General features: G+C 45.0%; 1 protein-coding gene across 1 annotated transcript; it reads left to right on the top strand.

Annotated features, from left to right (window-relative positions):
• The first annotated feature begins 4,908 nt into the window (after nt 1-4,908).
• LOC136622610 (serotransferrin-like) lies at nt 4,909-36,592 on the top strand. Its single transcript, XM_066598109.1, has 17 exons — nt 4,909-5,063; nt 8,238-8,404; nt 11,111-11,219; nt 13,114-13,305; nt 15,459-15,600; nt 16,035-16,087; nt 16,591-16,754; nt 18,127-18,280; nt 18,621-18,769; nt 20,231-20,324; nt 20,536-20,571; nt 26,090-26,248; nt 28,652-28,802; nt 30,649-30,713; nt 32,240-32,418; nt 35,576-35,756; nt 36,403-36,592. The coding sequence occupies exons 1-17, from the start codon at nt 5,021-5,023 to the stop codon at nt 36,441-36,443; spliced, it is 2,079 nt and encodes a 692-aa protein (XP_066454206.1). The 5' UTR covers nt 4,909-5,020; the 3' UTR covers nt 36,444-36,592.
• The last annotated feature ends 24,540 nt before the right edge of the window (nt 36,593-61,132 follow it).

Here is a 61,132-nt window from a genome sequence, read left to right as displayed (position 1 = left end):
GATCATCATTTTCAAGTGTAGCATGAAACACAGTCATTAACTGAAACAGAAACAGCTGTGTAGGAAGCTCAAAACTGGATGAGGAACAATCAAACTGCTGCAAAGGTGAGGTAGTGGAAGACAGTTTCATGTCACAGGTCATATACCATGGAAAGACTGAGAACAGCAACAAGACACAAGGTAGTTATACTGCATTAGCAAGGTCTCTCCCAGGCAAAGATTTCAAAGCAGTCTGGGATTTCAGGATGTGGTGTTCAAGCACTTTTGAACAAGCACAAAAAAACAGGCAACATTGAGGACCTTAGATGCAGTGGGCAAGAAAACTTAGTGTAGCAAATGATAGACACATCATGCCTACGGTATTAGTGTATCTTGACGCCACTAGGAAGTCCTGGTGGAGTCAAGATTGACAGGGGGTGACACCCCTGAATGTGATAGGTTGCACATGTGCCTGGCCTGCAGGTCCTGCCAGCACACAAAGGAAGTGTTTTTTGTTTAGCACACCTGCATACCGCGGTCCCCACGTGCAGACACGCCGCTCCACGTCGTCCCCATTGGCCTCAAAGAACACACGCCGCCCCCGGTCTTCCCCGTCGCCCTGAAATTACTGTGATGCTGAAGCAAGGCTTTCCCCCATGCGGCCGATGTAATGTTCAGCTTGCACTGGGATAGCTTAGCGGTCCTCCCACACACTGCCAAAGGCGGCCGGCGCGACAGTGCAGCAGGCGATCACCTATCGCACTGCACAGCAGCGGGAGAAGAGGAACAGGAGCCTCAGCGGCGGCACATGTGCATTACATGTGCGCGGGGGACCGTCCGTCAGGAAGCTTTCAGGCAGCGGGCTGCAGGAAGCCGCCAGCCGCAACGCTACAGGCAGCCGTCCGGAGGAAGTCACATGTTATCTTCCGGCATGCCAGCACGCAGTGCTGAGATGCGACGGAGGAGCCACCGGTGAGACTGCTGCTGCATCTGCATTCTTTTTTGCGACCCTATCTGCTTTAGGGTGAGGGTGAGCTTTCTTTGTTCGCTTTCATTATACACATTAAAGCTCCTAATGTACACGTAAGTCGCCCCACTACAAGCTATGGAGAGGCTGATAGAACCTTGTATTCTTGCACCAATCGGGAGCTGGGGGTGTGAGAGGGGCGTTCTCCCTGTCAAACCTCTAGCTTCTGGTGGCGTCAAGATACACTAATACTTATGCATACTTCCCTTTAAAATTGGAAGATTTGCCATCAACTCAGAACTGGCAGAAACCAGTAGGACCCAGGTACTCCAGTCTACTGAAGTGGTCTTCATGGAAGAACTGTGGCCAAAAAGCCATACCTCCAACATCTGTATGGTACTGTAAGTTATTCCAAACAAAGGAAAGTCAACACCATTCGCAAATTCTCAAAGTTTCAAGCAATTACCAATGCAAAGAGTTCCGTGAGAGACCCAGCAATTTATAACATCATGGTTTTAATTTGTGCTACATCTACTGTTGCAGACATACAGAAATATATTATCTACCTAAACTAAAGGGTAAGAGAATTATATGAATGTCATACCGAACCAGAGCTTTTATAGTTTATTTGCTGGATAAGATATCAAGTGAGTTTCTTACACTTGCTGTATGAGAGATAAAGAAACACAATTGTTTCTGCTCTTTCTGGTCGCTGATGCCTGAGGCTATTTAATGTTCTCTTGTATCCAGTACTGGACATGTTGCACACGCTGTGAGACCCCCTATTCCAGCAGGTGCGCGCAACTGGATTCATCTTTCATGCAAATAAATAATTTCTGAAAAGTGCCGAGCAAGCAATTTTGTGTGGTAAACAAGTCTAGGTGTTATCCCATCAATTCTTAAAGGCTGAGTTCCCTATCTATCCGGTATTTTTTTCCCCTTTGGCATTATAGTGCAAACAGAGGAAAGCTGGTGCTAGAAGTGACCCTATCTTTTTCTATAGAAGAGTTCATGCGCCAGATAGAAAAATGATACATGCAGTGTTTCTCCTTAGGGCTTAGTCACACGGGCGCATCGGCTCCCGTGTTACTGCAGGAAGGAGACGGCCGCACTTCAGGACAGACGTCTCTCTGCAGCGCCGGAGGAAAGAACATGTGACCGGCTTCATTGACGCACATGTGTTCTTTCTTCTGCACTGCGGGGAGTCGTCCGTCCTGAAAGACGTCCGTCTTCTTTCTGCAGTAAGGGCACAGTCACACGGGCGCATCGGCGCCCCTGTACGGGTGCTGATGTGCCCGTGTGACTAAGCCCTTAGGGCGGCTTCATACAAGTGTATTTTGCTGCGTGCCGCCCGCATGACACAGTCGCGTCACATGCACAAAGTACATAATTACATTGTGTACTTGCTGCGTGCTGCCGATCACCATGCACTATCTTGGCAGTTATGTGTGCGTAAGATGGAACATGCTGCAGTCTTTATTTCACTCATATTTCGCTCAATATGTGTGAGCGCAAACACCGGAGCCTGTGACAAAGTAGTACAGCGTATTACGCGCACATTACTTATTACGTGCGCAAAACCCGCACGTGTAATATTCTGCAACAATACATTTGCGTGAAGGAGCCTTAAGGCATGCTCCTTTGGGAAATTTGTGTAAATGTAAAGACTGAACAATGCCTCCATAGTGCCATCTATTAGAACACAGCATTCTTGAAAGTCAATGTCAGACCTTTTAACTGGCCTTGTATCAGTGGAAATATAAGCCAAAGCCAGAGTCTTATCCAGATGGAAAAGGCAGGCTTAGGGTGGACACCCACTGGCGTTTTTTTCTCCACTGCGCTGCGAGAGTAAAGTTAGTCTCGCAGCGCAGTGCGAGAAAAAAAACGGCATCACTCCAGGATATCGCCAGTCTTTTCAATGGGGCCAGCAGCAGCAGTGCTAGCCTCATTGAAAAGAGGTGGAGAATGCCGGGGACTTCTGCCACAGCTGTGACAGCTGTGGCAGGAGTTTCCTTCACCCCCGCGGGGATGAATGAATAGCTAAGGGCTATGTGTCATTGGCTGAGTGCTCAGCCAATAGCTAAGCACTAGCTGCTATTGGCTGAGCCCTCAGCCAATCATTACAGCCCTTTCAGGAGGCTGGGATTTTTAAATCCCCGCCTGCTGAAAGAGCTTCATAGCAATGCAGGGGAGCCAGCCGGAGGACGCGCCGGAGAGGTGGGTAATTTTTTTAAAATTTTTTTTACACTTATTGCTGATTATCGGGGAAGGGCTTATATTTCAAGCCCTTCCCCGATAATCATACAGCGGGGCTTGGCACAAAGCAGTGCTTTCAATGGCAGTGCCGATCTCATTGAAAGCAATGGGATAGAATGCCAGGGACTTCTGTCACAGCTGTGACAGCTGTGGCAGAAGTCCGCAGCATTCTCCCTATGTTTTCAATGGGGCTAGCGCTGCTGCCGCTGGCCCCATTGAAAGCACTAGCGATATGCCGGTTCTATACCGGCGTCTTTCTTGCGCTGCGCGGTTAGAGTTTTCTCGTTCTCTCGCAGCGCAAGAAAGAAAATATCGCTAGTGAGTGTCCACCCTTACAGATAGACTGTTTTGGAGGTTTTGCCCCTCATTAGTACTCGTAGGCCTTCCAATAGGTAGCGCCACAGAGGTATTGTTCCATCTTCCTATTTGCATACATTTCCTAGAGAAGTATGCATGGCCTTACAAGTCTCCTCACATTTACTATGTGCTCTCCCTAAGGAGAAACTTTGCCCTTTCTGACCCACGTCATAGGCCTCTCACCCAGCCAAGCCAGTACCTACTACGCACTGATGAGGGGCAAAAACACAGAAGCAGTCTGTCTGTACATGGTTATCTTTTCCTTCTGGAGGAGACTTCGGCTTATATTCCTATTCAGTGTTAAAGGGGTGGTTAAAAGATAACTTGCAGGAATGCTACCTTCCAATAGGTGGTGCTGTAGAGGCATTGTTCCATCTTCCCATTTGCAGAAATTTCCTAGAGGAACATTGCATGGCCTTACAAGGCTCCTCACATCTACTACGTGCTTTGCTTATGGAGAAACTTTATCCCTTCTGACCAACACCGTAGGCCTCTCACCCGGCCAAACCAGCAACCTTCTGCACACTGATGAGGGGCAAAAACAGTGAAGCCGCCTGTCTGTACATGGTTATCCTTTCCTTCTGGAGGAGACTTTGGCTTTATTTTCCCAAAAGGCTGTTTAAAAAGTAAGACGTTAACTTGTATGAATGCTATCTTCTAATAGGTGGTGCTGTAGAGGTATTGTTCCATCTGTCTGGCTATGGATGCCGGACTGGTGGAAAAAATGCAGTAAAAGGTCAGCAGTTGTCTCTGGCACTGGCATGAAAACACTGGCTAGATACAACTGATAGATGAGAACCTGGTCTAATAGTCTTCTCCAAGTAAGATAAATAGCAGTTTTGGGTCAACATTTGTTATTACATAACATTTACTGTTAGAATTTGCCAAAGTTAACAGACAAGTATTTGGCTGGTTCCTGAGGGGCACTGGTATTATTTATGTTACATGATAGGTGGGGGCCCAGTTATAGATCTTGTATTGGGGCCAGAGAGCCTCCATTTCTAACTCTGCACAGTAGTATCATAATTTCAATAGCAGATGATTATTTGTATTCAGTGTAGTTTATAATCTGGGCAAAGGATGCCGACAATGAGGGTTGGCAACAAGTGTGGCTATAGAGAATAAATTACCCCTTCTTCAGTGATTTGCATCCCTGCCAAATGCAAGGAGGGTGGGGAATTCCCCTCCATTTCCCGTACCTAATCTCTTGATTAAATGTAGACCTGCCCAGAGAGCTATTCACATTACAATGGTTTGTGCAAGAAAGTCTGTCTATGGAGATCAGTTAGAGGAAAAATAGGAGGAGGTGGCAAAAGTTGAGAAACACTATTAGGTAAACATTGCAGAGACAAAATCTGTCCAGTCAGCTTCCCTGAGCTTGTATAAAAAGGCAAAGACTGATCCTGACATCTCTCCACAAACTGAGCTCTGGCAGTTTGTGAAGGAGACACTGCGGTGACAATGGCGTCTACTTTCCTACTTACTTTGTGCCTTGGCATGCTGGGTAAGTGGCAGAAACTTTTTTTTACAATTATATACACATTACAAGTTAACTATATGCAGAAAGTGGAGTCATATGTGGAAAATAATCCATCACAATCACTTCTGTTCACATAGATTATGGATATATAGCTAGAAAATCATTCTGATTAGAACATAACTGTACTTTATATTTCTCTTTTTGGTTTGTGCAGCCGCTAGTTTGTGCTAATAGTATCATGTTCATTAAACAAAGTAACAAAGTAGATTTAACTGATACATTAATAGTTAACATATTGTAGCAGCAGTACTAATAATAATGATGATAACCATTGTTTTACAATTTCTATTCTTATTAGTGCAATTTTACAATTATTCAATGTTAAATTTTAGTAATTTGATATATCTGTAAAATGTTCTCTATCTCTCTTACTATCTTATATCTCATATCTCTCTTACTATCTTATATCTCATATATCTATCTATCTATCTATCTCATATCTATCTATCTCATATCTATCTATCTATCTATCTCATATCTATCTATCTCATATCTATCTATCTATCTCATATCTATCTATCTATCTATCTCATATCTATCTATCTATCTATCTCATATCTATCTATCTATCTATCTATCTATCTATCTATCTATCTCATATCTATCTATCTCATATCTATCTATCTATCTATCTATCTATCTATCTATCTCTCTATCTATCTATCTATCTCATATCTCTCTTACTATCTTATATCTCCTATCTGTCTATCTATCTATCTCCTATCTCTCTTACTATCTATCTATCTCATATCTCTCTTACTATCTATCTATCTATCTCATATCTCTCTTACTATCTTATATCTCCTATCTGTCTATCTATCTATCTCATATCTCTCTTACTATCTATCTATCTCATATCTCTCTTACTATCTTATATCTCATATCTCTCTTACTATCTTATATCTCCTATCTCTCTTACTATCTTATATCTCCTATCTCTCTTACTATCTATCTATCTCCTATCTCTCTTAATATCTATCTATCTATCTATCTATCTATCTATCTATCTATCTATCTATCTATCTATCTATCTATCTATCTATCCATCCATCCATCCATCCATCCATCCAATTAATCTAATGCAACCCTCCACTCAGGAGCTCAAAATTCATATGTAAGTCAGTACTTATGGGGGATGATCACCTGTTATTTATTTTTTACTCAATTCTTGCTCCTTGGCTGCTTTTTAGCTCAGCACTCTTAGGACAGAGCTGTGTTCTGTGACTATAGTTTAGCTACAGCCTAATTTGAGGTAGTCTGGTGTCACAACATTGCCAGTGTCAACAGGAGCTAGGCATATTCACGGTTCCGGATATCATGACAGTTGCTGGCACCGACACAGTGGTATACAGGCACTGGACATCGAGGCAGGAACAAATCCATTCTGCTGTAACACTGATATCATCTCAGTCAGCCAATCAGGGACTGGTTTAGGGTATTTATTCCATCTCCCCTTTGCAGAGGATGCTGGTAATGTATTTGTATACTGGTCCTGCTCAATTGCTAAGTGTATTTGTCCTCGTGCTTCTGGGGTCCTACTGTAGTTTGTATCTTCTTGACTTTGGTCTTTAGACTGCGATTCTCTGCTTCTTCTGGTACTGCCTTCAGTTACTTTCGAGTTTAGCTCTCATTTTGTCTGTCCTTGTGTATTCTCTCTCTTCCACATTTCTCCTTGGGACATATAGAGAATTATTCTAGATTCCTGATGTGGGGTTGCCCTTTTTAGAGCAGGTGCTCTGCATTATAGGTACGTCTAGTCATGGCAGATCAGGAAAAGTTCCTAGGCTCAATCTATGTCTGCTGTATTGTCTATGATGTCTAGCTACTCCGTAACCTCTAGTGTTCTATACATCCCCTAGCCTGTCTATGTAAACTTTCACACCTTATATGTTGGTCAGTTACTTTGATAGGACTGGGACACCAGCCTAAGAAAACTTTTTAAACTATCTGTATCATCCGTCTGTTTTATAATCAAATCAATAAATATGTTTTGGGCTTTTTCTATTTAAATAATTATCTTAAAGGGAACCTGTCACATTGGAAATACACACCAGTCTGCAGGCAGCATGTTATGAAGGAGATTCGTATATCATTTTGTGGGAAAAGATTCAGTATAACTTGTTATCTATTGATGTCAATTTTTACCTAGGAATCTAGTAGGCCGTCCTAAGCAGTGATGGACGGTTATTTCTGTACAGAAACTTTTACAAAGAAAGCTGTCAATCACTAAGTTGAATCGCCTACTGCACTCCTAAACTGAAAATGTAAATATTGTGTGGAATTTACTAAAGTCTGGTGATCTTACGTCACTTTTTAGCAGCAGGGTTTCTAATAGGTTTGTTGCACCTTTGACTGCAGATACATTAGAAATGCAAATCTCCATCAACCATGAACTAGGAATAGAATTGTGCTATCATTTATGCCCATTTGTGGCTGAGATTCCAGGAAGGCTTCCTGCAGATGCCCGGGTTGGATGCCTCTGCGAGACCCGCACAGAAATAGGACATGCCGCGATTTGTTTTCCGTGCGTGTTTTCACACGGTCAAATCGTGCCTAATCATAGGATTGCATTATCTAATGCAATCATATGGCAGCGGGCACAGGTGGAAATTCAGCGGGAAATCCTGCTGTGGAATTTCCACCCGTGTGCAGGGGTCTAAGTATGAGGCCAAACCCTACTAAGCCCCACCCACTTTTATTGCCACTTTATAAGCCATGTATTGATTTATCTGAATGTGTAGAAGTAGAATTCTTCAGATCATGGTATCTAACAGTCATACAATCTTCTACACTTCTTACATACTGTGATCTTGGCTACTATGGTACAGTTTAGTTGAGTGTTTCCCAACCTCCAGGGCTCACCCTCACAACAGGTCATGTTTTCAAGATCTCTGTAGTATTGCACAGGTGATGTAATTCAGTGCCCCACACATTGATACAGGTGTTCTTTCTATGGGATATCTGGAAAACCCAACTTGCTGGGGGGTCATGAGTAGTGGTGTTTTGTGAAACACTCGTTTATTTGGTTACCAATTACACAGTGTCTATAGGTTGCGAAATCCGAAGACTAAAGTTCTATTAGTGAAGAACATAGAATCTTAATTCTTAATCAACTTTCTACACTTTGTTTCTCCATAGCCTTGTGCCTTGCTGCCCCTACAAAAAGCATCCGCTGGTGTGTGAAGTCTGAACAAGAGTTAAGAAAATGCAGAGACCTCAGCCGTGAAACGGCCTGCAGCTGTGAAACGATCACCCTGTCCTGTGTCAATAAAGGCAGCACTGATGACTGTATCAAAGCCATTGCTGTAAGATACCATAACGCAATGATGACTTACAAGATTTGGGGCTTTTGTTATTATCCTTATATATGCTAATATTGGATAATTCTAGTAGGAAAAAGTGAAGCCCTCATCCATTACTAATTCCAATAAAATATTGGAATGAGTAAACTGAGGAGGAAAAGCTACTATAAGGGCAAAAACATGAGGCCGTATGTACGATTATATGTTCACCGCTACAGAGTATTCTCGGAGTATTCAAACTCCACACTACAGCGCGCAAGTTTGAAAAGAGGATAGACCGTTCCTGCCCTAGTAGTATTAACTATGTGCGAGAAAGATGGGGAAAGTGCTATCTTTTCTCGCCTGTATTATTAACGGCCAAGAATACCGCTAATAAAGACGAAACCATTGAAATCAATGGTTTTGCTTTGTCCCGTTATACAGCCATGAATATCATGACCGCATAAGAAATCCTGCCCATGTGAAGAGGCCCTAAGGGTGCTTTCACATTTAACGAAATTGCTACAGGCATTCTGCAACGGAATACCCACAGCAGTTCTGCTGTAAAAGGTGCGGATTTTTGGTCACGTTTTAAATTGCAGACTAACTGCAGAATTTAACCCTTGTATTGGGCTGAATTTCACTGCAGAATTCTGCAGCGCAAATAGACGGGTGGCAGATTTAGAATCAGCAGCGGTTTTCAAAAACGCTGTGGACCATTGCAGAAAATTTCCGCACCAAGTGTAGGAAATTTTTTAATTCCCCTCCACATGACTTGCACTGTAAATGCTGTGGCATTTCCGCAGTGATTCTGCTAGTGGAAATTCCCAAGCATATCTGACCCGGGTGAAGGCAGACTACAATAGAGCATTTTTGCGTGTGCATTTACGTGGGGAAAAATACATGATGTGTTCTATTTGGTGCAGATTTGCACACCAAAGGCAAATGCGCACCCTGTCCACACGAACTGCGCAATTTCACAGTCATAATTGATAACAGGGGGGGCTAATTAGGCAGCTCAGCCGGTTCAAAAATGTACAATAAAGTGCGCGGAAAAGTGCACAAAAGCGTGCCACAGCGCTCCAGTCACAGCATAATCACGTCCTGCTCTCCTGAGCGTGTAAACGCATATGCTCGTATGCAGGGCTGCTTTCACAAATAGCTGATTTGCTTTGGGGGTTTTGGTATAGTTTTTTTCAGCAGATTTCACCCCATCAATTTGAATTCAAGGGGTGAAACATGCTGCATCCATGGCAGCTCAAAAAAAAGGGAGTGGGAGAGAGTTACCCTGTGTACAATGCAGGGAAAAGACGACAGATCGTCCTAATGAAGTCTTTATTGCCATTCTATTCCACGGGAAGGGTAAAACTATCTTGATAGCAAAAACTAAACCAATCGATCTGCTAGCACGGATGTATCAACCTGTTACCTGCCATGTCCTCACTTCATTCATGCAAAAAGACATTCCGTACCGGCGAACATATTTACGTGTATGCTTGCCTGAATAAGCCCTTAGATGCATCTAAAGGGACCTTTCATATGGGCCGAAATTAGTCCATACAACACACCCAACCTGCAGTTGTGTGATTTACCACGTCTTACCGGTGTCATGCCGGCTAATTGTGACCCTGTGAAAGGTCCCTTTGGGTGCCTTCACAAAATAACATTAGATTCTGCGGAATCTCCACAGCAGGAGTTTCTGCGGGAAACGCACAGCATTTACAGTACAAGCATGTGGTCTAGATTTATAAATTCTCATCCATATGGATCGGAGAAATTACATGCAGAATCTGCAGCATATTTGAAGCACTCTGTGGATTCTAAATCTGCAGCATATTGATTTACAATGCGGATTTTGACAGTAGATTTTCAGGCTTTGAAATGCAAGGGATGAAACCCAAAATATTGGGCATGCAGCGATTTGTAACCTCGCAGCACCACTGTGCGGGGAGAAAAAAAATCACTCATGTAAATGAGTCTATTTAAAAGAATGGAGCTTATATTCGCAAGAATTTTGTGCATCTCGCAGAGCACAACTCACTCAACTCACTCGAGATTCTCACTTGTGTGCATGTAGGTTTACATGTAGTTAAGCAAGTGTCAATCTAGTGTCCCCTTAACAGTCATTGTGTGCCCACGTATCTCCTTAAGAGCAGAGATACACAAGCATGGCTATACACAAAGAATAGAACCCATTGATTTTGTGCTCGCGCAAAAAATAGCTGTATTTTCCTGTGTTTGTGTAGCAAATAGAAATCTATGGCAGATTCGAAGATACGTTAGGAGAAGGGTGTGACATTTTGCAAAATGCTGGAAAAAGAAGACAGCTGGACCTTATTAGGTTTAAATTGTCATTAAATTCAATGGAAAGGGTGTGAGATGGAACGGCACCATCGCACTGCGTGCGTCGGCACGCTGAAGGTCCAGGTCCTGTTCCTTATGCTGCGGTCATGCATGGCTGCCTGAGGTCCTGACTGTAGCTGCTTTTATCTGAGAGAGCAGCACAAGTCAGGATAGCAGGTGAGGAAGCGATCATAACAATATGTCCTGGACCGCCAGAAAGCCTTCATGGGGCTGCATGTGGCCCACGGGCCGTATGTTGTGCAGGCCTGCTCTACTGTATTTGGAGGAGAATACCATAATAAAACAGTATAGCGCACGAGAGATAGGACATGCTGCTGTTAGTTTTATTATATATGTAATATAAGATGAGCTTTGTTTCTCTTTCAGGATGGAGCAGCAGATGCAATCACTTTGGATAGTGGAGATATTTACAAGGCTAGCCTACATCCATATAACCTGAAGCCAATCTTGTCTGAAAACTATGGCATCGGCGACGGTAATTTAATTTGTCAAGTGTTCAGTGATAAAGCAGCACAATGCTTTAATGTAAATTGTTTAACACAAATTTTTAATGCTAAGGAAACATGTTACATGGCCAAACCCCACCCTCCCAAAGTGGCCGATGGCCAAATGATTTTGCTGTTTAATTGTACGACCATCAGTGGGTGGATTGGCTTATGTTTGTATACTGTGTGGACTGTATGTCCCTAGCCTAACTGTGGTATTACAATTGAGACATACACAGAAGAGCAAGGGCTATAAAAAAATGGGTTTTGTACTAATCCGCTTCTAAATAACTCTTCCATGGCTACATCTCCTAGATAAATCAGGCTGTCATCATTGTTAGACTTGTTCGATATAAAATCCTCTAGGAGGGGACCAAAGCACTTACAAAATAATGGGCCAAGAAGAAGGCAATCCCATTTGAAACTGACAATAGATCAAATCACTTGCCAATGGGATCAGTAAATTATTGAATGATTCACAAATAAACTACTAGACCTTATTGATGATGCATCTTGTGTGTGCAATAATAATACACACATGTTCTGTATAGATGGAGGGTGGGCCCTAGAAATATTTTTCTCTTGTAGGTTCAAGGAATCCTAGTCCAACATAGACTGTAGAGGGTGTGCATAATAGTGAAAGGGAGGGGCTACCACTAAAGTTGCTCCTTCCCCTCTCCCTTAATGCACCTAGACCACTTATCTGTATGTGGGGTAGTTGCTGTTTGTTGCCCTGCCTCCCAGACTTGCTCTATAAATGGTCCAAAGGAATATATTGACTAAAACAGAAAAGGAAATTCCAGCACTCAGGGGGTGTGCTATCACCACTTGAGTATGTATGGAACTTAGATGCTGACTCAGTCTGTTTAGGGGATAGCAGAGCTTGCCACTTACTGCCTTTGATTATATTTACAGGTGCTGTGCCAGGTTCAGAGAGTTTGGTGGAGACCAACTAAAATTCCAGTGAATAGATTTAATGAAGAGATAAAGGTTCCATACCTCGATGCTTTTTGTAGCCTAAACAATGCCACCTTTATCAAGCAGAATAGAAGACATACAAAACCAGTAGAAGTTTGTATATTTTGGGTTATTATTCCTATATGTATAAAACCTGTGTATGTTCTCTACTCTTCTTGATAAAGGGGACATTGTTTAGCTTCCAAAAAGCATCAGAGCACGGGACCATTATCTTTTCCATAAATTGATACACTGGAATACGATTTGGTCTCCAGAAAACTCTGAACCTGGCACATTCCAGGAAGGGGATAAGTTGCAAGCTCCACTAAACAGTGAAAGTCTGTGTCTACATTCTATACGAACCACATACCCAAGTAGTGACAGCACACCCCTGAATGCGGGTATTTCTGTTTTTGTCCATATTTCATGACCGTCTTAAGATCTCTTGGGTAGTTGAGCAACCCAAGTTGGATGTTTCAAGGAATGGGGGATTTTATTAACTCTAACTAATTGAAGGCTGCCTTGGCTTCTTGGTGTGAAGGATGAGCCCTTAGGGAGTATTACCGAAATACCAGGTGAGTCAGACTTGTTCTCCACATTCAAACCTCTATAGTTTTGATGTAAAGCGCTGTTCATTTTTTAAATTGTGTTTTGTTCTACAAATGGTCAAAGCTTTCTTGCAGAATGACTGTATGACCTTACTAGATGTCAATCATATAAATATAAAGAAATTTCATAACGACTGGAACCTGACACATATTTGCTGGCTTATTTGATGGAGGCAACAGTCATTATTTGCCCAAATATAAAATATGTGAGCAAATACAAAAAGCACAAAGCCTTTATAATGTAAGAAATACATATACATGCAGTGTTATTAGCTTTAATTCTGATATATGACAGTCCTGTACTCTTTTACTTTTATAGATGTGGATACATGCTATTATGCAGTGGCTCTTGTGAAAAAATCAAGTTCCTTTATGTTTAAGGATCTTAAGGGCAAAAGATCTTGCCACACGGCTGTTGGAAGGACCGCAGGCTGGAATGTTCCAATTGGGACTTTACTTCGAGAAGGTCAAATAAAATGGGAGGGACCGGAGGAAACAAGTATTGAGAAACGTAAGAAATCCTACTGATGTAAAAAACTACCACAACACAACATACTAAATAGAATTTAAATCTACCCCGTGATCATGTATCTTTAGAATACATATAAAAGTAACGATCCGCGCCACCATATAACAGATAATGGAAATAACTCACCTGGTGCATAGCGGGGTTCCCGTGAAGCGTTAGGGACACCCCGCCTGCACCTGTGGTCCAAGTATGCTTGTAGTATGTATATGAAGAAACTCCAGATATCCTTCAATGGAGAAGGAGAGCCGCCGGAATGAAAAATCCCAGAGAGAGAAACTTCCTTCAATGGGTTAAATGAACAAATTTTCAAAAAGAAAAAGGTTTCTTTCCGCGCTCCTGTTTATTTTGTTCCGAACAAGAAGATCCACAGCAGGAGCATGGAAAGAAACCTTTTTCTTTTTGAAAATTTGTAGAATACATATAATATATATCGATATGTGAAGACCAAAGTAGTCCCACTTGGGGCTGTAACTCCCAAGCTGGGGGAATGGCTCCAACAAATCTCAGGAGAGTGTAATACTAGGAACAGCCAGGATGCTGCGCAGAACCCTCAAACTGCTAGGCCTATGGTAGAGGACTCAAGGTTGTGGAAGACAGATACCAACCATAGGCGTGGGAGAAGTAAAATTTTACACACACACACACACATACACATATATATATATATATATATATATATATATATATATATATATATATATATATATATATATATATATATATATATATATATATATATATATATATATATATATATATATATATATATATATATATATATATATATATATATATATATATATATATATATATATATATATATATATATATATATATTCATATATACACACACAATTTCATATATATACATATTTAATGTATTTATTTATTACAGTATGAATCCAGTCTTTACTTTTATTCTTACTGCATCTAATAAAGATATTTCTTGGTTTGTTGTACAGGATAGGCAGCATACCTCCGCAGTATAAGAAGTGAAAGCAGCACTGTCCTTGGTTGCTATTAGCAACAAAGACAGATTTTTAAATTAACTTTCATAAGAGTATTGCACCAGCCTACTTTTCTGTTGTCCATCCTGTAGATGCTATGGTGATGATGAGTGAGTGTGAGGCATAGCGTGTAGTTACATAATGCATACATATGCTGTCCTACTTTATTCAACAGTCCACTCCTAACTGTCCTACCCCTGTGCATAATAAGGTGTTATGAAGGAGAAGTCCCACAAAACACATTACTTAGAGAAAATGTTTAATTAAAATTGTAATAATTAGCCTCATTCATCGAACCAAGTGCCCGAATATATTCATCCTTACCAAAGAGCCGAGTGACAGTGATAATGTTCTTTCCCAGGTGTAAACTGCCACCGATGTAGCTACCACAAAAGCTTCCTACATGCAGAAACCACATGCAAATTACTAGGAGCCACTAGTTGAGAAACACTGCCATGAAACCAGGCCCCATCATATGTAATACAGCATATAGGGGCTGGCTGGAGAAAAAAAAAAACATCACTGCATTTCCATGTCTTTGCATGTTGTTTTTTGTGTGTTGTGCATGTGGAAAGGGGAGGGGGACTAGAAAATGTTCCTTATTTTAGGACTTAACTAACAAAGTCCTACATTTAGCTGGGAAGAATCTGCTTTCCTACATAATGAGCAATTGGTGAAAATCGGTTAAAAGATATGTGCTATTAGATGGGGTTTACATAGATATGTGCTATTACATTTGGAGAGCAGCTGTCCAACTGGGATAACTCTATGAAGTAAGCTAATTTGGTTAAAATAAAGTTTAAAGATGCTTTCACGTACAGGTTGTTTGAAAAAAAACAACAACTCTGTTTCGGATGCAGTTTTCGGAACCAAAACCAGAAGGGAATCCAGCAGGAAGGAGAAGTAGACGTCCTTCCTTTATATTTCCCATTCCTTTTGAATCTACTTCTGGCTTTAGATTAAAAAAAAATGAAAAACTGCCAAAAGCATATGTGAAACCATCCTTATTCAAAACCTTAGATAATCCTATAGATCATGATATAACCATGAGTGGAAACCGTCAGCTTTGCTTCATCTGTACAGTTCAGCCATACAATTGTATTTCCTTTTTTCTCATTTTCTATACAGCTGTTGCACAGTTTTTCTCAGGCAGTTGTGCCCCAGGGGCTAAAGAAGAAAAGCTTTGCAAACAGTGTGCAGGACAAGGAAAGGACAAGAGGTGTAAGCTTTCTGAAAGTGAGCCCTACTATGGATATGATGGTGCCCGCCTGTGAGTAGCAAGACCTTTCTTTTACTAATCATTGTGCACTGAGATGCTTTGCAACAGTTATTTCTTTCCCCCTCCATAGTGCCATAAGCAGAAATAACAATACTTTCCTGAACCTATATCATAAAATATGTTTTTAGCACCTTAAGGTTACGCCTATTTAAATATAAAATGAAAATGATATCCTGATATGGGTCACCTGATTAACATCTATAAGGTTAAAGGGGTATTCTGGTTATTGGTCATTTAATGGAGTCGCAGCACTCCGTTCATTTCTATGAGGCAGATAGAAATAGAAAAAGATGGCTTCTGGCAGCTTTCCCTGACTACTGAATTTATGTCTTATATATATATATATATATATATATATATATATATATATATATATATATATATATTAATATGTGCTATTTATATATGTATTATTGCTAAAACAGATGTCTGAAAGAGGACAAGGGAGATGTGGCTTTCGTGAAGCACATTATACCAGGTACCTTTTCATTATTTTTTTCGTAATTTCTTATCATGATGGCTGCAGTTTTAATATTCAAAAAAAGCAAAAATGAGTCTCGGGAGAAGGAAAGACGAGTGAGTGTGTGTGTGTGTGTGTGGGGGGGGGGTGATGGGGGCTACTGTATTTGGTGTAGTAATTCAACAGTATAGAGAGTAGATAGACACTGCAGACAAGAAAGTGACACGTATAATGCCAATCTAACTTCACAGTTTTCAATAAGGACAACGTTTTTTTTAACCCCAAAGTGGGGTCTTCTCCGGGTTGAAACATGTTGCCCTTATTGAAACATAAAAATTGTTGAGTAAAAGCACAATTAGATGCCATGACAAAGCAAGGCATCTAATCGGCATAGTAGAGTCGGAGGGTAAAACTGTTCTGTTTTGTGTGGATGTACCCTATATAGGTTCATCTTAAAGGAGAAAAAAATGATTAAGAATTTTATTTAGAAAATCTAATAAATACTCATCATTGTTCCTCAGAGGAATATCATAAGGATTATGAGCTGCTCTGTACAGACAATACAAGGAAACCAATCAGCGACTATAAAGACTGTTTTTGGGGAAGAGTACCGGCTCATGCTGTTGTGTCTGTGGATGATAAAGACAAGATTAAAACTATTGTTGAATTTCTCACGCAGGCTCAGGTAACCAAACGTACATCATGTATATTTTGTGTTGCATGCCTCTTTCTTGCAGCTATCTCATTGAAGGAACAGTGGTGCAAGCAGATTGTAAACTGAATCTATACTCTAAGGATAACCCCATACATACTTATTGTGGACACAGTATAGGCCAAACATTTCAACAAGTATTGCCATAAGTCTGATTCGCAGGAGCCTTTATGTAATGTGCCTTGCTTATTTATTTTAATTAAGTAGCACAATGTATATACTGCTCTCCGAGAGTCTCAAAATTAGTGGTCAAAGGATGGTGCGGTATTAGTGTATCTTGACGCCACCAGGGAGTCCTGGTGGAGTCAAGATTGACAGTGGGGTGACGCCCCCTGTCACTGATTGGTTGCTTGGCTGTAGGGTCTCTAACGCTGCAGCCTGGATAACAGGCAAGACGTCGGAGACTGGAGTCAGCGGCCGGTCGGTGGAGCAGCACATGTGAGTGGGAGCGGCCGGCAGGGAAAGCAGATGATGCGCCGGCTGGCGGAACGTTATAGTCAGGAGCCGGCTGGCTGAACAGAAGATGCGTGGGCAGCGGAAACATTTGCAGCAGTGTGCGGGTGGATCACCCGTCACGAAGCACACTGCCAGCGGCAGCTGCCGGCACGCAGCACTCAGCCGCCGGCCATTGCGCTGGCGGAAGTTATGCGCGGCCAACGGCAGCATGAAGGTGAACAGGTCAGTAGCTGTCTTGGAGCAGAGGGCCTGCGTCGGCTGCCGCAACTCAGTCGTCAGGCGGCGGCCGGCTGGAATCTGGGGACGGGCGGTGCGCTCAAAGTCATCGCTGCAGTGTATGCATTGATGATTGGCTGCCCTGCTGCCTTCGCCAGATGGTTACTTCTCACCGTCAGCCTAAGGCAGCAGGGCAGCCAATCATCAATGCAAACTGCGCTGCTAGCACCTTCGTGTTTTAACCCTATCTGGAGCTAGGGGTGTGACAGGGGCGTTCACCCTGTCAAACCCCTAGCGTCCGGTGGCGTCCAGATACACTAATACCGGATGGTGCAACCATCTAGATATCACAGCAAAGACAACTCAAAAAATGAGTTGGACCTGCCTACACTTGACTATTAGTTGTTAATTTAAGGGTATGGTCACATCATCTATACCAGCTCATGAGCAGTGTAGATTTCACTACTGGTGCACAGACTACCATCAGATGTTCTGAATTTGTTTAAAAGTTATGCACCTCTTAAAAAATTGCTGCATCTTACTCCAGCATAGTTTATATCAAGGTAAGCCTAAAAAAGGCCTGTCGTCTTAAATTCCCCTCAATGCATTTTATAGATAATACTTCACTACTGTATTTTAGTGTATCACACACTTGGTTTTCTCTTATATTTAGAACAAGCCAGACTGCAAACTGTTTAGTAACACTCATGGGAAAGACTTAATGTTCAAGGACTCTTCAAGGAACCTCCTAGTCCTTCCACCTAAAATGGATGCTGCCATGTACTTGGGAAAAGAGCTCACCGGTTCTATTAAAGCAATGCAAAAAGGTATGAGTTAAAGTTATTAGGTAAAAGCAATCACAGCTCATCCTGAGACCTGGTTATACAAATGCAGATATGTAATCAAACACAGTTGCCCACTCAACAGTGGTCTCTATGATCTCCTCTCTTAGGATATGTGTCATAGTAACATTATATCATTAAGCTGTTCAGACCTCCTTAACTTGCTCTTTAAATAAGTTCGAAATCCATAGAGGTTTTTCATGTTTAACTTTGCTTTTCGACTACCTCAAATACTTCCGCTCTGAACTTGTATATTCTAGTTGTCTGTTGATTTTCAGAACCAAGTTGATATTGAGGTATAAGTGTCTCTTGCTATGTATTGCAGAGTTACCACAACCAGGCCAAGACACAATCCGTTGGTGCACACAAAGCAAAGAGGAGAAGTCAAAATGTGACACATGGACAATTGCAAGTGAAGGAGCCGTTGAATGTGTGGAGGGTTCTAATGCTGAAGAATGCACTGCAAAGATTTTGGTAAGTAAGCCATTGTGTTTTTTTGCCTATTTAAATAATGGCCACAATAAACAAGGACTTTGACTTTGTCCAGACAGTAACTTTTTTTATCAAGAACTTTGAAGATAATTTTCCCCAAAACTATTAGCACCAGTACTTTATGAGGCTTGCAGTTGAATTCCTACCTTCTAACACTGTATTGTTTTAGGTCTGTCATTCTTGGTGCTTTTCTATCCAGCTAAAAAGACTTACATGGATGAAAACCATGTGAAACAGAGACTAAAGTGGTCTCTGTCTCACATATTGAACGTTATGGTTCTAGCCTGATTTCTGTCCCTATGCAGTTTTGTGTATAGGAGACTTAAGCAAAGACACAACTAGCCCTGGAAAGAGAAACCTCACATGAAAACAGCTTAACCAGATATCTATGCAGTGAATTTGAAGCTGTACATCGCAAAAACAAAACTTTGACCTCTAAAAAGATATATAAAGAAACCAGCACAGAATATTCACAGTTTTGTAATAAAAAAACGTTTTGCGCTCGTAGAAAATGAAAGAAAAGTAGCTCAAATTGGTTGTCAAATCCGGTGAGAAGAAAAATCAAGACGACACTTACTCTGGAGGAGGGGGGTGTATGAAACAAGAAGCCCCCTCCTTGAAGTGTCGATTTCTCAAAGTACTCCTAGTCGCGGAAAATACTGCCCCAGGAGAGTAAAGTCTTTGTTTTTTATTATAAGACAATGCTGGCAACGCGTTTCGGTGCCAAAAGACACCTTTCTCAAGCCAATGTATTCTTCTCACCGGATTTGACAACCAATTTGAGCTACTTTTCTTTCATTTTCTACGAGCGCAAAATGTTTTTTATTACAAAACTGTGTGTTTTCTTTCCCTTGGGGTTTGTTCTCCCTGTGAGAACTCCCCAAAATTGTTTTTGCAGCTCTCCTTTTCTACAAAGGATTTGAAAATGTTAAGATGGGTAGCCTGCCTCTAATCCCTTGGTGCTATCTGAGCAGCAGTGTTTTCTAGCACAGAATATTATATCTGAAAACAACATTGATTTAAGAGAATAAACTTTTATGTTTTTGGCAATTTCTGATATGTTGTAAGGATTAGACGTAAATAGCACTACAATATGCATGCTGCAATCTCATTGGCAGCTAACTTCTGCCAATGAAAAATACATTTATGGGGTGAATGCATTATTTATGAAGCCTCTGCAACACTTTTTCAACTCGTGCAACTGGGATCGAAAAAAAGTGGGAGAGGCTTTAAAGTTACACATAGTGCAACCTATTTATTAGCATTATTTACAAATCCGCTGCTAAGGAGCATCAAGCATAATTTTAATTCAAGGCTGAATCTATCATTTAGATGCCTGCAAGTAATTGACTTTTCTAAATGCTTTTCTTTTCTTCAGGATCGCTTTAAATTTGTGTTTTGAAAAACTTTGACACATAATATAGTTTAATCTATTCTTTTCAGAAAGGTGATGCAGATGCAGTCACGCTTGATGGAGGATACTTGTATACAGCGGGGGCATGCGGACTGGTTCCAGCGATGGGAGAGATTTATGATGGTAAAATTCTAATTGTCAATCTGGTTTGCAAATGTCAATTTACAGCATAAATCTATTACTTACAAGGTCAAAAAGTGTTTTTTTGCTGTGATTTTGTGCAAAAGCGTTAACTGACCGCAATGTGTAAAGTTACGTATAAAGAATAGGCCAAACATCTATTCTGCATATTATCATTAAGTGATATCTTGTTTTCTTTTGTAATTCCTTACAGCTGAAGAATGCAAACAATCAGGATCAACAACACCAGGTACAGATCTATCTATCCATCTATTTAATGAGTAAACATCACTTTCATAATATAATTAGTCAAGCTCTAACTAAGGGCCCATTTACACAGAGCAATGATTGCTCCCCCCCAAAAAAAAATCAAAAATCCCTAAAAGGTGATCGTTTTAGCGATAATCGTTGCATCTAAATGTGCGCCCATCATGCACTTTTCGGGCACTGCTAACTGATCATTAAATTCAGGTCAACCTAAAAATTGTCCATCAGCCTCATCAGCAGTTCTCCAAGGGGAGTGCTGATAGCATGGTTTCCCTGTGGAGAACAAAGGATCTGAGCGCAGATAATACCCCTGGGGCTATTAACTGCATTCAGCTAAGGCTTCATTTGCACACTTAATTGGTACTTAGGTAGCTGTGTTGCTACTTAATACTTTAGGCAAAATGATCGCTCAAAGCTGTCACTTAAATTGTCGTTTGAGTGATCATCGGGCCGTGTAAATGGGTGTTTAAGGGCCTTATAGGGTTCTATTTTCAATTCTTCACATAATCGCTATCTCTAAACCCATTCACATGGTCTTGGATGCTGGGTATTTTCTTCCTACTTGTTGATGTGCCGACATAGTCACGCAAGGGTGACGTCTGCCTGCTGTTTCTGTTGGCATGATATTAAGCAGTTGACCTCAAGGGGCTGACACTGTGTTCAATATCTAAAGGCCCTAATACACATTATGCTACTTTTTTTTTGAGTCCACCAATTTTGGCAGGGCCAGAGGATTCTTGAATATGTATCGGGGCCTCACAATCTCCCAAATGATGATGTCAGGGAAAAGTAGATTAGTCGCCTTCAATTTCAGAGTTTGTATCCCCTGGAGATAAGCCACCACCAGAGTTGTTTGGCTGCAGCCTTATCTCCTGTGTATGGGGAAAATGGGAGAAATAACTGTTGGTGTATGGGAATGTGCAAAAGACAGGGTGCCACTAGCCTTTCTGCTGCCTGAGGCGAATAGTGTCTATGGAGAAAAATTGAAGCTCTAAATATAATGTTAGCCATGACTAAGATATTAAATAATTAGAAATGAATTTAGAGTTTATTTTAACCCCTTAACGACCTCCCCATCGGGAAACTACGTCCTGCTGTTGCAGGACGTGTATGGAGGGAGGTAGCGGTGCTATCTCCCTCCATACAGCGCGGGCATCAGCTGTTTATTACAGCTGACACCCGCAGGCAATAGCTGCGCTCGGCATTTAAATCCCCCGAACGCTGTTCGGGGGTCCCGCACGGCCCCCCCCGCGGTGAGCTCGGGGGATCCGTGCAGGTGTCATGGCAGCCGGGGGCTTAATGAATGGCCCTAGGGCTGCCTTAGCAGACTGCCTATTAAGCCATCCACACAAGGTGGCTTAAAAGACTGCCTGTAAAAAAGCAGTATGATGTAATGCTATAGCATTATGTCATACTGCAGGAGTGATCAAAGCATCGCATGTTAAAGTCCCCCAGGGGGACTTCAAAGTAAAGTAAAAAAAATAATCAATAAAGTTTTTTTAATTGTTAAAAAAAAAGTTATAAAAGTTTAAATCACCCCCCTTTTGCCATATCTATTATTAAAAAATCAAAATCAGAAAATAAAAATATGTATTTGATATCGCCGCATTCGTAAAAGTCCGAACTATCAAAGTAGTGCATTATTTTTCCCGCACGTTGAACGTCGTCTGCAAAAAAAAATAAAGAACGCCAGAAATACACTTTTTTAGTTACCCTGTCTCCCAGAAAAAACGCAATAAAAAGTGATGAAAAAGTTGTATGTATTCCAAATTGATACTATCGGAAACTTCAGGACATCCCGCAAAAAATGAGCCCTCGCTCAACTACATCGACGAAAAAATTAAAAAGTTATCGCGCGCACAAAATGACCGCAGAAAATAATTGAAAAAAATTAAATATCTTAAAAAAATAAAAGTACTACAGCAAAAACAATACTATATAAGTTTGGTATCGTAGCAATCGTACTGACCCATAGAATAAAAATATCAGGTCGTTTTTGTTGCAATTTGTGTGCTGTAGAAACAGGACGCACCGAAAGATGGTGGAATGTCGTTTTTTTTCCATTTCTCTCCGCTAAGAATTTTTTCAAAGTTTTTCAGTAAATTATATGGTACAATAAATAGTGCCATTGAAAAATACAACTCATCCCGCAAAAAACAAGCCCTCATACAGCGACGTTGATGGATAAATTAAGGAGCTACGATTTTTTAAAAGGGAGTAGGAAAAAACAAAAATGGAAAAAAGCAAAAAAGCTCCGTCACTAAGGGGTTAAAGGTGTTGTCCAGCTTTAAACTATTCATGGCCTCTCCCCGGAATAGGTCATCAGTAGTAGATTGATTGAGTCCAACACACAAGACTGTCACTATAACTTGCTTGCTGGTCCTGTGTGATTATGCACTGAACTGATTTCTGCAGGAATCAGACAGCTCCTTTCACAATGCAGTGGCCAGGCTTAGTATTACAGGCAAAGTTCCCATCACTTCAAGGCTCAGTCACACGGGCGTTTGTAACGGGCATTTTTCCGCACATCAAAAAATTTGCAATAGATAGAACCAATGCTTTTCTATAGCAGAGGTCACATGTGTGAATTTTACATGTGGAAAAACGCCTGCGGCGAAAATTATAGACCGCTGGTTCGCAGAACGCATGTAACTGCATTCTGCGGCAAACCGGTGTTCTGTATAAGTGAAACAGCGCCGACCCCATTGAGAACATACAGTGGTCGCAATCCACTGTCACAGCTGTGGCAGAGAAGAGGGATGTTCTCCCATTAAATTCAATGAAGCCAGCAATACAGCCGGCTTCTTTGAAAGCAATGGGCTGCCGGCAAGCGCTGCAGTGATTTTCAGGAAAGGGCTTCAAATATAAGCCCTTCCCTGAAAATCAATCCAAAAATGTGTAAAAAAAAAAAAAATCTGATTGGTCGCTGGCTGAGCGGAGGGACCAATCAGAGGCAGCTCTCATTCAATAGCTCTCATTCAATTTTAAATCCCCGCCTGCTGAATACTACTCAGAGCAGTGCAGGAGAAGCCCCGGCAGTTGCAGAGAGATGAGTATACATTTTTTTTATTTTTTACACATTTTTGGATTGATTTTCAGGGAAGGGCTTGTATTTGATGCCCTTCCCCAAAAATCACTTCAGGACTTGCTAGCAGCCCCTTGCTTTCAATGGAGCCGGCTGTATTGCCGCCTCCATTGAATTCAATGGGAGAACATTGCTCTCCTAAGCCACAGCTGTGACAGCTGGGGCAGAGGATTTCCTCATCTCCGCGGGGAGTCCCATTTTGCACTAGACACTGTGACAATGCTGTCACAATGTCCATTGACAATCAGGAATAAGAAAATAGTGACTGGCAGCATTCAGCAATGTAGAAAAATACAAGATTTATTTCCCCATTACAAAAATTACGGCAACGTTTCGGTCGTAATAGACCTTCCTCAAGCCAATACATATCATACAAAGTGCACCATATATATAGGAAATGTGAACACCATTAACCAATGACATACAAACATGCACAGGAGTGTCTCATCACTGATTACCTCTCTCCACACGTCTCAGCTGTTATCCGGCGCATCGTTGATGATGTCATATGAGCCTTGTGTGGTGCAGAGTGTAAGCTCTCACCTACGACCTGGAGGTTGCAAGTTCGATTCCCACATGAATCAGGTAGCCGGCTCAAGGCCGACTCAGCCCTCCATCCCTCCGAGGCAGGCAAAAATGAGAACCCAGCCTGGTGGGGGGCAATAAGCACTAACTACCCGAAAGCGCTGCGGAACAAGTTGGCGCTATACAAAAACCATGATTTGATTTTTTTGATGTCATCTTTAGTTGACCTCCTCACACATTGGTGCGTCCATCTAAGTTGAACCGCACCCTCTGCACATGTGCCGAGCTACAACTATCGCGAGAACACGCTCTAAGCCACAGTAGGGCAAAGCGGCCATATCAGACATGGGCAAACCGCACTAAAGGTGCGTCTGCGCATGTGCCGGTCGTCGGGCCCAGCGACCACGTCAAAAATGGGCAAACCGCACTGATAGTGCGTCTGCGCATGCGCCGGTCATCTGTCATCACCTGTCATCACCTCCTAAGTTGAACTGCACCCTTGGAGCCTCTCTGGTTTAGGCTTCCTGACTGGCTTTTGCACACTGTTTTGCCTGGCTCTATGTGAGGATATATGCTGTGCTGCTGGGAACCTCTTTTTTCTACTCAATGTCCATTGACAATGGGACTCCCCGCGGAGATGAAGAAATCCTCTGCCAAAGCTGTAGCAGAGGATCGTGATGTTCTCTGTATGTCAATGGGGCCGCTGCAGCTGCCGCTGGCCCCATTGACCGAAGGTGAGACCCCTGGATGTGACAGCATCCAGGGGTTTCACATCCAAGGAATCCCCTGCTGCAGCTGTCACAGCCGCAGCAGGGGATAGCGGTCAGCGCTCTTTTTGAGTGGATAAATGCTGCTAGCAGCGTTTTTTCTGCCCTGACGCCCACTTTGGTCACGTGAATTTTTGAACGTATAACTGATGTGTTCAAAAATTTGTGCGTCAAAAAGCCTGTGTGACTGAGACCTCAAAGGGTACTTAACCTGTAATACCCGTCTGAGTCACTGTAGTGGGAACGGAGCTGTCTGTTTCTTGCAAAAGTCAGATCAGTGCACAAGCACACAAACAGTTGATCAGCAGGAATCCCAGGCATGGGAACCCCATCAATCTACTCTGTTGGTGATCAAAGAAGTTGATCAAAAATGGTGATCAAAGAAGGACATGCATTCACTTTAGGCCTCATGTCCACGGGGAAAATCAGATCCGCTGCAGATTCTACATGTAGAATCTGCAGCGGGTCCCTCCTGCCCCGCGGACATGAGCGCTGAAAATAGCAATTTAAAAGCATTTACCTATCCGTAGCGGCCGGCGAAGCTCTGCTCTTCCTCGCGGCCGGATCTTCATTTTCGGCCGGCGGATGAATTCCTGACGCCGGCGGCACGTCGCCGGCACGTCGTCGACGTGCCGCGCGCATGCGCCGGGCACATCCGCCGAGCCGAAGCAAGGGAGATGCGGCCGTGAGGAAGAGCAGAGCTTCGCGGCCCGCTGCGGGTGAGTAAATGCTTTAAATTCCTATTTTAGGTCTCCCGCGGATCCGGACGGCTTCCATAGGCTTCAATAGAAGCCCGCGGGAGCCGTCCCCGCGGGAGACCCGCATGAAAATGGAGCATGGTCCAGATTTTTTCATGCTCCATTTTTTTTTAAAATCACTTATTGACGATCCGCGGGTATTTATCTACCCGCGGGTGGTCAATGCATCCCTATGGGATGCGGATCCGCGCGCGGGAGATCCGCTGCGGATTTTAAATCTCATTTTGCCCGTGGACATGAGCCCTAGGATCTGGATGGCTATTATGTTCTGCTTTAATGTTGCAAGAAGAAGAAATTCAGTCCATAGTATTGTTGTCCATGTCATTTTTAGTATATAAAAAAATCACCCTTGTTCTCTTTCCAAAGGCACATATTATGCTGTTGCCATCATCAAGGCAACCGACACAAGCACCAGATGGGATGATCTTAGCGGCAAGAAAACATGTCACACAGCCGTTGGACGCACCGCTGGATGGAATATACCTGTTGGTCTTCTTAGTAAAAAAATAGGCCATTGTGATATGTGTAAGTATCCTACCTAGGAAAACTTAACAGTGGGTGCTGATCTGAAATAATAGAGGAATGGGCAAATAGAAAAAAAGGAAGGGTATGTGTTATCCAATGTGTTATTGCACATAGTTTTCCTATTCTCAGAATGTTTTTAGGTTCGGCTTTCTATGACTACATCCAGAGATATGCATAGTATAGCATGGACTACTCTGATAAGCCAACCAAGATCAGTACTTCATATTGTGATATGTATTTCCTCTTCTTTGTTATGTCTCTTGTCTGCACAAGAATATGTTTAGTGAAGATCACAAATGTCATATAGTATACTTGGGCTGATTTCACATCAGCATTTGGGGGTTCCGTTTCCTGCTCCATTTGAGGAACAGGAAAGTGGAATTTCCATGCCGAATGGATTTGTCATATGATGGAACCAAAAAGCACCAAACAGACTCCATTGACATTAATGATGTCCATTTGGTCTCTATTCAGCTATCCAGCATTTTACTAGACTGCATGCTGGACTTTTTCTTCTAGCATTTTGTGCCGGATTTGCGAATATCTAGTATTGACTATTGTTTTATTCTATATCCATGTAAATTAAGAAGAGGAAAACAATACAATTATATGACGCAGTGACATCAATTAACGAGCATCCAGGGATTCATTGCAATATAAATCCTTTATTTTCCTGGACATAGCCATGACAAGTGGAAATAAAACACCAATTCTTTACATTGCTGTCCGAACTTCAGCTGAACGAAAAAAAAATGTGCAACAGAAAAACAAAAATTAGTAAAAAATAAATAAATTTAGGATGCCTGTGATATTAATAAGCGCATGAACAATTTACAGATGATCCTTATAAGACCTTATTCATATGGCTTACTATGGGTCAGATCCATGTCAGATTTTTCTGATCTCGATCTGCCATTTATAGGGGTTGTCCGGTTACCATTTGCAATTTTAATGTCAGGTGCAGATGTGTAAAAGTAATAATTGTAGCAGTACTTACCTGTCCTTAGCCCCAGCGATCCAGCATTACAGCCCTGTAGGTTTCCTGGTTTCTGTTGACAGCGGAAGTCAATTGACCGCTGTCTGCCAAGTAGAGGATGCAGCATCACTGCCCATCTTCCTGGCATCATCGCCCATCTTCTGGGCGTCAGGATGCCAGGAGTTTGGAACAATGATACTGCGGCCTCTGATTGGCAGCCAGTAGTCACCTGTCTTCTGTTTTAAACAGAGACCAAGAGAACTGCAGAGCTGCAATGCTGGAAGTGAGGATGGGTAAGTGCTGCTGTGTTGTTGTTTTTTTAACACATCTGTACCTGGTTATAAAATTTAAAATTGCACCTGGACAATCCATGGCAAATATCCAAAGATGAACCTTGGAGTTCTGCTGCTGATTTACAAGCAGATCCGCATACAGAAATAGCCCCTGTGAAGCAAATCCACGTGGGACCATCAAACAAAGTTTCAATATGGATGACCTATGGAAAATGCATCAAAAATTGACATGGATTGCAAAATACACACACGGAAAAATACACAATACTTTATGAACTATGGCATGAATGTCCATAACAGTCAGTTGCATGCTAAAATTGGTTGGTTTCTGAAGCAGATTTTGGCATGGAATCAGCACTGAATATACTTTATGTTAACGGGGTCTAACAGGACAAGCAGATTAATTCTATATGTATGCATGGAGTGACAAGGTCAGCTTGGCAACCATAGACTATGTTTAGCTAGATTGTCATTGGCTTTCCAAGGCTTATGGGGCCTGGCATCTTCTCAGATTTGCATGGTACCCATGAAAAGCGAGCACCAACTGATGTTTTTTTTTTTCCAAAGGTAGCAAATGTTCAAAAACTTAAAATAAATGTATGCTCCTTGGGTTTATCTCCCGCTTTCCACTACCACTACTCCATTCTCTCCCCACCGGGCTATGTGTACATGACTGCAGCGGTGAAGTGCTGATATACAGATATGTCCACTGCAGTCAATCACTGGCCTTAGCAGTCCCTGTGGTACGCAGATTTCCACAGAAGGGTTGGGAGGTCACTTTATAGTCTATTCTGCCAATAGAGCAAAAAATGTGACCTCCCCACCCTTCTGAGGAAATCTGGACTGATCTACAAAGCTGAATGTGACCTTGGCATGATCATACATGGCAAAATGCAATGTATGCAGTCAGTTAAAATTAACAGATTTACGGGATTAGGTACGGAGGTCACATTTTTTTGTGGACTTTTAGAGTTCTTTAGTTGATAGGATGAGTAGCTGAGATTAGTGCATGCATAGAACTGGCCTCATAGTAAATAAAGTTGCTGTGTGGACATTATCAGTAGAGATTACCTTATGTGTTGTGACCTGATAGAACATTTCTGCATCCAGTTCATGTTGCTCTACCTTTTACAGCAACTTACTTTAAAGAGAGCTGTGCCCCTGGTTCTGATGTTAACTCTAACCTCTGCAAACTGTGTGCTGGTGATCCAAGTAGAGCACTGGACAACACAAAGTGTTCTGATAATAACAGAGAATTGTACTATGGCTACACTGGAGCATTCAGGTAGGAGTAATAATACTCTTTCTTAAAGCGTACCTAACTTTTCAGGTGACCTCTAAGAATAAGTTGCAATATGTGTACATAAGGAATAACATTATTTCTGAACATTGTATGGCTTGTATCCTGTATTTCCCCATTTCTCCATCTGCAGGGTTCACATCTGATTTTCAGTTCTCTTAGAACTGGTGGGAGGAGTCTTAGCTTTTATATTGTCTTCTATACATTGTGCACAAAGAACTGCAGAATCTGCTCTCTAAGTCCGCCTGCAGACGGGCGGGTCAGATCCGGCGGTGAGAATTCTCGCTGCGGGACCCGACCCGAGCGCCTGCAGGGACCAGCGCATACTCACCCGTGCACGCCGGATCCGGCTGTTTGATGTGCCGGCTTGCCGGGCAGCTGGCGCATGCGCAGACCGGAGCCGGTGGCGGGTAAGTGACATTTCTGTGCGGGGCTCGCAGAAATAGAGCATTCCGCAATTTGTTTGCCGCGCAATATTTCGCGCGGCCAAATCGCGGCCGTCTGCATAGGATTGCGGTTGTTAACGCAATCCTATGCAGGCTTTCAGCAGCGGAATTTCCGCTCGTGTGCAGGGGGCCTAACTGTCTGCAATGCACACAGAGAGGCATAGTATCATCATATGTAGGGCAGTGTACAGCAGTATAGAGCCGTGGAGATGTGCATACACAACTATAAATAACACTGACAACCTCCAAGTATGAGACTGTGTGAGTCTTATCTTTTCTCCTCCCCTATACTCTCATATACGTCAACGAACAGGATGCCTCATCCACATCCTACACTTCCTGTTCTTTTGTCCTACCATGTTCAGTAACAGAGATAACATCCATTGACAGCAGGCAATGGACAGCAAGTAAGGATGAAGGAAGACCCCTGGTAGCAAGCACTTTAGAGGGATTTTTCAGCACAAAAGTGTCCTTTAAGGTCGAATGCCCACGGACAGATTATCACAGCGGAATTCACAGTCATACACCTGCCGTGAATTCCGCAGCAATGTCCGCCCATAGACATCATGTGTTAAACGATTCTCCCCTGCCCATGCAGGGGAAAAAAATCACAGCATGTTCAATTTTGTGCATGTATCGTCCCGCGATACTTCTGCTGTGAGCACTGCCCAGCCCAGTGCCAACGCGTCATGCCCCGCACTGTGCATGCATGCCGGCTGAGACACTGGCCACGGATCTGGACAGGTGAGTATAGGGTCTCTGGGGGGCACCAGGTCTGATTCTGCTGTGATATTTCACAGTCAGAATCTGACCCGGCCGTGGGCATGAGGCTTAGTAATTCAAATAAATTGCAGTTTTGCTAGTTATCACATTGGCTATCATGTAAGCACAAGTTGTTTGCAAAGTTAGTGACTTCACATCAAATAAGTGGCCATCCATGTAAAGTGTGGGAACCTCTCTTATGGAGTGACGCTCCATTCTTACTTATAGAGAAGAAGGTTCCTAAACCTGGATCTCCCGTATGAGAATCATGTGTTCTATTTTGGCACATGGACAAGGATTGTCATTGTGTGACATCCCCTTTAACAGCTGATGGAAAGATATCCATTGTGTTTGCCTACTTTTGTGGTCAAATCTTCTTTAAAATAGTCTTTTGATGTGCTACTTAAATTTGCCAGATCAAGTTGTATCTCAGACTTTACAGATTCTTTAACTGACTTAAAAAATGTTGCAAATTCCCATGCTACTTACATTGTGACATGTCAGAAGATGATTTGGTGGTGGATCTTTATAAATCTTTTGTCATTTTTTTATATTGTTAAAAAAAGTTAAAATCTCATTGTAAAAGATTTACAGTAATAAACATGTTTCTTACTTTTTGAAAGGTGCCTATGTGAGAAAGGAGAGGTTGCTTTTGTTAAGCACACAACTATCTCTGAGGTCATGAACGGTAAGTATTTCCTGCTATACTCCACATTTTGTACACAGATTGTCATCACCTTTAGCAGACCCTATTATCAGCGCAGCAGTGATTGGCTGCAGTGGTCACTAATTTGGTGAAAAATGTCACTGTTGCACTGGAGACATGCTCATATACACATGTGAATGCTGCAGCCAATCACTGGCTTCAGTAGACTTAAGCTGTGTACTGCTAAGGATAGTGATTGGCTGTAGCGGTCATGTGTGTGTACAAACAGCCAATCAATAAGTAAGATTAGCCTGGATGGCCTAAGTCATATGAGAAATATAATAGCACACCACATCCTGATATAAAGTGCATAAATATGGAAGGAATCAATATATTGCACACTACTAGAGATGAGCGAGTATACTCGCTAAGGGCAACTACTCGAGCGAGCATTGTCCTTAGCGAGTACCTGCCCGCTCGGAAGAAAAGATTCGGGTGCCGGCGGGGGGCAACGAAGGGGAGATCTCTCTCTCCCTCTCTCCCCCCTGCTCACTCCCACAACTCACCGCTCACCCGCGCCGCCACCCAAATCTTTTCTCCCGAGCAGGCAGGTACTCGCTAAGGACAATGCTCGCTCGAGTAATTGCCTTTAGCGAGTATACTCGCTCATCTCTACACACTGCCCAAGTGTAAAAAATCTTATTAAAAAATCTATGTACTGCTCATGAATTAGATAGTAGTCCTTCAGAAAAGATTCCAAACCACAAAGTTGCTAGTATTCATGTCAAAGTTCTTTTAGCAAGTTACCCATCCAAAATGTGCCAAAATGCAACCATCACACGGTAGCTGTTAGGAGGAAACCCCCATGCGTATTGCTGCTCTATGGCAGCTTCGTCAGGGAGACAGAATGTCACTGCTGCGGCCAAGTAAGTCAAGACCATCAGGGAGGACAGCAGCAGTGGCGATCAGAGCAGTGAGTATAGCTTAAATTATTTTTACCATTTCCTGCGCTCGGTCAAATTTTACTATAACTTGAGCAACCCCTTAATACCTGGATGAGGTCACTTTCTGTTTAGCAAAATGTGCAATAACACTCAGCTAATCAACACTAGAGATGAGCGAGTATACTCGCTAAAGGCAATTGCTCGAGCGACCATTGCCTTTAGCGAGTACCTGCCCGCTCGAGACGAAAGGTTCGGGTGCCGGCGCAGGGGAGCGGTGAGTAGCGGCAGTCAGCAGGAGGGGGGGGGGGGGGGAGGGAGATCTCCCCTCCGTTCCGCCCCGCTCTCCCCCGCAGCTCCCTGCCCACCGCCGGCACCCGAACCTTTTGTCTCGAGCGGTCAGGTACTCGCTAAAGGCAATGGTCACTCAAGCAATTGCCTTTAGCGAGTATACTCGCTCATCTTTAATCAGCACCCTTTTAATGTAAGTGGCTTTTACTGTTCTCTAAAGACTGGGGCCCGCTCTGATTCTGTCCACTAATTCTATATGCATTCATCCAATCAATGTGACTTTGTAAAAGAATATCCAACCAGCAAGTCTTTTTTAATGATTTCTCGTCTTTATAGATAATCCTGACTGGCTAAAGGGCAAGACAGAGCATGACTTCCGTCTATTGTGCAAAGATGGCACTGTCAAGCCCGTAAATGAATATGAAAATTGTCACCTTGCTCAGGTTCCCGCTCATGCGGTTGTTACTGTGCCAGGCAGAAAAGAAGTGGTTGTAAGAGTTGTTGAACAGCAGCAGGTAAGATAGAGGCTTGAAGAGGTTTCCCAGGTCTTAATCTTTCCTGCATAAATGACTATAAAATGAAAAAAAGTTACCTACATGTATGTCTTCTGTCCGGGTTGTGCCTCTGCTACCTCCCATGCAAACACCAAGTATAATGTGAACATCTTGTCTTTTCCATGCATACACCAAAGAAAACTTTGACATCTTCATGACATACACATTGCACATCTTTCATAAGAAGCCTGTTATAAAATGGTATAATGCAATACCATAGTATTACATTATACTGTATAAGTGATCAAATAATGGTTAACTCAGAAAAAAAAAAATACTCAGACACTGGCAGAAATGCAGTTTTTTGGTCACTACGTCTCATAGAAGAACTTGGAAAAAAAAGCAATCAAAAAGTCATACATAACCCAAAATTGAACCAATACAAACTACAGATACGCCCCGCAAGAAACAAACCCTCACACAGCTCCATTGATGAGAAAATAAAAAAGTTATGAGGTTCAAAAGATGGCAACAGAAAGCAATCACCGTATATTCCGGCGTATAAGGTGACTGGGCGTATAAGACGACCCCCCCCCCCCCCAACTGTCGCCTTATATGCCGGAAATACGGTGTGAAAAAAAAAAACAGTACCTCCCTTTGGCGTTCTACGATAATCTGCGGCGCTGCTGCAGGCTGTCGCTCCCTCCTCGTCTCCGACAGAGCATTGCTGTCTGGATGCGGCGCTTGAAATCTCCAGAAAGCTAATGCTGTGATTGGTTAATTTATTCAATGACATCATTGAATGGCTGTGATTGGCTGACGCTGCGTGCGTTAGCCGCAGAACGCCATGGGAGGGGAGTACTTTTTTTTTTTTTTTTTTGGCCACCCTTTTTTTGTATACCCTGGTGTATAAGACAACCCCTGACTGCAGAGAAGATTTTTGGGGGTTAAAAGGTCATCTTATACGCCAGCATATATGGTACTATTTTTTTTTTTTAAGAGTATTTTATTTTTTTAAGTATTGCTATATAAAAAAGGCTCTATAAATGTTGTATCGCTGTAATCATACTAACTCAGAATAAATATGTTATTTTCACTGCACTAAGAACACCGAAAAAATACACCTCGCAAATGCAGCAATAGCATTTTTTCCCCATTTTACTACACTTCAATTCATCCTTCCGCAAAAAACAAGGCCTCGTGTGTATGCGTCACCGGAAAAATAAGGCTTTTGTTTTTGGAGTGAGAATACGAGATCTGCAGAATGTAACCAGGACACAAGAGCATCAATGACCCTTAGTCATGAAAAGGGTTAATTATACTCACCTGAGCATTTCATCTCCTATGCATTGATACCAGCAGCGGTCTTCTACACCCTTTCCTTCAGGTTTCGTCTAGAATTCATCCCTAAGGCCGCCTGCAGACGGCCGGGTCGGATCCGGCAATGAGAATTCTCGCTGCGGGACCCGACCCGAGCGCCTGCAGAGAGCAGCGTGTACTCACCAGCGCCCCGCATCTCCGGATCTTTCATGTGCCGGCTGCCGGGCAGCCGGCGCATGCGTAGACCGGAGCGGGCGGCGGGTGAGTGACATTTCTGTGCGGGGCTCGAACATGCCGCAGTTTGTTTGCCACGCGAGATTTCACGCGGCCAAACTGCGGACGTCTGCATAGGATTGCGTTTGTTAACGCAATCCTATGCAGGCTTCCAGCGGCGGAATTTCCGCCCGTCTGCAGGTGGCCTAAGTGAGAGAACCATAATTGGCAGCAACTAGACATGCATACCAAATGTATCAAAAATTGTAAAACACACAACCTCAGTAATTGAGTACAATACATTGCTTCCGCTTTCCCAAAATTACTCCTGCACATGAAGCTCTTGTCCCATTTCTATCTTTACAATTCATGAGATAGACATACAAATGCTCGGTTCATTAGAAGAAAGAACAGGCCATGGCTAATTCACATTTGCTTCACATTGGTGTAACCAATTAAGGTTCATATTGAATCACAACAAGCAAGGATCTTGAAAACCATATAGGAATACAACATTTAACGTGACGAATAAGCAGTATTTCCTTAACTCCTTCAGGACGTGGCCCCTTTCTTCCCTTCTGTTTTTTCCTCCCCAGAGTTAAAAAATCATAACTCTTTTATCTATCCATCAATGTAGATGTCTGAAGGCTTGTCTTTTAGTGCAGGTGTCCCACGGGGACGGATCCCGCAGGCTTCTTTTGAAACCTATGGAAGCCGTCCGGATCCGCGGCACACCTGCAGCTGAATTCCTGTTCTCTGGCGTGGGAGAGCAGGAGTTAAAAAAAAAAAAAAGTGCACGGCGCGTGCGCGCGGCACGCTACAGGCATGCCGAGCACAACCGCCGGGCCAAAGAAAGAAGATCCGGCTGCGACGGAGGGAAGATCCACAGTGTCCAGACAGGTAAGTAAATCTTCTTTTTAGGCCTAATGTCCGCAGGAAAAGAGGGACCCGCTGCGGGATTCTGCATGAAGAATCCACAGCGGGCCTGATTTTCCCCGTGGACACGAGGCCTAAGTGGAGTGAAATGGAAAACAAAGCGCAATTCTGTCATTTTTAGGGAGGACTTGTTTCTACGGTGTACACGCTGCAATAATGACATGATTATTCTATGGGTCGGTACCATTACTACGAATTTTTAAAAATTTTGTCGACATGGTTGGGTGAAGGCTGTTTTTTGCAGGACGTCCTTTCTATTGGTAGCATTTTGTTTTATATATCACTTTTTGATCGCTTTAGATTATATTTTTTCTTGGGAGATGGGGTGATCAGAAAAGTGCAATTCTGAATGAAGTTATCTAATTTTTTTTTTCTGATGACGTTCACCGCTGACACATCTGACACTAGCAGTGTATAAAGAGGGTGTGACCCTGATGCCCATCCATACAAACCCCAAACCTCTATGATGTAACTATACATAATGAAGAGTTAAAAGGTTAAACAATAATACCCCATTAATCTTTACATGGAAGTTCCAAACTTTTATTTCCCATTTTATCATTCTTTTTACTATTCTATACAGTGTGTTCGCTACCTTACAGTATGTTGGGTTATTGGGCACTTGCGCGTTTGGTCCAAAAGCTACTCGATGAAGCCTCCTAGTAACATATATCAAACTTTTAACTTTTTTCTTATTTTTCCATTTCAGAATAAATTTGGAAAGGATACAGGAGAATTCTTCAACATGTTTAGTTCTGAAGGAGGTCGCAAAGACCAACTCTTCAAGGATTCTACACAATGCTTACGTGAAGTTATTGGGTCAATTAATGACTTCCTTGGAAAGGATTATAATGCCGCAGTGTCTGCCATTAGCAGTTGCACACAGTCAGGTACTTCACCATTTTTCATATCTTCGTGATTTCCTTTGTTTTTTAAAATTCTTAGTTTTCTTCATTTCTGTATTAACTAATGTCAACCAATGTATTTTTGGGCAATTCAATAACATTTAAGTCTTCAAGCACTAATGGCCACCCATTATATTGTGGGGACCTTAAATATAGCCAATAACTCCATCACATGACGAACTTCACATTCAGCCAAGGCATGGTGTAGGCACACATACACATGGAACATAATTACACAGCTATATTTGTGGGGTTTACTCCATATATTTTATATACAAAAAACAGGTTTGGACTCAAGGGAAAAAATGGCGGAAACCTACTGTAGACCAAATGCATGTAAAAAAAGTCAGTGCAGAGATACATCTATAGAAACATGACACAACTTTTGGGAATGATACCCCAGAGACCATATGACAAAGTAAAAAAGAAACTATGCTCATATTGGATGATTATCCTAGAGAAGGCAGCTATATGAATTTGCCCTTCTCCAGGGGAATAAAGCTTATGAGGGCTGCATGTGGACCTGGGCCAGTTGGGCATCACTGTTTATTGACATATTCTTAGGAGCAAAAGTTTTAAAAAGTTTTCAACAGCAGAAATCTCATTTTTTCTTTGTGTTTTGTATCCACAGAACTGCTGGCAGCCTGCACATTCCATACCTGCAAGTTCTAAAGATCAAGTGCTGGTCGAGGATTGTCATCTATATTCCTCAGCATTTATCTCCTTGTTCTTTTCCATAAAAATGGATTCTTCTACATTGAAGCTCTTGTCACAATCCTTTTCATCTTTCAATAAATAGATTGAGATTTTCTTTTACAAAATGTTGTTTGTTCATCTCTTACGTCGCCATCATTTTCATACACTGTAATCAGGAAAATAGAAATTAAAGGGAACCTGTCACCTCGGTACAGCACCATTAACTAAGTTATGGTGCTGTTCCTGGAGATGACGGAGAGGCTAGGGATGTATTTTTTATACTTGCCTGCTCCCTTGTTCCCGAGCTGTCACCTAGTGAAGTTTCTTCTTTTCGGACTACTGTGCGCCCACTTACGCATAGAGGTCTATGGGAGAATGCCCACAAAGCGCTCTAAAAAGATTAAAATTTTCAGACTGCACATGATCTCCAGCGGGGAACACTGGGGTAATAGGTGAGCGTGTGAGTATACAAAATACATTCCTTGGCTTCCTGTCACCACCTGGAACAGCACCTTGGTAACTTAGTTTATGGTGCTATACTAAGGTGATAGGTTCCCTTTTAGTGTTTCATATAAAATCTGTATTAGGCCTCCTTCCCACGAGCGTGACGGGGTCCGCCGCGTAATATTACGCAGTGAAGCCCGTCACGGCGCCCCCCAGAGCCCCTATACTTACCTGCGGGAGATAGCGTGAAATCGCTTCCCCGCCCACCACCGCCGCGTCACCGCCCGTCACCGCCCACCACCGCCGCGTCACCGAGCGTGTCACGTGACGCGGCCGGCCGTGTCACGTGACGCGGCCGGCCGCGTCATTTGGCGTCCGATGACGCGCGGCGGTGGGCGGGAAAGCGTTTTTTCACGCTATCTCCCGCTGGTTACAGCGGGAGATAGCGTGAACGGACGGCTTCCATTGACTGCAATGGAAGCCGTCAGTGCGTACAGCCCGTCCTCACCCGCAGAAAATAGAGCATGCTGCGGGTGAGGACGGGAGAAATCGCGGTGCGTAATTCCGCGCTGGAATTACGCATCGTGAGCATTGTGCTATTAGGTTCAATAGAACCTAATAGCTGCGGGCAACGCAGCGGATTTTCGCCGCGAATTACGCGGCGGAAATCCGTTCGTGGGAAGGAGGCCTTACTATTAGGGCTCCCACCCACTAGCGTTTTTTTACTGCGAAATTCGCAGCGTTTTTTTTTTTTCTGCAGGGGTCTTTGGGCTATGGGAGTTGTAAAGCTAAAATCGCGATTGCGCAAAATCGCGATTTCGCGGTAAATCGCGATTTTGCGCGATCGCGATTTTAGCTTTACAACTCCCATAGACCCCCTGTAGAAAAAAAAAGTGCGAATTTCGCAGTGAAAAAAAAACGCTAGTGGGTGGGAGCCCTTAGAGATGAGCGAGCACCAAAATGCTCGGGTGCTCGTTGCTCGAGTCGAACTTTCCGCGATGCTCAAGAGCTCATTTCGAGTAACGAACCCCATTGAAGTCAATGGGGGACTCGAGCATTTTTTTATATGACCGATGCTCCGGATAGGTCTTCACTTGTGAAACTCTGGAAAACATCAGAAAGTCATGGAAACACCACATAAACGGATAGGGCAGGGCAGGTGCACCATGCAGGGCTGCATCTCAGGCTCCCAGGTCCCACTATTAAGCCACAATAGGGCCAAGAGTCTGCCCCCCCCCCCCCCCCAACAATTTTTACTTCGGACAAACCCTCATTAGGAAGGCACACCTTAGCAAAGCACCACACTACCTGCAACCAAGCACAATCACTGCCTGCGGGACACTCCGCTGCCACTTCTCCTGGGTTTCCTGCTGCCCAACCCCCCGACATGACCCAGTGTCCACAGCGCACACAAAAGTGTCCCTGCGCAGCCTTCAGCTGCCCTCATGCCACACGCTGGCTGCATAGCTACACCACCCTCATGTCTATTTCCAAGTGTGTCTGCGATGAGGAGGAACCGTAGACACACACTGCAAAGGGCTGACAGGGCCAGGCAGCGACCCTCTTTGAAAGGAGGGGGGGGGGGGATAGCACACAATGCTGTTGAGAATCGATGATAAATTGACGCACGATCATCATTCCAATCCCGTGCCACCTCCGTCACAAAATAGTCAGGAGCCGCAAACGTGGGCATAAAGGGAACTTAGGTGCCAGCACTTCCACACATCTCCACAATGCAGCAATATTCTGTGTGGGAAGCACGTGAGCGGGCCCAGGGTCAGTCCCGGTCCCAGCCTCCATTTTGTGTGACGCAAGGTGCCGCGAGTTGCATAGCAATGGGAAATCCATGTGTCCCCACACAATTCATTCTGTGTAGGTGTTAGCGCAATACCGCAATGTAAAGTCTTTGAGTTCCTTGGGCTCGCCTATGCTGTCGGTGCACAAAGATGGTATTACACAAGAAGAAATCAGAGCGCCCAAACATGGCAGAGTTTCACCCCACCAAGGACCTCGGCCCACATTTCTACCCTAGTCAGTCAGTGTATTTGTGCCAGACAGGTAAAGCAACGCGATGGGAACTCATTGTGCACTCACAGCATAGGCGAACCCAAGAAACTGAAGCATGGTATTACACATGAGGAAATCAGAGCGCCCAAACATGGCAGAGTTTCAACCTGCGAAGGGCCTCAGCCTACATTTCTGCCCTAGTCAGTCAGTGGGTTTGTGTCAGACAGGTAAAACACCGCAATGGGCAGTCTTTGTGCACCCACAGCATAGGCGAGCCCCAGAAACTTAAAGATGGTATTACGCATAAAGAAATCACAGCGTCCGAACATGGAAAAGTTACACCCCGCCAAGGACCTCGGCCCACACCCTCAGCAATCTTGGGCATAAAGCGGACTTCGATGCTCGTACAGCTGTGAACGTGTTATTAAATTAGTTGCGGTTGCTTTCACCGCTCCGAAGACTGGATTAACCAGGAACAAGTTCCACAGACCCAACCTGGCGCAGTTGCATTTCCCCCATGACATAGGCCTCAGCCCACACCCTCAACAATCGCAGGCATGAAGCGGACTCCGATGCTAGTACAGCAGTGAACGTCTCATTAATGCAGCGACGTTCGTCTTCTTTGGCCCAAACCAGTGTCTCAGAAAACTATGGTAACACGAGAGCAAATACATGATGCCCAGTGCTGATCCCCTGACCCCAAGCAGGAGGAGGAGGTTGCCTTACAAGGCCAAGAAATCATAACCAGGATGCGCTGTAGCCTGTGTGGGAAGTATGTGAGCGGGCCCTTGGTTAGGCTCGGTCCCAGCAAACACCTTGTGTGGCCCAAGGTGCCACAAGGGACATAGCAATGGGGAATCCATGTGTCCACACACTAGTCTTTCTGTTTAGGTGCCGGATACCTCTCCCAACCATGGGAGAGATTCACCGCGCCAAGCAACTTGGCCTTCGCCCAAAATTCTGGCCTAGTCAGTCACTGCATTACTTGTGCCAGATAGGTAAAACACCGCGATGGGAAGACTTAGTGCACCCATAGTATATCCAGACCCCTGTAACATTCCTGTAGCAAAGGTATAAACAGACCGCAGTAACATTTCTGTAGTAACAGTATAGACGGACCCCAATAACATTTCTGTAGCAGAAGTATAGGCAGACCCCAGTACCATTTCTGTAGCAGACGTATAGGCAGACCCCTGTAACATATCTGTTGCAGAAGTATAGGCAGATCCCTGTGACATTTATGTGGCAGACGTATAGGCAGACCCCTGTAACATTTTTGTAGCAGCAGTATAGGCAGACCCCTGTAACATTTCTGTAGCAGAACTATAGACTGACCCCTGTAACATTTATGTGGCAGAAGTATAGACTGACCCCTGTAACATTTATGTGGCAGTAGTATAGGCAGACCCCAGTAACATTTTTGTAGCAGAAGTATAGGCAGACCCCTGAAACATTTCTGTAGCAGAAGTATAGGCAGACCCCAGTACCATTTCTGTAGCAGAAGTATAGGCAGACTCCTGTAACATTTATGTGGCAGAAGTATAGGCAGACCCCAGTAACACTTATGTAGCAGAAGTATAGGCAGACCAAAGTAACATTTTTGTAGCAGCAGTATAGGCAGACCCCTGTAACATTTCTGTAGTAACAGTATAGACAGACCCCAATAACATTTCTGTAGCAGAAGTATAGGCAGACCCCAGTACCATTTCTGTAGCAGAAGTATAGGCAGACCCCAGTAACATTTATGTGGCAGAAGTATAGGCAGACCCCTGCAACATTTTTGTAGCAGCAGTATAGGCAGACCCCAGTAACATTTCTATAGCAGAAGTATAGGCAGACCCCTGTAACATTTATGTGGCAGAAGTATAGGCAGACCTCTGTAAAATGTATGTAGCAGAAGTTTAGGCAGACCCCAGTAACATGTATGTAGCAGAAGTTTAGGCAGACCCCAGTAACATTTCTGTAGCAGCAGTATAGGCAGACCCCTGTAGCATTTCTGTAGCAGAAGTAAAGGCAGACGCCTGTAACATTTATGTGGCAGAAGTATAGACAGACCCCTGTAACATTTATGTGGCAGAAGTAGAGGCAGACCCCTGTAACATTTATGTGGTAGAAGTATAGGCAGACCCCAGTAACATTTCTGTAGCAGCAGTAAAGGCAGACCCCTGTAACATTTCTGTAGTAGAAGTAAAGGCAGACCCCAGTAACATTTCTGTAGCAGCAGTATAGGCAGACCCCAGTAACATTTATGTAGCAGCTGTATAGGCAGACCCCTGTAACATTTCTGTAGCAGCAGTATAGGCAGACCCCTGTAACATTTCTGTAGCAGAAGTATAGGCAGACCCCTGTAACATTTATGTGGCAGCAGAATAGGCAGCCCCTGTAACATTTTTGTAGCAGCAGTATAGGCAGACCCCTGTTACATTTCTGTAGCAGCAGTATAGGCAGTCGCGAGCATGAAGCGGACTCCGATGCTAGTACAGTAGTGAACGTCTCATTAATGCAGCATTGCTCCTCTTCTTTGGCCCAAACCAGTGTCTCAGAAAACTGTGGTAACACGAGAGCAAATACATGATGCCCAGTGCTGATCCCCTGACCCCAAGCAGGAGGAGGAAGTTGCCTTACAAGGCCAAGAAACCATGACCAGGACGCGCTGTAGCCTGTGTGGGAAGTATGTGAGCGGGCCCTTGGTTATGCTCGGTCCCAGCAAACACCTTGTGTGGCCCAAGGTGCCACGAGTGACATAGCAATGGAGAATCCATGTGTCCACAAACTAGTATTTCTGTTTAGGTGCTGGATACCTCTCCCAACCATGGGAGAGTTTCACCCCGCCAAGCAACTTGGCCTTCGCCCAAAATTCTGGCCCAGTCAGTCACTGTATCATTTGTGCCAGATAGGTAAAACACCACGATTGGAAGACTTAGTGCAGCCATAGTATATCCAGACCCCTGTAACATTCCTGTAGCAAAGGTATAAACAGACCCCAGTAACATTTCTGTAGTAACAGTATAGACGGACCCCAGTAACATTTTTGTAGTAACAGTATAGATAGACCCCAGTAACATTTCTGTAGTAACAGTATAGGCAGACCTCTGTAACATTTCTGTAGTAACAGTATAGACAGACCCCAATAACATTTTTGTAGCAGAAGTATAGCCAGACCTCAGTACCATTTCTGTAGCAGAAGTATAGGCAGAGCCCTGTAACATATCTGTTGCAGAAGTATAGGCAGACCCCAGTAACATTTATGTGCCAGAAGTATAGGCAGACCCCAGTAACATTTTTGTAGCAGAAGTATAGGCAGCCCCCAGTAACATTTCTGTAGCAGGAGTACAGGCAGACCCCTGTAACATTTATGTGGCAGAAGTATAGGCAGACCTCTGTAACATTTATGTAGCAGAAGTTTAGGCAGACCCCAGTAACATGTATGCAGCAGAAGTTTAGGCAGACCCAGTAACATTTCTGTAGCAGCAGTATAGGCAGACCCCTGTAACATTTCTGTAGCAGAAGTATAGGCAGACCCCTGTAGCATTTCTGTAGTAGACGCATAGGCAGACACCAGTAACATTTCTGTAGCAGCAGTATAGGCAGACCCCAGTAACATTTCTGTAGCAGCAGTATAGGCAGACACCAGTAACATTTCTGTAGCAGCAGTATAGGCAGACCCCAGTAACATTTCTGTAGCAGCAGTATAGGCAGACACCAGTAACATTTCTGTAGCAGCAGTATAGGCAGACCCCAGTAACATTTATGTAGCAGCAGTATAGGCAGACCCCTGTAACATTTCTGTAGCAGCAGTATAGGCAGTCGCGAGCATGAAGCGGACTCCGATGCTAGTACAGCAGTGAACGTCTCATTAATGCAGCAATGCTCCTCTTCTTTGGCCCAAACCAGTGTCTCAGAAAACTGTGGTAACATGAGAGCAAATACATGATGCCCAGTGCTGATCCCCTGACCCCAAGCAGGAGGAGGAAGTTGCCTTACAAGGCCAATAAATCATGACCAAAACGCGCTGTAGCCTGTGTGGGAAGTATGTGAGCGGGCCCTTGGTTAGGCTCGGTCCCAGCAAACACCTTGTGTGGCCCAAGGTGCCTCGAGTGACATAGCAATGGAGAATCCATGTGTCCACAAACTAGTATTTCTGTTTAGGTGACGGATACCTCTCCCAACCATGGGAGAGTTTCACCCCGCCAAGCATCTTGGCCTTCGCCCAAAATTCTGTCCTAGTCAGTCACTGTATTATTTGTGCCAGATAGGTAAAACACCGCGATGGGAAGACTTAGTGCACCCATAGTATATCCAGACCCCTGTAACATTCCTGTAGCAAGGGTATAAACAGACCCCAGTAACATTTCTGTAGTAACAGTATAGACGGACCCCAGTAACATTTCTGTAGTAACAGTATAGACAGACCCCAGTAACATTTCTGTAGTAACAGTATAGGCTGACCCCTGTAACATTTCTGTAGTAACAGTATAGACAGATCCCAATAACATTTCTGTAGCAGAAGTATAGGCAGCCCCCAGTACCATTTCTGCAGCAGAAGTATAGGCAGACCCCTGTAACATTTATGTGGCAAAAGTATAGGCAGACCCCTGTAACATTTTTGTATCAGCAGTATAGGCAGACCCCAGTAACATTTCTGTAGCAGAACTATAGGAAGACCCCTGTAACATTTATGTGGCAGTAGTATAGGCAGACCCCAGTAACATTTTTGTAGCAGAAGTATAGGCAGACCCCTGAAACATTTCTGTAGCAGACGTATAGGCAGCCCCAAGTACCATTTCTGTAGCAGAAGTATAGGCAGACCCCTGTAACATTTTTGTAGCAGCAGTATAGGCAGACCCCTGTTACATTTCTGTAGCAGCAGTATAGGCAGTCGCGAGCATGAAGCGGACTCCGATGCTAGTACTGTAGTGAACGTCTCATTAATGCAGCATTGCTCCTCTTCTTTGGCCCAAACCAGTGTCTCAGAAAACTGTGGTAACACGAGAGCAAATACATGATGCCCAGTGCTGATCCCCTGACCCCAAGCAGGAGGAGGAAGTTGCCTTACAAGGCCAAGAAACCATGACCAGGACGCGCTGTAGCCTGTGTGGGAAGTATGTGAGCGGGCCCTTGGTTAGGCTCGGTCCCAGCAAACACCTTGTGTGGCCCAAGGTGCCACGAGTGACATAGCAATGGGGAATCCATGTGTCCACAAACTAGAATTTCTGTTTAGGTGCTGGATACCTCTCCCAACCATGGGAGAGTTTCACCCCGCCAAGCAACTTGGCCTTCGCCCAAAATTCTGGCCTAGTCAGTCACTGTATCATTTGTGCCAGATAGGTAAACCACCACGATTGGAAGACTTAGTGCAGCCATAGTATATCCAGACCCCTGTTACATTCCTGTAGCAAAGGTATAAACAGACCCCAGTAACATTTCTGTAGTAACAGTATAGACGGACCCCAGTAACATTTTTGTAGTAACAGTATAGATAGACCCCAGTAACATTTCTGTAGTAACAGTATAGGCAGACCTCTGTAACATTTCTGTAGTAACAGTATAGACAGACCCCAATAACATTTTTGTAGCAGAAGTATAGGCAGACCCCAGTACCATTTCTGTAGCAGAAGTATAGGCAGAGCCCTGTAACATATCTGTTGCAGAAGTATAGGCAGACCCCAGTAACATTTATGTGGCAAAAGTATAGGCAGACCCCTGTAACATTTTTGTAGCAGCAGTATAGGCAGACCCCAGTAACATTTCTGTAGCAGAACTATAGGCAGACCCCTGTAACATTTATGTGGCAGAAGTATAGACTGACCACTGTAACATTTATGTGGCAGTAGTATAGGCAGACCCCTGTAACATTTTTGTAGCAGAAGTATAGGCAGACCCCTGAAACATTTATGTAGCAGACGTATAGGCAGCCCCCAGTAACATTTCTGTAGCAGAAGTATAGGCAGACCCCTGTAACATTTATGTGGCAGAAGTATAGGCAGACCCCAGTAACATTTTTGTAGCAGAAGTATAGGCAGCCCCCAGTACCATTTCTGTAGCAGGAGTACAGGCAGACCCCTGTAACATTTATGTGGCAGAAGTATAGGCAGACCTCTGTAACATTTATGTAGCAGAAGTTTAGGCAGACCCCAGTAACATGTATGTAGCAGAAGTTTAGGCAGACCCAGTAACATTTCTGTAGCAGCAGTATAGGCAGACCCCAGTAACATTTCTGTAGCAGCAGTATAGGCAGACACCAGTAACATTTCTGTAGCAGCAGTATAGGCAGACCCCAGTAACATTTATGTAGCAGCAGTATAGGCAGACCCCTGTAACATTTCTGTAGCAGCAGTATAGGCAGTCGCGAGCATGAAGCGGACTCCGATGCTAGTACAGCAGTGAACGTCTCATTAATGCAGCAACGCTCCTCTTCTTTGGCCCAAACCAGTGTCTCAGAAAACTGTGGTAACATGAGAGCAAATACATGATGCCCAGTGCTGATCCCCTGACCCCAAGCAGGAGGAGGAAGTTGCCTTACAAGGTCAATAAATCATGACCAGAACGCGCTGTAGCCTGTGTGGGAAGTATGTGAGCGGGCCCTTGGTTAGGCTCGGTCCCAGCAAACACCTTGTGTGGCCCAAGGTGCCTCGAGTGACATAGCAATGGAGAATCCATGTGTCCACAAACTAGTATTTCTGTTTAGGTGACGGATACCTCTCCCAACCATGGGAGAGTTTCACCCCGCCAAGCAACTTGGCCTTCGCCCAAAATTCTGTCCTAGTCAGTCACTGTATTATTTGTGCCAGATAGGTAAAACACCGCGATGGGAAGACTTAGTGCACCCATAGTATATCCAGACCCCTGTAACATTCCTGTAGCAAGGGTATAAACAGACCCCAGTAACATTTCTGTAGTAACAGTATAGACGGACCCCAGTAACATTTCTGTAGTAACAGTATAGACAGACCCCAGTAACATTTCTGTAGTAACAGTATAGGCTGACCCCTGTAACATTTCTGTAGTAACAGTATAGACAGATCCCAATAACATTTCTGTAGCAGAAGTATAGGCAGACCCCAGTACCATTTCTGCAGCAGAAGTATAGGCAGACCCCTGTAACATTTATGTGGCAAAAGTATAGGCAGACCCCTGTAACATTTTTGTAGCAGCAGTATAGGCAGACCCCAGTAACATTTCTGTAGCAGAACTATAGGAAGACCCCTGTAACATTTATGTGGCAGTAGTATAGGCAGACCCCTGAAACATTTCTGTAGCAGACGTATAGGCAGCCCCAAGTACCATTTCTGTAGCAGAAGTATAGGCAGACTCCTGTAACATTTATGTGGCAGAAGTATAGGCAGACCCCTGTAACATTTTTGTAGCAGCAGTATAGGCAGACCCCTGTAACATTTCTGTAGTAACAGTATAGACAGACCCCAATAACATTTCTGTAGCAGAAGTATAGGCAGACCCCAGTACCATTTCTGTAGCAGAAGTACAGGCAGACCCCTGTAACATATTTGTTGCAGAAGTATAGGCAGACCCCAGTAACACTTATGTGGCAGAAGTATAGGCAGACCCCTGTAACATTTTTGTAGCAGCAGTAGAGGCAGACCCCAGTAACATTTCTGTAGCAGAAGTATAGGCAGACCCCTGTAACATTTATGTGGCAGAAGTATAGGCAGACCCCTGTAACACTTATGTGGCTGAAGTATAGGCAGACCCCTGTAACATTTATGTGGCAGAAGTATAGGCAGACCCCTGTAACATTTTTGTAGCAGAAGTATAGGCAGACCCCTGTAACATTTCTGTAGCAAAATTATAGGCAGACCCCTGTAACATTTATGTAGCAGAAGTATAGACTGACCCCTGTAACATTTATGTGGCAGTAGTATAGGCAGACCCCAGTAACATTTTTGTAGCAGAAGTATAGGCAGACCCCTGAAACATTTCTGTAGCAGACGTATAGGCTGCCCCCAGTACCATTTCTGTAGCAGAAGTATAGGCAGACCCCTGTAACATTTATGTGGCAGAAGTATAGGCAGACCCAGTAACACTTATGTAGCAGAAGTATAGGCAGACCCCAGTAACATTTTTGTAGCAGCAGTATAGGCAGACCCCTGTAACATTTCTGTAGTAACAGTATAGACAGACCTCAATAACATTTCTGTAGCAGAAGTATAGGCAGACCCCAGTAACATTTATGTGGCAGAAGTATAGGCAGACCCCTGTAACATTTATGTGGCAGAAGTATAGGCAGACCCAGTAACACTTATGTAGCAGAAGTATAGGCAGACCCCAGTAACATTTTTGTAGCAGCAGTATAGGCAGACCCCTGTAACATTTCTGTAGTAACAGTATAGACAGACCTTAATAACATTTCTGTAGCAGAAGTATAGGCAGACCCCAGTACCATTTCTGTAGCAGAAGACAGGCAGACCCCTGTAACATATCTGTTGCAGAAGTATAGGCAGCCCCCAGTAACATTTATGTGGCAGAAGTATAGGCAGACCCCTGTAACATTTTTGTAGCAGCAGTAGAGGCCGACCCCAGTAACATTTCTGTAGCAGAAGTATAGGCAGACCCCTGTAACACTTATGTGGCAGAAGTATAGGCAGACCCCTGTAACATTTATGTGGCAGAAGTATAGGCAGACCCCAGTAACATTTTTGTAGCAGAAGTATAGGCAGACCCCTGAAACATTTCTATAGCAGACGTATAGGCAGCCCCCAGTACCATTTCTCTAGCAGAAGTATAGGCAGACCCCTGTAACATTTATGTGGCAGAAGTATAGGCAGACCCCTGTAACATTTATGTCGCAGAAGTATAGGCAGACCCCTGTAACATTTCTGTAGCAAAAGTATAGGCAGACCCCTGCAACATTTATGTAACAGAAGTTTAGGCAGACCCCAGTAACATCTATGTAGCAGAAGTATATGCAGACCCCAGTAACATTTCTGTAGCAGACGTATAGTCAGACCCCAGTAAAATTTCTGTAGCAAGAGTATATGCGAACCCCTGAAAATTGGGGTACCATGACTGTAGGCGAAGGCAGGAAAAATTAGTAAGTTAGCAGTATAGGCGAGCGCAAGTTCATGCCACGTGTCCAGCTTTAACACCCAATAGTTGAATGGAGCAGAGGCCGGTGGTACGATCGGCTACGTACTCCCTCACCATCCTTTTACAGTGCTCCCTCTGAATGAGCCTCAACTGGGGAGTGGTGACGCAGTCTTGCTGGGGAGCCATAAAGCTGGCAAAGGCCTTGGAGAGTGTTCCCCTGCCTGCGCTGAACATGCTGCCTGATCTCCGCGCCTCACCTGCTACTTTGCCCTCGGAACTGCACCTTCTGCCACTAGCGATGTCAGACGGGAAGTTTAGCATCACTTTGTCCACCAGGGCCCTGTGGTATTGCATAAGGGCGAGCACCCACTGGCGTTTTTTTACCTGCATTTTGCGTTTTGTGTTTTGCGTTTTTCCTGCACAGGCATAGAGATAACATGTGTTCCTGTCCACTGGCGTTTTTTTTTGCGTTGCGTTTGCGTTTTTAACATAGGAACTGTCAGTTGCATATGTGTCCTTATTTTTCTCAATGGAAATTAACGGAAAAGCCGCGAAAACGCCGCGAAAAACGCGCGGAAAAATCGCGGGAAACGCTGCGAAAACGCAATCGCCAGTGGGTGCTCGCCCTTACTCTCGTACCCCTTTCCTCTTCTGGAATGACAGTGGAAAGGTTCTCCTTGTACCGTTGGTCGAGAAGAGTGTACACCCAGTAATCCGTGTTGGCCAGAATGCGTCTAAGGCAAGGGTCACGAGAAAGGCAGCCTTACTTGAAGTCAGCCATGTGTGCCAGGGTGCCAATACGCAAGACATGGCTGTCCTCACTAGGAAGAAGACTTTCAGGATCCTCCTCCTCCACAGCCCAAACACGCTGAACAGATGAGAGGCAAACAGCATGGGTACCATCTGCAGTGTGCCCAGCTGTCTCTTCCCACTCATCCTGCTCCTCCCCCTCCTCCTCCTCCAAAACGCGCTGAGATATAGACATGAGGGTGGTCTGGCTATCAAGCGACATACTGTAATCCCCCGTCTCCTCTTCCAACCGCAAAGCGTCGGCCTTTATGCCTTGCAGCGAACTCCTCAGCAGGCATAGCAGTGGGATGGTAACGCTAATGATTGCAGCGTCGCAGCTCACTATCTGGGTAGACTCCTCAAAGTTTCCAAGGACCTGGCAGATGTCTGCCATCCAGGCCCACTCCTCGGTAAAGAATTGGGGAGGCTGGGGGCGGAGCCTGGCCGCGGACTGTGATGGCCGCATAGTAACTGTGCTCCATCGCAGAGGCACGGATTACGGCTCCAAACAGAAGCAATCTGTAGCCAAAATGGGGAAAACGCTGAAGGAGAAAGGTGGGGAGCAGCAGGGAACTCCGCGACCGGCACGGGGACAGACCGATCTTCAGAAGTATCTGAAAGACCGGAGCGCCCGCTCACCGCACGGAGCAGGCAAGATGGCGCCGGCTGCAGCAGCTTCAATAGCTTCAGCGAGGGAAGGAGAAAGTTCTTCTGAAGGAGAAGAAGACGAGCCCCTATCCAAGGGATTTATGAAAGAGCTGCTGCTGAAGACAATGAAGCCTGTACTTACCGAACTGGCTGAGATCAAGGACGAGGTGAGGAACATGGGGAGGAGGGTAGAGGAGCTTGAAAGCTCTACTGCCACCATTACATCACACTCCAGTGATATAGCCTCAGCAGTGAAAGAACACCACCTGCAATTAAATAGAGCGCTCCTCATGCAGGAGGACATGGAAAATAGGAGCCGGCGGAACAATGTCCGCATAAAGGGTTTACCGGAATCCTGGGCTCAGGATACTCTGGGGAAAATCGCGCTGGAGATTTTTGGAGACCTGTTAGGAGCTGAGAGAGCCACGGGCATTACCATAGAAAGGATCCACAGAGCCCTAAGACCACCCCCTGCGACAAATGAGCCGCCAAGAGATGTTATATGCAGACTTCTTGCCTTCCCGGACACTGCAGCTATCTTGAATGTGGCAAGAAGCACTAGGAATATAACATACGATGGTGCAGAGGTTCAGCTGTTTCAGGACCTATCACCGTCGACTTTGGCCAAACGCAGAATTCTCAGACCTTTGCTAGAAGCCCTTAAAGAGAAAAATATCCATTATGCCTGGCTCTTCCCGTTCGGCCTGGGCATCACTCACAAGGGGAAGAGACTGAATATACGCTCCCCAGAGGATCTCCAAACAACTGGCAATAACTAGGTCTGGACCCCATAGAGCTTCCGAACTGGCTCCCTCTACCAGAGTTCCCGTCTCTGCCAGCCCTTCCCGCCTCAGAGAGCTGGCACACAGCCAACAACACTAAATCCCCAAGAAGCAAGCAAAGAAAGAAAAACAAAGATGAAGCCACATTGGGAGACACCTGATCTACGAAACTTATTGCGGTTACTTTGCACAAGGGCTCAGCCCTTTAAGAGACTGCTCGTTGCAAACCACTTTTTTTTTCTTCCAGGAAGTCTGATCGTTCTCAAGTTGACCCTACCCCACCTGATGGAGCCCGGTCGTGCCCCTCCGACCAGGCATTTTTTCTCGTTGACAGTTAAAAGTTCACTTTAGTATTTTCACAACTGCCTCATTCATACGGATACACTATGTTAGAAAAATATATGTCACCGCGCTGCAAGGTACTTAGTATTATATGAAGAACGCTTTTCCTTTAGCAGTAGGCTTAAAGGGAAGCGGTAGCATAAGAAAGACACTTACTGGGGAGGAGGGGGGTGTGTGGGAACAGAAACCCCCTCCTTGAAGTGTAGACTCCAATCACAGAAGATGGTACACGCCGGTGTACTAGATAAATCCAAGGTTCTTTATTGGTGATAAGGCAACGCGTTTCGGTGTCACCAATAAAGAACCTTGGATTTATCTAGTACACCGGCGTGTACCATCTTCTGTGATTGGAGTCTACACTTCAAGGAGGGGGTTTCTGTTCCCACACACCCCCCTCCTCCCCAGTAAGTGTCTTTCTTATGCTACCGCTTCCCTTTAAGCCTACTGCTAAAGGAAAAGCGTTCTTCATATAATACTAAGTACCTTGCAGCGCGGTGACATATATTTTTCTAACATAGTGTATTATACATTTCTTTGTGAGGGCTTCCCTGTACCAGGGAACCCTTATTAATGTCCTGCAGCTCTCCGGCTAAACACGCGGATCGGGTACTCGCGGAACCCCAGTGGAGTACAATCTTCTGAAAAACCTTGTGGCGCATTTCTACCTTTTACATTCATACGGATAGACTGTTACCAACAGAGAAGATCTATCCGTTCCTCTGGAAAAGAGGACAAGTTCAAGGACTCTGCCTGCAGTACCTACAACTTAAGACTAAGTAGTCCATTGTTCATTTTGCTACTACACCTGTTACCTTTTCTAACTTTCTTTCTAATTTTCTAACTTTATCCCCCGCTTTTCCTCCCCTCCGGGAGCCCTTTCTGGTTCCGCACAGCCCAGCCCTTTCCTCCCCGGCCCACTGTTCCCCCACACGGCTGGAGTGAAACCGGCTCGTGAGTCGAATCGACGGTGGCGGGATAATCATCAGCCTCTAACTGTTATCTTTGCGTTACAGCATCCTCTTCGGTACGGTCCCGCCGTCGCCCGAACGGGAAGACCACTCAGACAGAAGACCTAAGCCATAACGAGTCCCGGGAACATGGAGACGGTAAGATTCACGTCATTTAATGTAAGAGGCCTCAATACACCTCAAAAAAGATATAGTGTCGCCCAACTAGTCAAAAAATACAAATCTAAAGTACTGTTATTACAGGAAACACATTTTAAACTAAACAACTGCTCCAGCTTACCTGGAAGGCATTTTGCCCAAAGCTTTCACAACTCACATCCTACTTCCGCCTCCAAGGGGGTCTCCATCCTTTTTCATAGATCGATAACTTTTAACTAGAGATGAGCGAGCACCAAAATGCTCGGGTGCTCGTTACTCGGGACGAACTTTTCGCGATGCTCGAGGGTTCGTTTCGAGTAACGAACCCCATTGAAGTCAATGGGCGACCCGAGCATTTTTGTATTTCGCCGATGCTCGCTAAGGTTTCCTTGTGTGAAAATCTGGGCAATTCAAGAAAGTGATGGGAACGACACAGCAACGGATAGGGCAGACGAGGGGCTACATGTTGGGCTGCATCTCAAGTTCACAGGTCCCACTATTAAGCCACAATAGCGGCAAGAGTGGGCCACCCCCCCTCCCAAAAACGTTTACTTCTGAAAAGCCCTCATTAGCATGGCATACCTTAGCTAAGCACCACACTACCTACAACAAAGCACAATCACTGCCTGCATGACACTCCACTGCCACTTCTCCTGGGTTACATGCTGCCCAACCGCCCCCCCCCCCCCCACAGCGCACACCAAAGTGTCCCTGCGCAGCCTTCAGCTGCCCTCATGCCACACCACCCTCATGTCTACTTAGAAGTGCGTCTGCCATAAGGAGGAACCGCAGGCACACACTACAGAGGGTTGGCATGGCTAGGCAGCGACCCTCTTTAAAAGGGGCGGGGCGATAGCCCACAATGCTGTACAGAAGCAATGAGAAATAGAATCCTGTGCCACCGCCATCAGGAGCTGCACACGTGGGCATAGCAATGGGGAACCTATGTGCCACACACTATTCATTCTGTCAAGGTGTCTCTGCATGCCCCAGTCAGACCGGGCTTTTTAATTCATAGACACAGGCAGGTACAACTCCCTATTGTGAAGTCCCTGTCGACCGACAGCATGGGTGGCTCCCTGGAACCCACCGGTGATACACAAAAATATCCCATTGCATTGCCCAACACAGCTGAGGTAGTAATGTCGTGCTTAATGCAGGTGGGCTTCGGCCCACACTGCATGCCCCAGTCAGACTGGGGTTCTTTACAAGTGGAAACAGATGCATTTATAATTCCCTGTGGACCCACAGCATGGGTGGGTGCCAGGAAGCCACCGGCGGTACATAGAAATATCCCATTGCAGTGCCCAACACAGCTGAGGTAGTAATGTCGTGCTTAATGCAGGTGGGCTTCGGCCCACACTGCATGCCCCAGTCTGACTGGGGTTCTTTACAAGTGGAAACAGATGCATTTATAATTCCCTGTGGACCCACAGCATGGGTGGCTCCCTGGAACCCACCGGCGGTACATAAAAATATCCCATTACATTGCCCAACACAGCGGATGTAACGTCAGCTGTAATGCCGGTGGGCTAAAAATTAATTTGATTACACTGTAGGCGAGGGCCCACAAAAATTGCTGTATCAACTGTACTAATGTACATCAGAAAAATTGGCCCTGGCCAACCAAGAGGGCAGGTGAAACCCATTAATCGCTTTGGTTAATGTGGCTTAAGTGGTAACTAGGCCTGGAGGCAGCCCAGTTTAACGAAAAATTGGTTCAAGTTAAAGTTTCAACGCTTTTAATAGCATTGAAACATATAAAAATTGTTTAGAAAAATTAGATGAGTGAGCCTTGTGGCCCTAAGAAAAATTGCCCGTTCAGCGTGATTACGTGAGGTTTCAGGAGGAGGAGCAGAAGGAGGAGGAGGAATATTAGACACAGATTGATGAAGCAGAAATGTCCCCGTTTTGGATGGTGAGAGAGAACGTAGCTTCCATCCGCGGGTGCAGCCTACGTATTGCTTACGTATCGCTGCTGTCCGCTGGTGGAGAAGGGAAGTCTGGGGAAATCCAGGCTTTGTTCATCTTGATGAGTGTTAGCCTGTCGGCACTGTCGGTTGACAGGCGGGTACGCTTATCTGTGATGATTCCCCCAGCCACACTAAACACCCTCTCCGACAAGACGCTAGCCGCAGGACAAGCAAGCACCTCCAGGGCATACAGCGCGAGTTCAGGCCACGTGTCCAGCTTCGAGACCCAGTAGTTGTAGGTGGCAGAGGCGTCACGGAGGACGGTCGTGCGATCCGCTACGTACTCCCTCACCATCCTTTTACAGTGCTCCCGCCGACTCAGCCTTGACTGGGGAGCGGTGACACAGTCTTGGTGGGGAGCCATAAAGCTGTCCAGGCCCTTAAAGACTGTTGCACTGTCTGGGCTGTACATGCTGCTCGATCTCCACACCTCCCCTGCTACCTGGCCCTCGGAACTGCGCCTTCTGCCACTAGCGCTGTCGGATGGGAATTTTACCATCAGCTTGTCCGCCAGGGTCCTGTGGTATAGCAACACTCTCGAACCCCTTTCCTCTTCGGGAATGAGAGTGGGAAGGTTCTCCTTATAGCGTGGGTCGAGCAGTGTGTACACCCAGTAATCCGTAGTGGCCAGAATGCGTGTAACGCGAGGGTCACGAGAAAGGCATCCTAACATGAAGTCAGCCATGTGTGCCAGGGTACCTGTACGCAACACATGGCTGTCCGCACTAGGAAGATCACTTTCAGGATCCTCCTCCTCCTCCTCCTCCTCCTCCTCCTCCTCCTCCTCAGGCCATACACGCTGAAATGATGACAGGCAAGCAGCATGGGTACCGTCAGCAGTGGCCCAAGCTGTCTCTTCCCCCTCCTCCTCATCCTCCTCATGCTCCTCCTCCTCCTCAATGCGCTGAGATATAGACAGGAGGGTGCTCTGACTATCCAGCGACATACTGTCTTCCCCCGGCTTTGTTTCCGAGCGCAAAGCGTCTGCCTTTATGGTTTGCAGGGAACTTCTCAAGATGCATAGCAGAGGAATGGTGACGCTAATGATTGCAGCATCGCCGCTCACCACCTGGGTAGACTGCTCAAAGTTTCGAAGGACCTGGCAGATGTCTGCCAACCAGGCCCACTCTTCTGAAAAGAATTGAGGAGGCTGACTCCCACTGCGCCGCCCATGTTGGAGTTGGTATTCCACTATAGCTCTACGCTGCTCATAGAGCCTAGCCAACATGTGGAGCGTAGAGTTCCACCGTGTGGGCACGTCGCACAGCAGTCGGTGCACTGGCAGATTAAAGCGATGTTGCAGGGTGCGCAGGGTGGCAGCGTCCGTGTGGGACTTGTGGAAATGTGCGCAGAGCCGGCGCACCTTTATGAGCAGGTCTGACAAGCGTGGGTAGCTTTTCAGAAAGCGCTGAACCACCAAATTAAAGACGTGGGCCAGGCATGGCACGTGCGTGAGGCTGCCGAGCTGCAGAGCCGCCACCAGGTTACGGCCGTTGTCACACACGACCATGCCCGGTTGGAGGCTCAGCGGCGCAAGCCAACGGTCGGTCTGCTCTGTCAGACCCTGCAGCAGTTCAAGGGCCGTGTGCCTCCTATCTCCTAAGCTGAGTAGTTTCAGCACGGCCTGCTGACGCTTGCCCACTGCTGTGCTGCCACGCCGCGCGACACCGACTGCTGGCGACGTCCTGCTGACGTCCTGCTGACACATCTAGATTGCGAGACAGAGGTTGAGGAAGAGGAGGAGGAGGAGGGTGCTTTAGTGGACGAAGCATACACCGCCGAACATACCACCACCGAGCTGGGGCCCGCAATTCTGGGGGTGGGTAGGACGTGAGCGGTCCCAGGCTCTGACTCTGTCCCAGCCTCCACTAAATTCACCCAATGTGCCGTCAGGGAGATGTAGTGGCCCTGCCCGCCTGTGCTTGTCCACGTGTCCGTAGTTAAGTGGACCTTGCCACTAACCGCATTGGTGAGGGCGCGTACAATGTTGCGGGAGACGTGGTCGTGCAGGGCTGGGACGGCACTTCGGGAAAAGTAGTGGCGACTGGGAACTGAGTAGCGCGGGGCCGCCGCCGCCATCATAGCTTTGAAAGCCTCCGTTTCCACAACCCTATACGGCAGCATCTCAAGGCTGATAAATTTGGCGATGTGAACGGTTAACGATTGAGCGTGCGGGTGCGTGGCGGCGTACTTGCGCTTGCGCTCCAACACTTGCGCTAGCGACGGCTGGACTGTGCGGTGCGAGACATTGGTGGATGGGGCCGAGGACAGCGGAGGTAAGGGTGTGGGTGTAGGCCATGAGACGGTTGTGCCTGTGTCCTGAGAGGGGGGTTGTATCTCAGTGGCAGGTTGGGGCACAGGGGGAGAGGCAGCGGTGCAAACCGGAGGCGGTGAACGGCCTTCGTCCCACCTTGCGGGGTGCTTGGCCATCATATGTCTGCGCATGCTGGTGGTGGTGAGGCTGTTGGTGGTGGCTCCCCGGCTGATCTTGGCAGGACAAAGGTTGCACACCACTGTTCGTCGGTCCTCAGGCGTCTCTGTGAAAAACTGCCAGACCTTTGAGCACCTCGGCCTCTGCAGGGTGGCATGGCGCGAGGCGGCGCTTTGGGAAACAGTTGGTGGATTATTCAGTCTGGCCCTGCCTCTACCCCTGGAAACCGCACTGCCTCTTGCAACCTGCCCTGCTGCTGCCTCCCCCTCTGAAGACCTGTCCTGAGTAGGCGTTGCACACCAGGTGGGGTCAGTCACCTCATCGTCCAGCTGCTTTTCCTCCAAATCCTCTGTGCGCTCCTCCCTTGCACTTACTGCCCTTACTACTACCTCACTGCAAGACAACTGTGTCTCATCGTCATCGTCCTCCTCACCCACTGAAAGGTCTTGAGACAGTTGGCAGAAGTCCCCAGCCTCATCCCCCGGACCCCGGGAACTTTCCAATGGTTGGGCATCAGTGTCGATAAACTCCTCTGGTGGGAGAGGAACCACTGCTGCCCAATCTGAGCAAGGGCCCGAGAACAGTTCCTGAGAGTCTTCCCGCTCCTGAGCATGTGTCATTGTAGTGGAGTGAGGAGGCTGGGAGGAAGGAGGAGCAGCAGACAGAGGATTCGGATTTGCAGCACTGGACGGCGCAGAACTCTGGGTGGATGATAGCTTGCTGGAAGCACTTTCTGCCATCCACGACAGGACCTGCTCACACTGCTCATTTTCTAATAAAGGTCTCCCGCGTGGACCCATTAATTGTGCGATGAATGTGGGGACGCCAGAAACGTGCCTCTCTCCTAATCGCGCAGCAGTCGGCTGCGACACACCTGGATCAGGAGCTCGGCCTGTGCCCACAACCTCACTTGGGCCTACGCGTCCTCGGCCGCGTCCACGTCCTCTAGCCCTACCCCTACCCCTACCCCTCAGCATGCTGTATTACCAGTGATTTCACAGCCAGGATATAAATTGGCGCAAGCCTGCAGGCCAATGGAATTTTTTCCCCTGGTTTTTCCAAGGAACACCCACACTGCGTGTATTCAATGAATACTAAGTTTAATAACTGTGTTGTGGCCCTGCCAATTTGTCCCAGAACTGCAGTGATGCAAAGTAATTCGCTACCTACAGCAGATCAGGGATTTCCCATGCAGGAAAAAAATTGCCGCACGCCTGCGGTAAAACGTAGCTGACTGCGTCTGATTTTTTCTGAACGTTCAGCGCACAGCACACACGTACACAGAGCCCTGAGTACTGTCAGAGGCAGGCCAAATAGAATTTTTCCACTGGTTTTTCCAAGGAACACCCACACTGCGTGTATTCAATGAATACTAAGTTTAATAACTGTGTTGTGGCCCTGCCAATTTGTCCCAGAACTGCAGTGATGCAAAGTAATTCGCTACCTACAGCAGATCAGGGATTTCCCATGCAGGAAAAAAATTGCCGCACGCCTGCGGTAAAACGTAGCTGACTGTGTCTGATTTTTTCTGAACGTTCAGCGCACAGCACACACGTACACAGAGCCCTGAGTACTGTCAGAGGCAGGCCAAATAGAATTTTTTCCCTGCTTTTTACAAGGAACACCCACACTGCGTGTATTCAATGAATACTAAGTTTAATAACTGTGTTGTGGCCCAGCCAATTTGTCCCAGAACTGCAGTGATGCAAAGTAATTCGCTACCTACAGCAGATCAGGGATTTCCCATGCAGGAAAAAAATTGCCGCACGCTTGCGGTAAAACGTAGCTGACTGCGTCTGATTTTTTCTGAACGTTCAGCGCACAGCACACACGTACACAGAGCCCTGAGTACTGTCAGAGGCAGGCCAAATAGAATTTTTTCCCTGCTTTTTACAAGGAACACCCACACTGCGTGTATTCAATGAATACTAAGTTTAATAACTGTGTTGTGGCCCTGCCAATTTGTCCCAGAACTGCAGTGATGCAAAGTAATTCGCTACCTACAGCAGATCAGGGATTTCCCATGCAGGAAAAAAATTGCCGCACGCCTGCGGTAAAACGTAGCTGACTGCGTCTGATTTTTTCTGAACGTTCAGCGCACAGCACACACGTACACAGAGCCCTGAGTACTGTCAGAGGCAGGCCAAATAGAATTTTTTCCCTGCTTTTTACAAGGAACACCCACACTGCGTGTATTCAATGAATACTAAGTTTAATAACTGTGTTGTGGCCCTGCCAATTTGTCCCAGAACTGCAGTGATGCAAAGTAATTCGCTACCTACAGCAGATCAGGGATTTCCCATGCAGGAAAAAAATTGCCGCACGCCTGCGGTAAAACGTAGCTGACTGTGTCTGATTTTTTTTGAACGTTCAGCGCACAGCACACACGTACACAGAGCCCTGAGTACTGTCAGAGGCAGGCCAAATAGAATTTTTTCCCTGCTTTTTACAAGGAACACCCACACTGCGTGTATTCAATGAATAATGTATGTCTTCTGGCCCTGCCTACACAATTCTATCCCTGTAGTATTAATGCCGGGTGCAATGCTCTGCACAGCCGGTTTTGAGAAAAAAAAAATATGCAACACTGCTAACAGCAGCCTGGACAGTACTGCACACGGATAGATGTGGCCCTAGAAAGGACCGTTGGGGTTCTTGAAGCCCACACTAACTCCTAACACTCTCCCTGCCTAACCCCCACTTCTGTCCCTATTGCAGGGCGCAATGCTCTGCAGATCCAATTTTGGAAAAAAAAATAAAAAATACTGTGCTAACACAGTACTGCACACTAGTAGATGTGGCCCTAAGAAGGACCGTTGGGGTTCTTGAAGCCTACACTAACTCCTAACGCTCTCCCTACAGCAGCTCCAGCACGATAGTACTTTCCCTCAGCTAAGTCACAAGGCATCTGAGCCGAACCGCGGGAGGGGCCGATTTTTATACTCGGGTGACATCTGATCTTTCCAGCCACTCACAGCAGGGGGGTGGTATAGGGCTTGAACGTCACAGGGGGAAGTTGTAATGCCTTCCCTGTCTTTCAATTGGCCAGAAAAGCGCGCTAACGTCTCAGACAGGAAACTGAAAGTAACCAGAACACCGCGTGGTATTCGTTTCAAGTAACGAATATCCCGAACACGCTAATATTCGCCCGAGTATCAAGCTCGGACGAGTACGTTCGCTCATCTCTACTTTTAACCTCAAGGAAAAGTACTCGGACGAAATGGGCAGAGTGCTTTTCCTCAAGGGATATATCAACAATGTCAAAATAACAATTGCTAACCTATATGCACCTAATTCAAATCAGATTAGCTGATTGATAGATCAATTGCATATACTAAAGGAGTTTGCAGAGGGTTTCATTATTTTAGGAGGAAACCTAAATTCAACCCCGAACCCATCTGTAGACTCCTCGACGGGTAGATCATGGATACCGCAAAAGCAGATTAAGAAACTAAACAAAACCTTGGAGGACCTGGGGATCGTGGACACATGGCGAGCACTAAATCCATTAGCAAAAGACTACTCATACTTCTCACAAATATATTCTTCTTACCACAGGCTCGATTACATCTGTGTCTCCCAAAACATGATAACAAAGGTAGAAAAATCTAAAATAGAAGCTATCACAATATCTGATCACGCTCCGGTACACACTGACATTAGGTTCGATAGGGATGGTCCCCAGGAATGGAACTGGAAGCTTAACATTTCCCTGCTAGATTCGGAGAAAGAGAAGACATATCTGTCCAAACAACTAACAGAATATTTCCTATTGAACAGCACAGAGGATATGAAAATCCCGGTAGTCTGGGAAGCCCACAAGGCCTTTGTAAGAGGCCTTTTTATCGCATTAGGCTCCAAAATCAAGAAACAAATCCAATATGAAATTGATAATCTCCTGACAAAAATAGCCAAACTGGAACAAGTAGCTAAGCTTTCACAAGTCACAAGCAAGCAAAAAGATTTGGGAGAGCTTAGACAGGCCCTTAAAAATATCCTAGAAGCCAGGCATAATAAAAAACATATACATCTGAAACATATGTCATACGCACACGGGAACAGAGGCAGCAAGCTGCTTTCATCTTTAATCAAAAAGGCAAAATCCAGAAACGCTATAACTGCAATCACGGATCATACCGGTAGGACAACATCTTCCTCCCAGGAAATTGCAGAAAATTTTCAGCGTTACTATGCAAATCTGTATAATCTTAAAGACCAAAATCCCTTTAAAAACCAAACAGATAGAGAGACACACTTAAACCAGTTCTTAAAAGACGCCCAACTGCCAAAAATAGATGAGAATACTGCTAATTCTCTACTGGACCCTATAACAATAAAAGAAGTAGAGGATATTGTGACCCAAAGCCCGTCCGGGAAAAGTCCGGGGCCGGACGGACTTCCTAGTTCCTATTATAAATCTTTTAGAGAGATCTTGACTCCAAAGTTAAAGGATCTCTTTAACGCACTATTGTCCGGAGATCCACTAACTAAACAGGCGCAGGAAGCGCATATCACGCTTATACACAAGGAGAACAAGGATCCAGAGCTCTGAGTAATTACAGACCAATATCCTTGATAAACGTGGATGCCAAACTCTGGGCAAAACTGCTTGCAAAAAGGATAGAGAACTTGGTACCCTCCTTGATAAATAGCGAGCAAACGGGGTTTGTAAAAGGTAGAGAAGGCAGAAGTAACTGTTATAGATTGCTTCATGCGATTAAATATGCACAAACTCACAAAATCCCCCTAGTCTTAGTCAGCACTGACGCCGAAAAGGCATTTGATAGGGTGGATTAGTCTTACATCAAAAGAGTCTTGTGGCATTTCAACTTCCCTGACCCATTCATCTCTGCTATATTTTCCTTATATCAGGAACCCTATGCCAGAATAAAAGTAAATAATATATTATCCCACCCATTTAATATTAGAAATGGCACCCGACAAGGATGCCCCCTGTCACCAACACTCTTCATTTTAGCTATGGAACCCCTTCTACAGAGTGTGAGACTGAACCCCAATATAAATGGACTTAAATTATGCTCTAAGGACATACACACTGCCGCTTTTGCAGATGACGTCATGTTCGTCATATCTGAAC

Source organism: Eleutherodactylus coqui, chromosome 1 (genome assembly GCF_035609145.1).
Source record: "Eleutherodactylus coqui strain aEleCoq1 chromosome 1, aEleCoq1.hap1, whole genome shotgun sequence".
NCBI lineage: Eukaryota > Metazoa > Chordata > Amphibia > Anura > Eleutherodactylidae > Eleutherodactylus > Eleutherodactylus coqui.
Note: the sequence above shows the minus strand (reverse complement) of the source record. Positions and strands in the feature narration are given on the sequence as shown.

Bases quoted from the DNA above. Each gene is read 5' to 3' on its own strand.
- LOC136622610 (XM_066598109.1), top strand. From the start codon at position 5,021: ATGGCGTCTACTTTCCTACTTACTTTGTGCCTTGGCATGCTGG. The intron at 16,088-16,590 runs GTACCTTTTCAT...ATTGTTCCTCAG, and splicing joins CGTGAAGCACATTATACCAG to AGGAATATCATAAGGATTAT. The intron at 30,714-32,239 runs GTAAGTATTTCC...TCGTCTTTATAG, and splicing joins TATCTCTGAGGTCATGAACG to ATAATCCTGACTGGCTAAAG.